This window comes from Oryx dammah, unplaced genomic scaffold (assembly GCF_014754425.2).
Source record: "Oryx dammah isolate SB20612 unplaced genomic scaffold, SCBI_Odam_1.1 HiC_scaffold_10, whole genome shotgun sequence".
Classification (NCBI taxonomy): domain Eukaryota; kingdom Metazoa; phylum Chordata; class Mammalia; order Artiodactyla; family Bovidae; genus Oryx; species Oryx dammah.
In genome coordinates this window covers 30,550,941-30,611,888 of record NW_024070194.1, presented here as the reverse complement: position 1 = coordinate 30,611,888, position 60,948 = coordinate 30,550,941, and the positions used below count along the sequence as shown (strand labels likewise).

At 44.1% G+C, this 60,948-nt stretch overlaps 1 protein-coding gene across 1 annotated transcript; it reads right to left on the bottom strand.

The window, feature by feature from the left end:
• Nucleotides 1-2,465: 2,465 nt before the first annotated feature.
• Nucleotides 2,466-32,517, bottom strand: TGM6 (transglutaminase 6). The gene is made up of 13 exons (XM_040247309.1): nt 32,412-32,517; nt 30,439-30,612; nt 29,701-29,943; nt 28,790-28,908; nt 27,435-27,563; nt 25,570-25,747; nt 24,904-25,042; nt 21,753-21,856; nt 21,432-21,674; nt 12,686-13,027; nt 5,482-5,636; nt 5,081-5,214; nt 2,466-3,942 (listed from the first exon to the last, which is right to left on the bottom strand). The coding sequence occupies exons 1-13, from the start codon at nt 32,515-32,517 to the stop codon at nt 3,789-3,791; spliced, it is 2,220 nt and encodes a 739-aa protein (XP_040103243.1). The 3' UTR covers nt 2,466-3,788.
• Between the last annotated feature and the right edge of the window lie 28,431 nt (nt 32,518-60,948).

Here is a 60,948-nt window from a genome sequence, read left to right as displayed (position 1 = left end):
GCCCCCATAAGATGAGACCATCTTGGATGACACATGGCGCCTCCCTGCTGACAGCAGTGTCCTTTGTAATAAGAGTGGGAGGTGATCTTCTGCCCTGGTGGCAGGTGTTCAGCAGAGCTCCTTCTGTTCTTGGCAAACATGTAAGAGAAGTGAATGCACAGGGTGGAGGAGAGAGCCCTGGTCAGCTGCCAGGCGTTTCTATTTATTCCTGGAGAAGTGGGCTGTGAGTGCACACTCTCACAGAACAACAGAGCTGGAAGGATCCAGGACTTCACCATGCTTCTCAAATATTTCTTCCCAAGTACCTCAAAGGAAAACGAAGGTGAACTCAGACCCCCAGTGCAAGAAGACAGGTTATGTTTGCTAAATGACATCAAATATACTGAAGGGGTGTGTGGGTCCCCATTTGAGAAGCTTGGATCTGGATGAGAAATCCAAAGCCAAGGCCTAGAGCTCAATCTGGCTGGGGTCTGATGGAGGTCAGGACTTGAAATGAGGCTGGATCAGGGCTTAATGTGGGATCAGAGTTCTGTTTGGGACCAGGATTCAGCTGGGTTCAGGAGTTAATCACAGGTCAGGATTAGAGCTGTCTGGGATTGGATTGTCTGCGGCTAGGTCAGGGTTTGATCTAGAGTTAATCAAGTCATGGTTTAGCTGTGGTAGGAGCCAGGACTCAATGTGAGGCCAAGATCTAGGACTCATTCTAGCATCAGGGTCTAACTCAGTCTAATCAATCATGACTGGTGATGGTTCCATTTAAGGACATGAGCACAAGCTGGAACTTCATCTGAGTTCCTTGTGAGGCCTGCTCAGGGCTTGGCTTCAGTCCATGTAGGGGCTTGATCTTAGGCTGAGTGTAGCCTGGTATCAGGACTCAATCTTGGAGCAAGCAGGTAAGCCAGCCTGTTGTTCTGCAGCAGAGTCAGCAAATCACAACCTGTGGGCCAAACTTAGCATGCCACCTGTTTTTATAAATACAGCTTTATTGCAACACATCCACACTTATTTGTCTACCTCTTGCTTATGGCTGCTTGCACGCTGTGACAGCAGAGTGAAGTAGTTGGAACAGAGATTGAATGGCCTGCAAAGTCCCAGATATTCACTATCTGGTCCTTGACAGTAAAAGCTTGCCAACCCCTGATCTAAAGGCTTGGAGGCCTCTCTGGCATGAGAAAGCCAGATCAGGCCCTAACTCAGTGTTGAGAGCCTCCCTAAAGGTTATGGCGATGTTTAAGAGACCACTCAAAGGACCATGCAGGCCTGAGCCATGGTCCCCACAGCCAGCTGACTAGGGTTTTGCAGTCTTGAAATCCCCGTTTGGCCTTTCTCCATGAAGGGCGCTGTCAGGGTGTTGCCCTACCACCTGACAGGTAATCCCTACCTGTGCATTTTTCTTTGCAGCTTCCAAAGTAGCATTTCCATCCACACTCTCCCTTGGGCCATCTTCTCTCAATGTCCCCACATATCCAACCTCTGACCATGGTGCTCTCATTGGCTGCTGGGGTGTCTTCTGCTTTTAGTTGGAGCTGAAAGGACCTGGTCAGGTTTGTCCCAGTGAAGCCCTACCTCGGCCCAGCTGAGAGTGTAAAGGGGTCAAACTAGAGACATGAGTACCTGGCAGGTACCCCCATCACCTTCAGCTACTTTCCCTTCTTCAAACACACATACTCTGACAGGCCATGCTAGCTCTAGAGCTGCCTGTGGGTACAACCAAGCAGTCACTAGGTCTGTATCATGGGTTGATATTTCCTTTCTCCTTCTTCCTCCCCTTCCCTTCCATGAGGGTTGATCCCAAGGTCACCCTTCAGTCAACACCCAGCATCCTAAGCCTCATCTCAGAGTCCGTTTCCTGGGAAGCTCAATGTGTGACCATTGAACTTAAGGAAGACAGACAGTTGGTGTTTTCAGGAAGAATGAAGTATCTAGGGCCCCCAGCTCCCAAGGCCCCTTCCTGTTGCTCAATCTTAAGGAAATGGCTGCCTCCTCTGAACCTCCACCTGCCTTTCTTATATGGGTTGTTATTTAGTTGCTAAGTTGTGTCTGACTCTTTTGCAACTCCATGGACTGTAGCCCGCCAGGCTGCTCTGTCCATGGGATTTCCCAGGCAAGAATACTGGAGAGGGTTGCCATTTCCTCCTCCAGGGGATCTTCTTGACCTAGGGATAGAATTCATGTCTCCTGTGTTGTAGGTGGAGAAGGCAATGGCACCCCACTCCAGTACTCTTTCCTGGAAAATCCCATGGACGGAGAAGCCTGGTGGGCTGTAGTCCATGGGGTCGCTGTGAGTCAGACATGACTGAGTGACTTCACTTTCACTTTTCACTTTCATGCATTGGATAAGGAAATGGCAACCCACTCCAGTGTTCTTGCCTGGAGAATCCCAGGGATGGGGGAGCCTGGTGGGCTACCATCCATGGTCTCACACAGAGTTGGACACGACTGAAGTGACTTAGCAGCAGCAGTGTTGTAGGTGGATTCTTTACCATTGAGCCACTCTATGGATCAGCATTCAAAACCTCTGGATGGTTTGGAGGGGGGTCCTGGAACTGAGGACCTGATTCATTAAATGTACCCACTTATCCGGATTCTCCTAGCTGTCCCCGTGTTGTGTGGAATCATCAGAGAGATGTCTTCATAAGGCTTTGGTCACTAAGATCACCCATCAGACACTGTTTATGTGTTTGTCTGACCACCTTTTTGCAAAGACCCACTGCAGGAATTGTTCTCACCCAAATTGTGTCCAGGAGGTGTCTCACTGCTGATGTGCCTGTTTTGTTGTTGCTCGGATTACTTCAATTATATGCTTAGTTACAATTCCTTGGCTATCTAGAGCATTTCGGAGCCGATTTCCATGTCTGATGCAGTCATCTTCAGGGCCTTGTGGTGTCCTCTCTAGTCCTCATCCTAGTAATTCCTGTTCTGCTTTGACACTAAGAGAGTATATAATTGTGTGTAGGGTAAGCTGCTGGGGAGATTTTTCAAAGTCAACACTACTCTAGTTTCTAAAAAGTAAATAAACACTTGGCGTACCGAGCCGGTCATATGTGACCACAGCTAGATTAGATTTGGGGCTCTATCCCCCAACACTCGATGATCCCTCCTCTATCTTCAGCTTCTTTCAGGCAGCAGTAACTCTCCCCCCAGCCCCCAGCTGCTCGGCCTGTGTTTTCACCGAGGGAAATTCTTACATCACTTTAAGCCCAGTGCTTTTCAGGAACATGACTTTGGGGTATAATTTTGCTAGTGTAAATGGCATGTACATGGGCCCCAGATCTGCCTCTAGCTCACCCCGTGGTCATAAGCAAGGTTCTCTCCTCTGTGTAGGGTGGAAGTGTTGAGGAATGTTTAGGTATCAGTGCCAACACTTTTGGGTTCTCTGTCAGAGCTAGGAGGAGTTTCTTGATCTGGCTGTGGTCAGAGCATTGACGAGTTGAGAGACAAGCAAGGTGAGCACAGGGATCAGCCAGGGTGATGGTGACCTGGCAGGAGGTGGCACAGCTGGGTGGGCCAAGGTTACCGTGACACTCAGTTCATCAGTCTCCCAGCAGCGAGGGTGATGAGATGGAGGTGGGAGACCCAAAGGTTAAGGGTTACCGAGTCTAACACCTCATTTTACAGATGAGGAAACTGAGACTCAGGAAAGGAGGGACTTGCCCAAGTTCACAGAGTAAGGCAAAAGCTGAAGCGGGACTGGAATCCAGGCCTCCTGACTCCCATATGGGAAGGGCAGAGAAGTGGACAGGAGAGGAATAGGGACCTTCTCCTCCCTTTCCAGCCCTTCATGCCTGTCATTTAGCTGTGGCCACGTGGATGATCACAAAGCCCTTGATGTCCGGGAAGTGGGGGCTGACGAAGTCTACCTGCAGCTGCCGTAGGCCGCTCTTGAAGGGAGTGATCTTGAATTGGACTGAGGCCTTCTCTTGGGGCTCCAGGCTGGGCACACTGGGGAAAGAAGATGGAAGAAAGACAGACCATCAGTCATGTCTCCTTCCTGAGCCTGGTCTGCCAGTCCATGGCACTCCAGAGCCCTCAGGATCAAGGTCATACTTTGTGGCTTGACATTCAAGCCTTTCAATATGCTTTCAGCTTAGTCATCCCTTCCACTACTTCTCACTTATTTCAACCAGTCAGGCTAGTCTCCCTGTGCCCTGAACATACCTTAGACTTACCCTCCTCTAGGCTTTTGGATGGATTGTTCCTCCTACCTAAGGTGCCTTTCCCATTCCAATTACATCCAAGGCCCAGATTAACTTTTTCTTCTTCCAGGAGACTTTCCTTGACAATACCAGCCATAGAGACCTTTGACTGGGAAGATCTCCACCATTCTTGATACCTGAAAAGCTCCCCAAGTCATCATTTAAAGCCCAGTTTAAATATCAGTTCCACTGGGGCTTTCCCCTGGTCCCACCCCACTCCCACTCAACGGCTGCCTCTGAGCCCCTAGATTTTGGGGAATCCATCCTTTTGCACAAATCACACTGTCTTCATTTGAAGGGCCATATGTTGCTAGAGTCCTTCTCCAGGCAGAACTCCATCTGTTCATCTTGGTGTTTCCAGCAGTTGACACATGAGTCAGGGTACAGGACCATATGAGTGTGATTGAGCGAATGAATGAATGAGTGAATGAATGACTGAGAATGAATAAGCAAATAAGTGGGTACATGGATAATTCAAATATGTGTGCATGAGTGAATGAATATATAAATGAATGAGTGCGAATGAGTAGGTAAATAAGGGAGCAAATTAAAGAAATAATGTGGATGAATGAACCAGTGAAAACTGAGTTGAGCAGATAAATGAATGAATGAGTGAAAACATGAATAGAAGAGTGAATGAGTGCATGAAGGAGAGAGTAAATGAAAAAATAAATGGGTAAATGAGAGAAAATATGAATGTGGACGAGTGGATGAGTTACATGATTGAATAAGTTAAATGATTAGATAAATAAATGAAGAAATGAAAGACGAATGTGTGAACAGTCTAGGCAGTGGGCTGGTTTCTCCTTCCTGCCCTTGCTGGCAGTGTCTTTACAGCCCATTTTACACGGAAGGCGGCCCTCTCACCCCGGGCTGACACTTACTCGATGCTGAGCTGTCCCTGGAGAAGGCCACTGCCCTCCACCATTAGCGTGCAGTCTTCCACTCTCTCTGAGAGAGGGTTAAGCACCATCACTTCTACTGCGACTGCCACCCCCACCACGGCTGGGCCAAGTACCTAGAGGGACAATAGCCATAAGTCATACTCCCTCCTCCGCATTCTCCCAGGAAACCCATGATCCTGGCTGGGTCAGGGAGTGGGGAGCTAAACTTGGCTATCCTTTGCTTCTACCTACCCCATCACTGAGACCTATCATTATATCCACCCCCCTCCATTCACACCACTTGTCTAGAACTAAAAGCACCAATCCCCAGCCTCTGACGCCCTCCTTCAGATCTGAAGGGGGCTTGCCAGGAACAGGTGGTGGATTCAGACAGTAGTCACCTTGATGGTAATGAAGTCTTCCAGAGTAATGTCCTTCTCCACCAGGAGCTTCTCTCCTTTGGTCACAAGGCACATGGCAGCCAACAGGATCTTCTTGTCCTCTGTCAAGTCTTCCTTATATTGAGAATAAGATATTGCAATTGGGATCTTTTTCTCTGGAAGGAAAAGCAGAGGTGGGAGTTGGGAGTCCAGTGTTCTTTTTCAAAGAACCCAGAAGAGGAACTCTGTGAACCTTGCAACCAATGTGAGACAGTCATTATCATCAGTTCACAGATTAAGAAACCTAAGGCTCAGAGAGGGTAATTTCTTGTCCAGTGTCACATAGCAAGTACATCAAGGGGCCACGATAAGGTAGAATTCAAATTCAGGCCAGTCAGCTACCGTGACACCAGACTGTCTCTCTAAGAGCTTCTGGAGATGAGTTTAAAATTCCCCCAATCATTTCAAATGGAGATATCACAATCCATCAATGATTCATCCATCAGGAATTGACTCACTGTTCAATGAGCACCTACTATGTCCCAGGTGCAGAGAAGAAGGAGGCCAAAGGCCTTCCTCAAGCTTCCTACTCAATGAGGAGGCCAACTCCTTACAGCTTCACTAAATCTTCTCTCCCCATTAAGGCCCAGTTCCAGTCAGGCCCACCACTTGCGGAAAGCCTTCACTGATGCACTTACCCAATGATCTTGTGCCTTCTGCCTTTGGAGCACTTATGGTTCTGACCATTTCTGTCTCTTTCTCAGAAGCCACAAACTCCCTGCTTATGTAATCTCTTCTTTTGAGCATGTGTCACACAGGCCATAGGTGACTGTTAGTCATATATATATATATCTGATCACTGTATATTTTTTGTTTAAGGTACAACACATTCTTTACAGTTTGCCTAAGCTCTACCATCCCCTACTGTTCTATTGCCACTGCTTCCTTTATTTCTGTTTCCTTCCTGTCCCCAAAGGCATCTGAGTACTCACCCTGAGGAAAAGATCCATAAATGTTTTAAACTCTCTGTTCCTCAGAGCTTTGTGTATAATACTTGCCTCTTGAATGACCCACGAATCAAAGTTCTACCTTAACAGGTTCTCTAAGTCTAACACATTCTACCAGGCGAACCTTTACTACAACAATAATAATAATTAATAATTTTAAAAGCTAAATTTTACTGAGAGATTAAAGTGTGCTAAGGACTTGCAAGCACATTCAGGGATTATCTCATTTAATCCTCACAACAATTGCATGAGCAAGTATTATTATCCCCATCTTATAATAACATCAACAATACTGATGATCACTACCATAAATTAAATGTTCTTTAGTGGTAGGAATTGTAAGAAATACTTTATATATGTTATATCATTTGTTCCTTGTATGGTAGGAGATGAGTGGTTCTCAAAGTGTGGTCCCGGGGCCAGCAGCATCAGCATCTCTAGGGAACTTATTAGAAGTGCAGATTTTATGGCTCCAGAATAAAGAATCACCAGATGCTCCCAATTATGCACATGAAGAGAGCTTTGGATATTAGTTCAGACCATGGTAGAAGGGAAGAGAAAGACTTCCATACAATATTCAGAACAGAGCTTCATTAAGTTCTCTGGGTCATGAACTCCATTGACAATCTAATAAAAGCTGAGACTCTTTTCCTTAACAAATGCTCTCAACAGTCCCATCAACCGTTAGATAGTACTGATAACTATAGACTACTTCATCCAACAAGAGCAGAATACACATCCTTCTCAAGTTCTTACTGAATGTTCCCCAAGAATGATCACATTGTGGGCTATGAATAACACATGAACAAATTTTAAAGAATAAAAATTATACAATGTATCCTCTCAGACCACAATAGAATTAAACTTGATATCAGTAACAGATAGCTGGATGACACCAAAATATTTGGAGATTAAGCCACACACTTCTAAATGACACTTAGGTCAAGGAACATACATCAAAAAATTTAAAAACATTTTGAACTAAATGAAAATATAACAATTTGTGGAATGCAGCAAAGCATTGCTTGTGTAGAAATTTGTAGCACTGAATACAGATATTAAAAAAGAAGAAAGATCTAAAATAAACAAATCTTAAATTTCCATTTTAAGAAATTAGAAAAAGAAGAGCAAATTAAATCCAAAGTAAACAAAAAAAGAGAAATAAAATTTAGAAAAAATTTAAATCAGAAATCAATAAAATTGAAAGCAAGAAATCAAAAGAGAAAATCAACAAAACCAAAAGCTGTTATCTTAAGAAATGATCAATAAAACTGATAAGTCTCCAGCCAGGTTAAATAAGAAAAAAAAAAAAAAGAGAGAGAGAAGACACAAATTACTAACAACAGAAATGAAAGAGGTGATAGATCCCATGGACATTAAAAGGATATTTAATATTATGAAGAACTATATGCCCACAAATTTTATAACCTAGATGAATGTACCAATTCCTTGAATACATTATCTGCCAAAAGTCACAGAAAAAGAAATATACAGTCTTGAACAGGTCTATTTTTATTTAAGAAATCAATAGTGAATCAAAGAATCAATAGTGAATAACCTTCTAAAATAGAAAACATTGTGCCCAGATGAGTTCACTGGTGAATTCTTCCAAGCTTTTAAGGAAGAAATGCCATCAATTCTCTACAAACTCTTCCAGAAGATGGAAGCAGAAGGAATACTTCCTAACCCATTCTATGAGGGCAGCATTATTCTAATACCAAAACCAAGGACATTATAGGAAAAGGAAATTACAGACCAATATTTCTCACAAACACTGATGCAAAATCCTCAGCAAGATGTTAGCAAATTGAATCCAACAATGTATAAAATGAATTCTATATCTCGACCAAGTGGGATTTATTACAGGAATATGAGGTTGGCTCAACATTCCAAAGTCAACTAATGTAACCTATCACATCAATAGACTAAAGAAGAAAAGTCACATGAACATATCAGTAGATGCAGAAGAAGAATTTGACAAAATCTAGCACCATTTCATGACTAAAATTCTCAGAAAACTAGGAATAGTTGAGGAAGTTTTCAACTTGACAAAGAACATCTACATAAGTATTATTCCAAAAAAAAAAAAAAAAAAAACAACCCTACAAAAACCTACAACTAAGACAATGGCGATCCACTCCAGTACTCTTGCCTGGGAAATCCCATGGGTGGAGGAGCCTGATAGGCTGCAGTCCATGGGGTTGTTAAGAGTTGGACACAACTGAGCGACTTCACTTTCACTCTTCACTTTCATGCACTGGAGAAGGAAATGGCAACCCACTCCAGTGTTCTTGCCTGGAGAATCCCAGGGACGGAGGAGCCTGGTGGGCTGCCATCTATGGGATCACACAGAGTCAGACACGACTGAAGTGACTTAGCAGCAGTAGCAGCAACAACATACTTAATAGTGAGAAACTCAAAGCTTTCCTACTAAGAAGGAACAAGGCATGGATGTCTCTCTCACCACTCCTTTTCAACACTGGACTAGAAGTCCCAGCTAAGACAAAAATACAGGAAAAGGAAATAAAAGGTATATATATTTGGAAGAAAGAAATGAAACTGTCTTTGTTCACAGATGACATGATCATCTATGTAAAAAATCTGAAAGAATCAGCAACAAAAACCTCCTTGAAGTAATTATACTAATTACTAATTATAGCAAGGACACAAGATATAAGGTTAACATACAAAATTCAATCACTTTTTAAAAATACCAGCAATAAACTAGTGGAATTTGAAGTTAAAAATGCCACTTATATTAGCAGCACCAAAATGAAAAACTCAGGCATTAATTTAACAAAAATATGTCAAAGATATACATATATGAGGAAAACTAAACAAACAAACAAAAAAACTGATGAAAGAAATCAAAGACTAAATTAATTAATGGAGAGATATTCCATGCTCATGAATAGGAAGACTCAATACTATCAAGATGTCAGTTCTTCCCCCACTTGATCTACAGACAAGGTAAACCCATCAGACTCTCAGCAAGTTATTTAATGTATTTCAACAAACTGATTCTAAACTGATTTATGTGAAGAGGCAAAAGACCCAGAATAGTCAACACCATATTGAAGGAAAAGAAGAACATCAGAGGATCAACATTATCTGACTTTAAGACTTAGTACAAAACTACAGTAATCAAAACAGTGTGGTATTAACGAAGGAATAGACAAAATCAGTGGAACAAAATAGAGCTCAGAAGTAGATCCACACAAATATAGCCAACTGATCTTTGACAAAGGAGCAATGCAAATAAAATGGAGAAAAGATAGTGTTTTTAATATATGGTGCTGGAACAGCTAGACATTCGCATTTACAAAAAAGATTCTAGACACATACCTTACACACTTTATGAAAACGAAATCAACATCGATCTTAAGCCTAAATGCAAACTGTGAAACTATAACATGTCTGCTGCTGCTGCTGCTAAGTCGCTTCAGTCGTGTCTGACTCTGCGACCCCATAGATGGCAGCCCACCAGGCTCCGCAGTCCCTGGGGTTCTCCAGGCAAGAACACAGGAGTGGGTTGCCATTTCCTTCTCCAATGCATGAAAGTGAAAAGTGAAAGGGAAGCTGCTCAGTCGTGTCCGACTTAGCGACCCCATGGACTGCAGCCTACCAGGCTCCTCTGTCCATGGGATTTTCCAGGTAAGAGTACTGGAGTGGGGTGCCATTTACAATAACAAATGAGAAAACCTAGATAATCTTGGGTATGATGATGATGACTAATTTTTTAGATACAACACCAAAGGCATGATCCATGAAAGAAAAAATTGATAAGCTGCACTTGATTAAAATTAAAAACTCCTGCTCTGTGGAAGGACTGTCAAGAAAATGAGAAGACAAGCCACAAACTGGGAGAAAATATCTGCAAAATACACATCTGATAAAGGACTATTATACAAACTATACAAAGAACTCAAACTTCAACAATAAGAAAATGAACATGATTAAAAGATGAGCAAAAAATCTATACAGACAACTCACCAAAGACGTACACATGTGCAAGAAAAGATGCTCACATCATACATCACTGAAATTTCAAACTGAAACGGCGAGATAGTACCACATATCTATTAGAATGGCAAGAATCCAAAACACTGACAACACTAAATGTTGGAAAGGATGAGGAGCTCTTCATTCATGAACTGTCATTCATTAATGGTGGGAATGCAAAGTGTTACAGCCATGTTGGAAGATAACTTTGGCAGCTTCTTAGAAAACTGAACATATTTTTATCATACCATTAGCAATCATACTCCTCAGTATTTACCCATATAAGTTGAAAACTCATCTTCACACAAAAACCTGCACGTGGATGTTTATAGCAGCTTGATCTATGATTGCCAAAACTTGGAAGCAATCAAGATATTCTTCAGTAGGTGAGTGGGTCAGTCAACTGTGATGTATCCATATAAAGGAAATTCAGTGATAACAAGAAATGAGCTGTCAAGCTATAAAAAGCCATGGAGGAATCTTTTTTTTTTTTTTTAGGAATCTTAAATATACATTCCTAAGTGAAAGAATCCAATCAGAATTGGCTACACACTATATGATTTCAGTGATATGACATTTGGGAAAAGCAAAACTGTGGTGACAGTTAAAAGATCAGTGGTTGCCAGAGATTTGAGGCAAGGGAGGGAGAAGTAAATAGATGAAGAGCAGGGAATTTTAGGGCAGTGAAACTATCCTGTGTCATATTCTAACGTTGGATACACGTCATACATTTGTCACAACCCACAGAATGTACAATACACAATGAACCCTAATGTAGACTATGGACTTTAGTTAATAATAATAATCTACCAGTATCAGTCAGTTGTAAGAAATGTACCATAGTCTTGCAAGATGTTAGTAACATGGGAAGATGGGAGGTCGTGAGGGAATATATGGAAACTCTTGGGACTTTCTGATCATTTTTCTGGAACAAAAACTGCTTTAAAAATCTGTTAATTTAAAAATTATAAATTTTTAATAAATTACATATATTAATAGTTACACCATTTGGCTTAGTAATTCCATTTTGGTGAATCTATTCTGAAAAGAAAAAAGTCCAAAAATCTAGACCAGAATACAGGAATTTTGTTTTACCAGAGTGCTTACTTTAGTCTTTTTTAAAAAATAGCAGGATGGGGGCACAAGTACACTCATGGCTGATTCATGTCAATGTATGGCAAAAACCACTACAATGTTGTGAAATAATTAGCCTTCAATTAAAATAAATGCATTAATTAAAAAATAGCAATAGATAATGACTACCTCAAAGAAGGTAACAGATAAAATAAATCACCATATATTTATTTACAGATTATACATCTATTAAAATGATGTGAGTGAAGAGCTTATAAAAATATTTAAATTACAATGTAATATGAAAAGAGCAGAGCACGAATGAGTGTTTGTGATATCATTAGAACTGTTTTCCAAAAAGCAACAGGCTTTAAAAATTTGGAAGGAAAACATGTTAACAATTTGTAGGTGGGTGGCAGGATCATAGGTGATCTTTCCCTTGTGCTAAATCTTTAATGGATATGCATTCCTTTTAATAAGAAAAAAAAGTCAGGAAAAAGTGTATGTTAATTAATAAATCCTTGTGAAGTGTTATTTTGTGATTTAGATTTTATGAAAAATAAGTGAGAGAAAAGCTAAAAATATGGGACACCTCCTTCACATATTTTCACACCTTGTCAAAAAACACAGGCTTCACTTACTGGAAAAGTGGTTCAGATTGAATGCTTGGGGTTCAGAAAGTATATGAGAGAGAGAGGGAGATAGGGAGAATATATGGGACGAGAGGAGAGGGGAGAGGATTCAGGGTGGTTGTAGGTTGTGGCTGATGCCTGCAGAATTCTCAGGACAGGGTCTCACATATGTAGGCACTTAATAAACACCTCTTACTGGTCTCTTGAGAAACACTGGAGCCAGATGAGCTCCAAAATTTGTTGGATTTTAAAAAGGTAACATAAGACATATTCCACACGTTATGAAATGCTCCCAGCAGGTATTTATTCATTGCTAAGTATTCAAACTGAGTGGGAACACTTGAGCATTACATGCTTGCCACCAGATTAGTATGCACTCTTACTATTATCCTTACTGTTCAGTCCCTCTGAACCTTGGTTTTCTCATCTGCAAATGCTCAGAAATATCCCCTGCTCTCCTGGGAAAAGAGGCTGGGCCGACCAGGTCCCATCCAGCTGGGGCGTTCTTACCTTCTTCTGGCCCTAGCTTCACTGTGTGGGATTCGTGCAGGATCTCTGCCACTGGCCTGCGGGTGTAAAGGATGGTGGCACCGCTCAAGTTGACTTGGACCCGCTGGGCCCGGGAGGTGAGGCTGGTCAAGCACAGGGCCAGCTTCAGGTCATGGCCCAGCACGGGTGGCTCCAGCACCTTGAACTTGCCGGTGATGCTGGGCTTGGTGGCAGGCTCCAGGAGGTCATCACGCCAGAGTCCACGGCTGCCCCCTCTGCGGACCCAGGCCCTCCTTGCAGAGGCTTCCACACTGAACAGCTTCTTCACGGCCTTGCTGTACACCTGCCTCTCCTTCCGGGACCCTGCCGGGCATGGGACATTGTGAGGCAGGCCCCCTCTTCTCTGCCACCTCTCCCAGGGCCAGCTCTTCTTGTTTCCCTCTTCTCTAAGCACAACCATCACTCCATCCCCACTTTAACTGACCATGGCGGTCGGCGGTCTCAAATTGGCAGCCCGAGAGCCATATGCAGACCTCAGCCATATGCATTGTGTTTGGATCTGGGACTACTTAAATAAATTTTTAATCAGTTGCCAACTTCAGATTAGAAAATTTCACATAACAATAGAGATTGGTAGCCCTCTCTACCAATGACATATGGATGTGAAGTCTCATATAATAAAGATAGCTGACACTTTTGTAGACTTACTATGTGCCAGGCACTGTAGTTCTAGATGATATATATATGTGCGCACACACACACACATACACACACACACATATATATATGTTTCTTCCCTGGCCTAGGATGAAGGTACTATTATCATCCCGATTTTACAGATAAGGAACCCAAGGTACTGGAAATGAAGAAAACTTGAGAGAGCTAAAATTTGAACCCAGGCAGTCTGGTTCCAATTTCTGTGTTCTTAATAACCCCCTCTTCCCAATCTCTACATGGCAGTCATGGTCTTGAGCTGAGGAAGCTGTGCTTTCTCCGGATGGAAACATACTTGCTGGTTCTCCACAGTTTCCACCTGTAATTCTCCTGCTGCTGGTCTGCCACACTGGGGTGCCATCTGCAAGCTCCTGAAGACATGAGTTTAGGATCCCTGATCTCCTACTTTCCCTGTTGCTAGCGCAGACCTCTCTTCTCTTTTTTGATCTCCAGACCAACATATGACTGGTCCACTGGCCCACTTCCACCCCCAGGATGTCCCACAGGCGCCTCCAACCCAACCAAATAAGCCGTCTTCTGGCTGGCAGCATTCCCATGTCAGCAAATGGCTCCACTGTTTACCCAGCATACAAGTCAGAAACTGGACATGTCCTTGACTCTTCCCTCAATCTTACTACCCACAACTGGTCAGGCGATAAGTTCCACCCAACATCCTCACTGGTCTCTGGAATCTGCCCCCTTCTCCCCTCACTCCTTTCCCCTCACACTACCATGTAAACGTCTCACCCTCAGGTCAGTTTGCTGCCAGGCGACTGTGAACTTTATTAATCATTTACAGTCCCTCCAAGTCTCCGTTTCCTGTCTATGAAGTGGGGAGAAGAGTTGCACAGGCGAGGCCCGAGCACAGTGCTCAGGAATGTTTCTCCCTTCTGGAGGGTGTAGGCTCCACGTCCACTCCAGTCATTTTTCTACCCTGATCTGTTCAAGAACCAACTCTGACGCTTCCTCTTCCTTGAGCTCTGGGCTGTGCTCCTTTCCAAACTTTCTCCCAAGTACCTCACTACTGTGTGGCCTGGGCTTGAAGGGACTCGTGTGGACCTAAAGGTTCTTTAACATGTCATGTTTTATTATTAAAAGTTATGTGAAGTTTTCACTTTCCTCCATAACTTACTTTATTTTTATTAAGAAAATGTTTCTTTTCTCTGCCAAAAATTCTAGTGTGACTTTCTCAGGGAGGCCTTCTCTGACCACCTGATTTTTTAAAAACAGCTTTATTTGGATATATGTTAATTTGCCAACACACAATGTACAGATTTAAAAGGACACAAGCCAATGTTTTTTTTAATACATTCACAGAGTTGTGTACCCATCACTACAATCTAATTTTATAACAATTTCTGTCACCCTTAAGAAACTCTATAACCATTAGCAGTCACTTCCCATTCCTCCCTGCCCTGCCCCAACCCTAGGCAACTGCTATTTTAATTGCTAATTTGCCTATACTGGGCATTTCACATAAAGGGGATCCTATAATGTGTGGTCCTTTGTGACTGGCTTTTTTTTCACTCAATATTTTTAAGGTTCATCCATATTATAGTATATATCAGTACTTCATTCCTTTTTATTGCTGAATAATATTGCATTATTGGAGAAGGCAATGGCACCCCATTCCAGTACACTTGCCTGGAAAATCCCATGGATGGAGGAGCCTGGTGCGCTGCCATCTAGGGGGTCGCACAGAGTCGGACACGACTGAAGCGACTTAGCAGCAGCATTGCATTGCATTTTACGGACAGACCACATTGTTGTTTCCATTGTAGCTGTTTTGAATAATGTTGCTGCGAATATTCATGTGGAAGATTTTGGTGAATGTTTGTTCTCCTTTCTCTTGGGTGTATATCTGAAGTGCCTCTGCTCGCTGGTGTGGTGCTCTGTGTTTAAGTTAACATTGTGAGCAACTGTCAAATTATTTTCCAAAGTGTTTGCACTGTTTCACACTCCTGCCAGCAGTGTATGAGTGTTCCAATTACTCTACAACCTCACCAGCTCTTACTGCCTGTCTTTTTGATTATAGCAGTTCTGGTGGATGTGAAGCGGTATGTGTTGTGGCTTTGAATATTATTAATGATGTTAAGCATAATTATTAAAGATGGTAAGCATTTTTTCATGTTTTTTGGACATTTGTATATTGTCTTCAGAGAAAGGTCTATTTAAATCCTTTGCCCATTTAAAAATTGGGTTATTTATCTTTTTATTATTGAGCTATAAGGATTATTTATACATTCTGGATACAAGTCCCTTGTTGGATACATGATTTGAAAATATTTTCTGTTCCATGGGCTATCTTTCTTTTTTCTTGATGGTACCATTTGTAGTACAAGTTTTTAGTTTTAAAGAAGCCCAATTTATCAATTTTTTCTTTTGTCGTTTGTGTTCTTCATGTCATATCCAAAAAGGCTCTGTTAAACTCAAGCTTATAAAGATTAACTCCTGTTTTCTTCTAAAACCTTATAATTTTAGCTCTTTGATACAGATCAGTGACCCATTTGAGTTAATTTTTGTGTATGGTCTGATGTAAAAAGCCAGGTTTATTCTTGTGCACGTGGATAATCAGAGGTCCCAACATCATCTATTGAAAAAGGCTATTCTTATTCGCCCTTCATGGAATTGCCTTGACATCCTGTCAAAATCAATTGAGCATAACTATAAGGGTTTATTTCTGGATTCCTCATTCTTTTCTATTGATCTGTATGTCCATTTTCATGACCGTATCACACTATCTGGGTTATTGCATATTTATAGTAAGTTTTGAATTTGGGAAGTTGGGCCCTCCATTATTCTATTTTTCTAAGATTGTTTTGGTTATTCTGGGTCTCTTGAATTTCCAAGTGAATTTTAGAAACAGCTTGTCAATTTTGTTAAAAAAAAACTCAGCTGGAACTTTGATAAGGGTTTCATGGAGACTGTAGGTCAATTCTGGGGCATTGTCATCTTAAAAAAAATCTCTCAGTCCATGAAAATGGGGAATCTCTCCATTTATAATTTCTTTCAACAATGCTTTGTAGTTTTCAGTATACTAGTCTTGTTCTCCTTTTGTTAAATTTATTCTTAAACATCTTATTCTTTTTTTGCCATGCTGTGTGGCTTGCACAGACCCTAAGTTCCCCAACCAGAGATTGAACCTAGGCCCTGCCAGTGAAAATACCAAGTCCTAGCCACCGGACAAACTGCCAGGGAATTCCCAAAGTATTGATACTTTATTCTTTTGGATACTATTGTAAATGAACTTGTTTTCTTAATTTCATTTCAGATTATACATTTTTAGTATATTGAAATACTATTAATTTTTCAAAATTGATTTTGTTTTCCACAATTTTACTGAAATCATTTATTGGCTCTATTAACTTTTAGTGGATTCCTTAGAATTTTATGTGTACAAGATTATATCATGTGCAAGAGATAGTTTTACTTCTTCCTTTCCAGTTGGGTTTTCTGCATCTATTGAGATGATCATGTGGTTTTTGTCTTTTGTTCTATTGTTATGGTATATTATATTAATTAGTTTTTAATATTAAATCCATCTTGCATTCCTGCAATAAATCCCTTCTTCATGGCATATGATCTTTTTCATATGTTGCTAGATTCAGTTTGCTAGTATTTTGTTGACAATTTTTGCTTCTATGTGCATAAGGGATATTGCTCTCTAATTTTCTTTTCTTGTGATGTCCTCATCTGGTTTTGGTATCAGGATAATACTAACCTCATAGGACAAATTGGGAAATGTTCCCTCCTCTACTATTTTTTGAGGAAAAGTTTGTGAAGAATTGGTATTAATTCTTCTTTTAATGTTTGGTAGAATATTCACCAGTGACATGTGGCCTTGGTCTTTGAGTGTGTGTGTGTGTATTTTTAATTTACTACTGCATTCTATTTATAAACCTATTCAGATTTTCTAATTCTTCCTAAGGTAGTTTTGGTAATTCTTAGAGAAATTTGTCCATTTTATCTAAAGTTATCTAATATATTGGTATACAGTTGTTCATAGTATCCCCTAATAACTGTTTTATTCACAACTCTTCTGACACCAAATGTGTGGGAGTTTCCCATACATACACAAGAAGGAAGGGAGGGAGAAGGGCACAGCACAGAAGTGGAGAAACAGATAGCAGAGTAACAGAGAGGGAGAGAAAGGGTGGAAGGGGAGTTCCCTAGGGGCTGGTCACTGGGTCGCTATGGATCAGCCTCTGAGCTCCAGCCCCACAATCACTGGAGGCACTGTCCTCTGCCTGCCTGGCTGGCCAGGGCCTGATCAGCATGTGCTGGGTCTTCCCCCAGGCTGCAGTGGGCAGAATAGTGTCCCCCTAAATGGTATGTCAAAGTCTTAATCCCTGGTACCTGTGAATATAACCTTATTTGGAAATAGGGTCTTTATAGATGTAATTAAGACTCCTGGGATAAGATCATCCTGGATTTAAGGTGGGACCAAAAGTCAATGATTGATATCATTGTAAGAGAAAGGAGATGGTGATTTGAGACACATAGGAGGAAAGAAGGAGCAAAGATAGAGGCAGAGACTGGAGTGATGCAGCCACAAGCCAAAGAATGCAGGGACCACCAGTAGCTGGAAGGATCAAAGAAGGCCTCTCCCCTTAGAGACTTTGGAGGGAGTATGCTAACACCTTGGTTTTGTACTTCTGGCCTCCACAACCGTGAGAAAATAATTTTCCGATGTTTTAAGTAGCTATATTTGTAGTAATTTGTTATGGCAGTCCTAGCAAGCAATATGCAGGCTCAGAGGCAGATGGCTGAATTGCCAATCTGGCTCCCTTTCAAGCCCCTGGCACCAGCCTCTAACTGAGATCTTGCCTCTGTGCTTAGAGCCTCTGAGTAAAGATCATTGCGGGGAAACTGCCTTCCTCCACTCTACTCTAAAGCCTGTTGCAGAAAGCCCACCTGAATCTGAGGACAGCCAGTGTGTTCTTTGTAAATACAGTTTCCTTTGCTTGGAAAGCTGGTTCTTCTTTGCTCAGCAACCAGGCTGACTCAGGGACAAAGCACATTGCCCCAGAGGCTCTGAATCTTTAGGCTTCAGTGAATGGCGCAAGTAGACAGGCCTTGCCATTTCATCCATGGGATGGGATGCCTGTGGTTTGGTTGAATAGCACTGCTTAGAGTGAATCTGGAGTCAGGATGCAGAGGGTCCTGTCTTCCCAGAATGCCTTCCCAACTCTTTATCTTCTGGCTAAATCTTGCTCCCTGTAGATGCTCTTCATGAACTCTCCGTCCTGGCTGGATTAGCAACCCTTTCTCTGTGCTTCTCCAGCCTTCAGGCCTCCCCTACACTGCGCTGATGACCCTGCACTGTCCTTACACTTACTGGATGGTGAGTTCTCTGGCTCTTCTCTTTCTCCCTTGCCTCTGAATCATGCCTGATACTTAGGAGGTGTTTTATATTTCTGGAAAACATAAAAGAACCTGGCACAGTGCATGGCACATTGTGGGTACTCATGGAAGAGACAGCAGTTTAGCAGAGTGGAGGAGCAGAGGCTCTGAGATTAGACAGAAGCTCTAGTTAGCACCATGCTCTTCTAGGCTTTGGAAACTTGGAGAAGCTATGATTCAACTTGCTTACCTGTAAGATGGGATATTTATGAATATTATATGAAACAAGTCATGGACATTGCTTACCACAATGCTTAACACAATTTAGATACTATTATTAGCCTAGATGTAAAATCAACTGCCCCACAGTGGGCAATCAATCAACAGTAGATTATAATATGATTAGATAGTGCAGCCAAGTATAGAGGAAGAGCATCGTTGTGTTCCTTGGCCAAGTCCACTTTCCTCTCTGCACCTCTGCCTTTCCCTCTGTCAAATAAACGTTATACAAGCGTCTACCTTACAAGCTTGTGAGAATGTCTTTGTAAACATTTGTTAAATAAAAGCGTTAAGTAACATGTGAACATGGCCAGCCCACAGTCGGCACTCAGCAGTGGTGACTGCTGTTATTGTCATCACACAGCAGGATGTTGATTTCTCTCGTGGCCATGGCTGATGCTTAGGACAGAAGGCCCCAAAGACCTTGTATTCTAAGTTCTAGAAACTCCCAGCAGATGGGACCAGGCATCAAACTGCGGGACATATGAGAGAGGCAGGAGTTTAGAAGAGGTCTTGCCACATACCACCCCTCTACTCTGCACCCTGTGACAGTGAGGAGATGCCTGAAGAGGAGAAGGTCATCAATATCAAGGGCCATGTTTCTAGAGAAGGAACTGAGGGAACATGGTAGTGTGTGTGTTTACATGTGCATGTGTGTGCATATGTGTGTGGGGAGGTGTTTACAGACAGAATCAATGTTAAAGTTCAGGGTATGTTCAACAAGAAGGAGCTGGCTTGTAAAGGCTGGCAGTGCCTGAAGGAAGAGGAAGCTGGCATTTCATTCTGGTGGCATTTCATTTCATTCAGCTCATTACGGAGCTGTGTATTCCCTGAGCACAGAGGAGAAAACTGAAGGAAGATGCAGGTGGATCACAGCCCATCAAGAACTCTCTCCCCACCAGCTTCTGAGGGGGACCCAGCAGCTGGAGGAGTTTGGAGGCCACAGCCCTCCAGAATCTGGGGACAGAAATGACCATGCGTCAGAGAGAAGCTGTGGGACGGCCAGTGGAGCGGGAGGGAGGCTGCCGCAAGAGGGGCCAGTGTCTCAGGAATCAGCAGTGCCTGGGGCCGGCACAGGTGTGAGTCCCCAGACTGCAGGCCGTAACAGAGCTACGCCCTGTCCTCCCAAAGCTTCTGAGTCAGTTAGACAGCAGCACCTGCCTGCCTTCAGGCCTTGAATCCTTGCCCCATGAAGTCAAAGGCATTTCTTCTCTCCTCTCCTCCTTGGCCTAACACACTAGAAGACAGACTGGTGTTCTCAACTTGGCTGCACATTGGAATCACCTGGGGTGCTTTTTAAAGTCCTGATGGCTGGGCCACACCCTCTAGAGACTGCAATTCAGTTAGCCTGGGTGCAGTCGGGTTGCTGTGGTAGGTTAAAATGGCCATAATACTTTCTTTGCAACTCTTCTCATCAAGAGGTAGAGTGTACTTCCTGTCCCTTCCATCTGGGGTGGTTGTTTATTGTTTGACCAACAGAATGTAGCAAAGGTAAGTTCTAAGTAAAGCCTCAAGAGACCCTGTAGCTTTAGATGTCACCCGCTGGGCACACTGCCAGGATTCTGTGGGTCTGTAGTTGACCCACAGAATCCTGAGCAGAGGGTAATTGTTGTTCAATCTGTATAACTAAGACTGTACCCTAGGTGACTCCGATGTGTATCCAGTGCTGCAAACCACCATACTAGAGGGGAGATAGTGGACGGTTGGAGGCAGCCCGAGCACACACTGTCCCCTCCTTATACAGCAGCCTTCTGGGGTCACTGCCCCAGTTTATGCTCAGAGGAGGGGAGGAGGCTAGCTCTGACTCAAGTTTGAACTTGAAGTCTTGATTACCCAAACAACATTCTTTTAACAGGCAGAAATGGCTGACAAATGCACAGTCAGATCACAGCATTATTAAGGAACCTGTTACTTAGTGGGAAAAAGTGATTTTTAAAGTTTATAGCTGGAGGCAGTGACCAGAAAAAATACATGAGTTTTGTGTTTGTACCCCAACAAGCACAGAATCTTCAGTAAGCCAGTGATCCCCTAAATTAGTGGCCATGGCTTAGGCCTTGGCAGATGATAAACAGGAGTTACTATTATTTGGTAGGGCCTACTGGTATGTATCCTAAGTGTTCAATAAATAATACATGTTACTTTCATCACTATTATTAGTGATTATTATTATCACATGTCAGAATACCTGGCACAGTACATGCAATATATATGTTAAAGGAAATGTAGCTATTGATATTGTCAGATGTGAGAAATCTATTTAGTAAACAAAAGAAGCGGTTAATATAAGCTAAAGACACTTGGCTCAAAGCATAGAGACAGTGCCTAACCAGGCTGTCACCAACACATCTTATGAGAAAGGGCCTGGCCATGTTGCCCATCTGCAGCAGCCTGGTCACTGGGGAGGCTGATGGAGGCCACTATACGCCCTTACCTTCCGGATACTTGTAGAGGCTGGTGATGTCCACGCGGGAGTCGCTGCCCACCGCCTTGGTGCTGATGCACCGCCCGATCTTCTTCGTGTCTGAGTATACACGCTCCCGGCTCTCATCCTCATTCCAGAGCCAGGTGATGTAGTCTGCGTTGACCTCCGCAAACACGAAAGGACCATCATGGGCCAGATGCACGTCGCCCTCGCGGATGGCGGTGACTGAGGCTGGGCCACACCGGAACATGCCTGCGCAGGACGGGTGGGCGTGAGCATCTCCAGGAGTCAGAAAGCGAGTGTCTGGGACCCACCCGGCTGAGCTCGTACCTTCGCTCTCCTCTTGGGGGGTGGCATCCAGAACCTGCCAGCCATTGTAAGAGCGGCCCAGGTCCCGCCGGGCAAACCAGCTCTCATTCCAGACATGGAAATTCCTGCCGCAGAGAGAGGAAGGGGCAGGGTGGCCTCTGGTGAGCAAGAGAGGTTCCCCAGAGAGAGCAAGTGCCTGTTGCCAGCCAGACCCTGGGTCCTGCTCCGTGGTTGAGTTTGTGAACCATCACTCAGCTGTATTGATGAATACATACCATCCACACAGGTACAAGCAGACCTTGTTTTATCCTGCTTCATTCACTTTATCCCGCTTTATAGATAACTGTTGTTTTTTTTTTTTTTTTAATAAATTGAGTGTTTATGGCAACCCTTCCTCATGTCTGTCTCACCTGTTTTCCCAGTAGCATTTGCTCACTTCGTGTCTCTTTGTGTCACATTTTGGTAATTTCTGCACTATTTCAAACTTTTTCATTATTATTTTTTTATACTGATCTGTAATATTTGATGTTACTAGTACAACTCACTGAAGGCTCAAATGATAGCATCTAGCAATAAGTATTTTAAAAATAATGTATGTATATTGTTTTTTAGACATAATGCTATTGCACACTTATTAGACTATAGTGTAAACATAACTTTTATATGCTTTTTTGGATTAAAAAATTCATGTGACTCACTTTATTGTGATATTCACTTTATTGAAGTGCTCTGGAACCTAACTGGCAATAGCTTCAAGGCCTGCCTTTATGTATACATATATATGTCTATATCTATACCTATACCTATATCTATATCTAGAACACCTATATCTATATCCTGTTGTTCAAGGTCCAAAAATGCAACAGCCAATAAGACAGAAGATCCTTGTTCTCATGCAGCTTACATTCTAAGGAAGGAGACAGATAGGAAGACAGGAACAATTAAGTAATCAGATAATTAATAAAACAATAAAGTAACAATAAATGCTGTGAAGAAAGAGAGGAGCTTGAGATAGAGAATAACTTCTGGAGATCTTCTCTAAGTAAATGACATCTAAGATGGGCCTTAGAGTAGAAAGAATTAGTCATAGGATGAGAGAAGGGAACAGTGGTCTAGGAGGAAGGAACAGCATGTGCAAAGGCTCTTGAGACAAGAAAAAACTTAGTGTATTCAAGGAACAGAAAGTATGTCTTTGGGCTATGTCAAGCACTAGGGCAGGTAGGTTTCAGATTATGCAGAGTTCTGTAGGCCTTGGTAGGGACTTTAAGCTTTAAGTTTCCTATGTTAAAGATGAGAATATGAGGCTAGGAAAAGTGAAACCATTTGCACAAGATCACACAGTAGGAAGCAGCAGAGAGAAACCCTGATTGGCCTGAGTTGGTGTTTTTGTCTTTACAGCTGGCCTCCAAACTTCTTGGAAAAATATTATAAAAAGCCTTTGGAAGTAAAAGGGAGAACATGTATAACCTGCAAGGCGACAGAGATCCCAATAACAAAAGAATGGCCTGTCCATTCTGCATAAATAAAGAGAAGAATGAAAATGTTTTTGGTGCTACTGCAAAGAGAGGGAGTGAAAAGAACCAAAAATAAGAGAAGAAAAGGGGAGAAGAGAGGCAGAGAGATGGTCTGAGGCTGGACACTAACTAGCTTGGGGAGAAGGGGTCCTGGGCATGCTCCCCTGGGGAGCTGAAGGACATCCTAAGAAGAGGGATGCTGAGGCTGGCTGTGTTTCTTTCTGTACCGTATGCTCTTCACTATTCCCCTGCTCTTTAGAAAGTCGGTTTTTCTTGGCAACTTGCACATGTATGAATAGACATTTGGACAAGGTTATTCATGGAAGCCTTGTTTGTAAAGGCAAATGTTTGGTCTGGCCTCATGAGGTGGTTAAATAAGCAATGGTTTTGCTGTCCAGTTGAAAAGCAGGCCAGGTTTGTAACTTCTCTTCCACTCACTAGCTGTGTGGCCTTAGGCAAGTTACTTGATCTCTCTGTGCCCTGGTTTTCTCATCTGCAAAACAGAGACAACAATACTACCTTGCTCACAAGGTTGTTTGGAGGAATACATGAATTTGTACACAGGTACGCCTTGGAGGTATAGTGGACTCAGTTCCAGACCACTACCGAGATGTGGATAGTTCAATAAGGTGAGTTACACAAGTATTTTTGGTTTCCCAGTGTGTATAAAAGTTATGCTTGCGCTATGCTGTCATCTATTAAGTGTGCAATAGCTTTCTGTCTAAGAAAACAACCTAATACCTTAATGAATCTGTTGAAAAAATGATGCTGATAGACTTGCTTGACACAGGGTTGCCACAAATCTTTGATTTGTAGAAAAATGCAATATCTATGAAGCACAGTAAAAAGAAGAGTAATAAAATGAGGTAAGCCTGCACTGCAGCACTTAGAACTGGGCCTGGCATAGACTGTGCTCACCGATTACGGTGTTATTAAGTTTAAAACACTATAAAAATAAGGAAACTTTGTATGTACTGATATGGGATTGTTAAATGTAAAGCAAGATGAACAGTATTACATTATGTTGCTGATATTAAGTAGGAGGGGGAGGTGGGGGTGCGTGGGAACTGTGCATATGTGTGCCCCTATATCTGCAGCGCTTCTCTGAAGACGTGTAAGAAACTAGTTTCAGCCTTGCATCCAGGAGGATGGGGAGGCTTGAAATGGGGGAAGGAGACTTAAACACTCTAGCCCATTTGGTACCTTTTGAATATTAGAGCACTGAATGTATCTTCTACTTTAAAAAATTAAATTAAAATGAATTTTGTGAAGCTTTGTGCAAAGAGTTTTGTTTGAGCTGAGAGAGGAGCTTGTTTCCCACACAGCATGGTGCACAAGCAACCCAGAGAGCAGGAGCAGGCTACAGAGGTGACCCTGCAGAGGCAGTCACGTCACCAGAATCTAGGGGATGGCCCAGAGTCCTGCAGAGCGGAGAGCTGGGGGTACAAGGTCATTCAACCTTGAGCCCTGTTCTTGGCCTCTGAGTTACATGTCCAGAGCCCCCTGTATCTCGGAAGAAGAGTCATCCTGCTGGGGACCAACCCCTCCTCTGCAGGGTGCCTGTCACCCCTTCCAGAACTGGCTCAGACCCAGTGAGCTGGGCTGCAGATCTGGGTGGGCCACAGGGTGGCCCTGGGACCCAATAGCCGGGGGCTCACCACATGCTGTCTTCCGTCAGGTCTTCCAGCGTTCGCCCGAAGGAGTCCACGTACTTGTCCACACTCAGGTTCCTGTCCGTGTCATGGGCTGAGTTAAAGTTGGACACAACCCGTGTCGCAATTCCCAAGCACCTGAGGACTGAAGAGCAAGACACTCACGAGGCTCCAGGACAGGCCGGGACCCAGCCTCAGGGACGGGTGGTCTGGCCCCCCAGCAGGCGGCCTGTCTCTTGTCTGGCCACAGCCCCCTCCCTCTCTCTCCCAGGGCTGCCGCCTGTCTCCAGGCTCAGAAACACCTCCATCTCCTGGATATTCTCTCAGGGGACTTCAAGAGTCACCACTGCCACCCCCATTTGAATAGATGGGCTCTGAAACTGAGAGGACCTTGGAAGCTGTATAATAACCCTATAATAGCCATAACAGCCTATGAGGACTGGGGGCCCAGGACCACAAGACTCTCTCAAAGGCACTCTGTGAGCTTGAGATTCCTCAAAGATCAACAGTCGCGTAAATGAGGGATCTGGTTTCTCTCTTCATTAACCTGTCTTCTAGTTCCCCATCACTAATGAAGATATTTTTGGTGTGGGGGAGGGATTCTTGTGAAAATATATGCAACCAAATGCAGTTGAGTTGATCAGGGGTCGGGGATCTTCTTCCTTGGGGTACCTGTGCACATGACTCCAGCGAAGACCCAGCACTGGCCGTATTTGACTGGCTTGAACCTGCCCTTGAACCACTTGTGCAGAATGGTCACGCTGCCACGCCAGTGCAGAGGGCTGCTGCCGCCGCTGTACTTGCCCTGCCACTGGCCTTGTACCACGCCCCGGTCGTTGTTGCTGTTCACCTGGACAGAGGAGGCCACAAGTCCACCCTCTGGCAGAGCTTCCCCCTTCAGGAACTTCACCATCATAAAATCTCCAACTTTGGGCCACCCCCTTATTTGGGGCTACTCCTTCCTTTTAAACTGTTTGAAAATTGGGGCCATCTGCTGTCTTAAAATACTTACCTTTTGGTGCCATTTATCATTTTCAATTACCTTCCTTCAGGATGTTCTATTGTTGAAAATCAAATACAGTTTTTGAGCATTTCTTGTTTTAAGTGATCTGTTTTTGCGGACTGTTGGTGATAATAATTATAGAGACACTTCGTTGTTGTGGTTTTTAGTCACTAAGTCATGTCCGACTCTTTTGCAATCCTGTGGATTGTAGTCTGTCAGGCTCCTCTATCCATGGGATTTTCCTGGCAAGAACACTGCTGTGGGTTGCCATTTTCTTCTCCAGTGGATCTTCCTGGCCCAGGGATCAAACTCACATCTCCTGCACGCATCTCTTGCACTGCAGAAAGATTCTTTACTGCTGAGCCAAATGTTTACTATGTACCAGACCCTGTTCTAAAGGCTTAGTACACACTATATTAATCTTTTAAACCTACGATGTACATTCTGTTATCTTCCTGTTTTTCAGATGAGGAAACTGAGATGCATAGAGGTTAGGGAACTTGCTCAAATTGCACAGAAAGTTAGAAAGAGGTGACCTGCAAGTTCAGTCCTTTGACTTGGAAGCCTGTCATATCCCACAGGCTTGTAATGCTCTACTATTGGGGACTGGTCACTGCTTTTGATTCTCTGTGCTCCGACATCTCTCTGAAATCTCGAGGAACTGAGAATATCAAATATGAAAAAAAAAACAGTTTTATCTGTTTTTGGAATCACAGATACCTAGGCACTGACTTTAACAGCTACTTGCTATAGAGAGAGTTAGTAGGCCCTGTGGCTACCTTCTGAGGAGGAAGCACTGGCCTGTAGCAGATTAAAGATGGCACTTCCCACAGCAAGGTGGTTCCATGTACCCTCTCCCTGAATCTGGGCTGGCCTGTGACTGCTTTGACCAAGGACCATGGTGGAAGTGATGCTGCACCTGTTCCCAGGCCTAGGCTTTACGAGACTGGCAGCTTCTACTTCTTCTTTTTAGAATAATTGCTTGGGGAGGCACCAGCTGCTTTGTCTGATTACCCTGAGACTGCCATGCTATGAGGAAGCTCAACCTGGTCACATGGAGGCATTACATGGAGAGACAGGGTGATGCTTGGCCAATCCCAGCTCATGCAACCATCCCAGCCTAGGGGCCAGACATGAGAGTGAGCAAGCCCCTGGGCATTCCAGCTCCAGCAGACATGGCATGGAAGAGAACCAAGAAAACACTGACTGCTGGAGCCAAGGCCCTAGATATATAGTCCCCACAAACCATCCCAGACATCTTCAGGCATTCAGACACCCCAGCTGAAGCATCTGGGAACAGAGATGTTCTGTCTTTCCAGTGCCATGCCCAGTTCCCAGTTCCTGCAAATCACTGATATGCAAAAGTGTCAGCATAGTAAATGGCTGTTTTACACCACTGAGTTTTGGGGTGGTTTTTTATGCAGCAAGAGAGGATTAAAACAAGAGGTGACAGGAAAAATCTTAGGGTTGTTCCTGAGGTTTGGCCTGGGGACCTACAAAGGAGAGTGCATGCAGGGATGGCAGGGCTCCTCACCATGGCGCTGACAGCTCTGGTGATGTAGATGGGGTCATGGCGGTGGGACACGTCGGTGGCTGGGTCGTCTTGGTAACTAGGGGTTCGGTCCAGGATGGAGAGGCAGATGTTCAGGATGTCCTCCTCAAACTGTCCCCAGAGAGGCTGCTCTTAGAGGTCAGAGTCACATCCATACTTCAGACCCTCTCACAACCTCCCCCGGTCATTTGTGTTGGGCAAGGGAGCTTGCCTACACTTCCTGCCCCCCCCACCCCACTCCAGGGACACCACAGAGGACCCCCAAGTTTCAAAAACCCTCCCTCAAAGAGTTACCAGGAACCATATGCTCAGCCTTAATCACCTTTTCCCCCATGATTTTTTCAAATACACTTGAGTTAGTTGATAACATTTAAGAACTGGGAGATTTTTCACATACAAATTAAGATTTCTGGTCTTTGAAGATTTGGAAGGTCTGGGAACCCTGGGCTGATTTTCCCCCATGTTGAGATGGCGTTACCCCTTAGATGGAATTAGACCTTCTGGTGTGTCATCCCTGCCCAGTCCTGAACCTTCAATGCTTTCAACCTCTGCCCTTCGGCCTGAGAGTCAGGGTTCTCCACTTGCCCGGAGCCCAGGCAGACGGATTTTCTACTTGCCCGGAGCCCAGGCAGATGGGTTCTCTACTTGCCCGGAGCCCAGGCAGACAGCTCATCCACAGAACCTCTGCTACTCCCTGACTCCCCTCCGCTGCTCTGTCTGCTCTTCCTCTGCCTGTCCAGATCCTGCCTGACTTTGGGGACCCAACCCCAGTATCATGAAGTCTTCTGTACTGCCTGAGGTGGTTTTCTTTCACAGTCTTTTAAATTCTTTCTGCTTCCATCCGTACAGTTCTGACTGCGCCACCCCCTCCCACAACATTGCACCTTGCATTGTAACTGTTTATCTAAGCTGGTGGCTCTTGGAGTGTGGTTCCAGACCAGCAGCAGCACCTGGTGACTTGGTTAGGAATACAAACTCTCAGGCCACCTCAGACCTAACGAATCAGCAACTTGTTGGGGAGGCACATGGATCCCAGCCACCTGTATGTTTTAATGAGCCCTCTGTGTCCTTCGTGTCCACACGCAAGACTGAGAGCCCCTGATCTAAGCTATTTATGTATACCTAATGTACCTTCCCTTCCCAAGGACCCAGTGTGGGCCCTGGTACAATTAATAGTAGAGACTGGATAAGTGGGCTTGGTCTAAGGGTCGGTCTAGTTGTACCTCTTGGGAAGAAGAGGGCACACAGAAGGGCTCCTGCACTGACTTCTCATGTCCCCAGCCCTCCTTCTGCCTCTCATGCCTCTCAGCCCCCTTTTGGTCTGGGCCCCTGGAGACCTGCCCGAAGTTCCAGCCTTGGGCTCGGATGCGCTTCTCCACACCCCGGAAGATGATGCCGCTGTCGTTGAGCACATACTCTTGTCTCTCTTCCTCTGAGTCCAGGAACACATCGTCCTCTGAAAGGCAGTGGTCAGGCCTGGTGTGAGGGATGGGAAGGTGGAGCCCTGGCCTCAGCAGCCTGGGGAACGGGCTACATCAGGCATCAGCTGCAGGATAGTACCTAGAGGCAGCTGGAATAGAAGCAGGCAAGAGGGGCTTGCCGGCTCCCAGGCTGCCCCCTGGCCAGGCCCTATTCCACCTGGCTGGTCTTTCCTCAGGCAGGGACCAACCCCACCCCAGGCCGAGATGGAAGGAATTTAGCAGTCATGATGTCTTTGGATAACCTGACTTAATGCCAATTAAATATTAGTAAGAATTGTCATTCAAATTACTGCTTACTGACTTAACCCTTAATAAGAGTACTGACCCCAGTACTCCTTATGATGTACCTTGCATATTACAAGCATTAGCTCAATGGATTCTCACCATAACCCTAATAGGTAGACACTATTATTATTCACATATTACAGATGAGGAAACTGAGACTCACAGAGGACAGCAACTTAGCAAAGCTGGGACTAAACCAAGGCTGTCTGATGGCTAAAGCCTGGTACTTACCCACTTTTAGATCTTTCCTGCCATTAGGCCCCATCTTTGCCCCCTGGCCTCCACACACTAATTCCTGTCCCTCTGGCACAGCAGCTTTGGAGTATCTGCTACCAACTTCCTCTGCCCAGGCCTGCCCCCATCCGGGCCCCAGGCTCTTGCCAGGCCTTAGCACTCATCCCCCTGTCCCCTAACCTGCCTCCCAGACTTTCCTGAAGGACAGTTTCTGGGAAAACCTCAGCCTCAGACTCAGGAGCTCCTACCTGGGCACCATGGGTTGAAAAGGAGAACAAACTCGCCCAGCTTCCGGTCACTATGTTTGCGGCGAGAGGAAACCCTGGCACTCAGCTGGTAACGGCCAATGATGGCATTGGGAGGGCTGGCAAGGCTGAAGGTCGTGGTGTTCTCTGTCTGAGCCTCCTTCACTGCCATCCAGGTGTCACCCCGCTCCAGCTCTGATGTCTGGAACACGGCTTTGGTGCGGAGGGCCTCAGAAGCCTGGGGTCCTGGCAGAGAGGAGAGGGAATCAAGAGAGCCAGCTGGCTCCAGAAAGCTCAGCTCTGGAGAAATGGAAAAGCCACAGGCCCAGAAGGCCAACCTTCAGCACCTGAACTGCTGGACACTGCTGTGGGGAAGGACCTGACCAAGACGCAGGTGGGCCAGTGGCAGAGTGGAGTCCACCTTGGCTGTCCTGACTCCTGCCCACTTTCCGGATCAAGGGGGAAGTAACAAGCCTCTCTGAAACTATAGAGTGCTTGAGGAACTTCCATACCCTCCCAGGACCCTGGACTTCTTTGTGCATAGAATTCCAGAGTTGCCATCTCACCTGTCCTACTGCCTGCTGGCAGCACCTTCCAACCACCCCAGAAAGCTCAAACCACCTATAGGGACTTGTTTTCCGCAAAGTCTGGGCTGATGACCACAGGGTTTCAGGTTGCTGGTCACCAGACCCATCTTTAAGACTGCAGATTAGCAGCAGAACGCACTGACCAGTCAGGTACCTGTCTCCACGGTGAAGATGAGGGTCTCCTCGCTCTGCAGGGGTCTGTTCAGCTCCAGTGTGAAGGTGAACCTCTGGCCCCTGCGGACCACCAGCTCAGGGCCAGGGTACTCCTGGGTGTGGTGTGCAGTGCCGTTGCTCAGCCGCTGCCAGTGCACCTCAGTGACTCTGAGCCCTGGGCAGGGAGAGCACAGGGAGATGGGACCCAGCTCTTGAACATTTCCCATTCACGCCTGGCTCACCTTCCGACAGGTGCAGCCTGCCTGTCATTTGCTCTTGGAGTCACTATTTACCAGGTACAGTAGTTTCTGGTGTACCAGGAGTAGTTATTCTTGGTTGTTCTATAGTGTTCATGAACTAACTAAGTCTGGGTTGATGTCCACTGGGCTAAGCTCTGAACTAGCCAGTACTGAACCATTGTTCCCGGGGGAAAATACAGGGCTTGGTTCCTATGAGCCTCTGGTCACAACTTTTTCATCAACTGAACAAAACATAACCTTGTTTTATGGGTTTCTGTTTAAACACACCTTATTTAGTAAATTGTTAATTCATTAATATCGAACTCATGACAATAGCACTGTAATTAATGTCTGAACAAAGCTTATCCAACACATGTGTTTTCTCCATAAGGCATGTCACACCTTCCTGTGCTTAGGAATACTGGACAGAACTTCAGAGCTAAACATGGAATCATTTTAAACAGCAAAAATCAGCAACAAAAGGGACAAAAATGCAAATTACATAGCTTCAGATAGACCATGAAAGCCACTTATCTGAGAGCTGAAATAGCAAAGCAGAGTGTGCTCATCTCTGGAAGGTACTCAATGAACATGTCTGGGATGAATGAAGATACCAAGGGAAGTGAAGCCACTTTCCAAAGGGCACACAGTCTGACTCAAGCCAGAGTTGAGTCTGTGAGCTGGTTTCCTACTTTTGACCACTGGTCAACTGGCTTTCATGACCTTCATTTCCTTCATGACCCACTGAAGAAATAGTGTTACGTGTTGCCCCAGTGCCTGCAAACATATAAACATGTGCAGATATAGATAAATTGGAAGTTTCACTAATATTTTCCCTTATTTATTATGGTGAGTAATGAATGCTGAAATTTTATATCCTTTTCTGTCAAAGCTCTTGAGCCACAGACCACCAGGGACACAGTAGAAGTTGAACTAGTCTCATGGCGGTGAGAAAGCTCCAACCCCCTGGGGAACCAGGAAGTGCCTCAGGAAGGGGGTCCTGGAGAGGGCTTATTGTGGGATTTGGGCTGTTTTTAGGTGGTTTGGGTGAGAGTTGAAGGAAGCAGGGCTTTGATCTGGACTGGATGCTCTCAGGAAGCAAGACAAGTCTATGTTTATCTTAATTATTCTTATGTAGAAGGTGGGAGGGACGAATGGAGGCTGAAGCTGTCGGTGGAGTGGCAGGGCTCATTAGCCAGAATACAGGGGTGTTTACTCATTCTAGGGTGTTGTCTGGTTTCACACAGGATTATGGAGTGCTCTTTTTCATCTTGACCCGTCACGGCCGCATTACATTGGTGGTGGTGGTGCTGCTGCTAAGTCGCTTTAGTCATGTTTTCTCCACTTCAAGAGGTGGAGAGAGAAAGTCAGCTTAGAACAGATTTTATTTGGAATAAATTCCCTTGAGTGACTTCCATTACTTACATCTGTCTTTGGGCACGAGGTACCCACTCTCTCGGGTAAGGCATGCAGAGCCTGTGTGGCCTGGCAAAGATGGCTCTCTAAGTCCTGCTTGGTATATGAAACTAGACAGGTTGCAGGTGCATTTACAATACGGAGGATCTCAGGAGGAAAAGAATCAAGGTCCCTAAGCTCTTGCATTTTGAGGTTCAATATTACTGGAAGTTTTTTGATAAAATGAATTTGTCTTGATTGAGGTTGGCAGCTGATGTTGCCCAGGTTTACATCTCTACTCTGACTTCTTTGAAATCCAAACAATATATCAATCATCTACTTGCAGTCTCCATTTGATGGTCTTCTAGGCAAATCCAATCTAATGTGCTCGAAGCAGAACTCTTGATTTCTTCCTCCCTGACACCCAAATCCATGCTCTCACGCATCTTGGTAGACAGCACTCCATCTGCCCTGATGCTCAGGCCCAAACCAAAGAATCTTCTTTGATTCCCCTTTGCTCTCACATCCCTCATCCAAATCACCATCAAGCTCAAATGGCACCACCTCCAAAGGTGTGTGCTCAGTTGTGTCTGACTCTTTTGCAACCCCGTCCACTATAACCTGTCAACTTCCTCTGTCCATAGAATTTTCCAAGCAAGAATACTATAATGGGTTGCCATTTCCTTCTCCAGGGGATCTTCCTCACCCAGGGATTGAACCTGTGTCTCTTGCATTTCCTTCATTGGCTGGCAGATTCTTTACCACTCCACTGCATACCCCAAAGGCTCAGTGCATAAACAAGCTGCCTGCAATGTAAGAAACACAGGAGATGTGGGTTTGATCCCTGGGTGAGGAAGATCCCCTGAAGTAGGAAATGGCTCCAGTACTGTTACTTGGAAAATTTCATGGACATAGGAGCCTGGTACTGTCCATGGGGTTGCAAAAGAGTCAGACACGACTGTAGTCAGTGACTCTAACTCACCACTTCTAAAACCTGTCCCCAATTCATTACAGGTCTCCATCTCCACCACTAGCCTGGGCCAAGCTCCCTGATGTCTCTCTTATCTAGATGGCACCAGCCTTCTAACTGCTCTCTACTTGTGAGCAGCTGGACTGGTGCTACCATCTCAAACTCAGGCCTGGGACTCATAGAAAAGGCTACTCTTGCTTGAGCTCAGCTGGCAGGCTTAGACTTACATTATGATTTGGGGGTAATGACTGAACATGAGAAGGGAACTTTCACACTGACATATGTCCCAGTTTGAGAGCTCCTGCAGTACCACTGTGGTGAGTGAGTGAGGATTGTGCAGGACCAGTGTTCAACAGCAACCCCATGAGTCAGGAGCCCAACACGAGTGCCAGGGACTTCCCCAGAAGCTGGCCCATTCTTCCGTTTGAAAGCAGAACTGAAGGCTTCACATGTAGTGAGTCCAGTAGCTCTTGGGCAGAATAGACCACTCAAGCCCCAGAAATCTGAGCTCAGATGGTCTCTGTTTAGTCTGAAGACACAGGAAGAAACGCCACTTACCTTGTTACATAAGGTTGTCTAATCTAGTACCAGCAAAGTTGGAAGGGCCATGAGAAGCCCAGGTTTCCATTTTATTGATGGAAACTGAGACCCAGAGAAAACAAAAGAAGGGCTTCCTGCTTGAGGACAGATTGGAGCCACAGCCTATGAAATCAAGCCACTTCCTCTGCGGGAACCGGCTGGAACAGAATGCAAGTGCTGGTTTTTTTTTTTTTTTTTCTCCAGAAGATGAGTCAGGAGCAGGGGATGAGGCTATTATGTGATAATTATCTCCAGCATGCCCCAGGGCTGCTTGGTGGGTGGGGGAAGGGCTTAGGATGTGGTGAGTGTTCCTGGATCCTGGGTCATGGGATCAAGCCCTGAGGAGTCCATCTCCGCATCCTCTTTCCCTGTCACAGCCCACACTGGCTCCCACCAGCCTAGGGGCACCTGTAGGCTCATCATAGGGAGTGGGGTGCATGAGTGGGGTGCATTTGGGGTTGATGAATAAGAACTGCCGTCATCACTATCCTCAAACCTCAGAGACTGTCTCTCTCACAACTTCTTGCCCAGATCAATTCCCTCAGCCAAATTCTCAATGGAAACTTGATCATAGTTCCAGCTTCATACATCCAAGAGGTGGCTCGTCTGCTGCCCCAATGTTAAGAAGTCTTTCCTTCTGCTGAACCAAGGTTTGTTTTCTTACAACTTCTCCCTGCTTTCCCCACTCTTACCCTTACCCCCCGTTCCAATTGCCCCTTGATGATTTTATAGTGCTATTATGAGAAGTCCTGACCTGTCACCTCCACCAGTTCTACATTTGCCCTAACCCAGGAGGTTACAGATCTGGTCCCTGGGTGATCTGTCCCTGGAGCTGCTACTTAAATGATCTAAGTCACCTGTACTGGTCAACATTATTCTCCCACGACTTGGTGGGCTGATGGTCAGGGCTGGGGGCCAGGACCCTACAGGGAGAAAGTGGCAGGTCTGAAGTTGCAGCCAATGCTTCCCTAGGAGAGTCCTCCCCAGCCCTCATGGGGACTAATGGACTCAGGGGAGGGGAGCTCTATGTACGGGGCAGCCCAAAGCAGGGAGATAGATGTATATGTAGGAGGATTTCTGGGCCCCCATCAAAATAAACCCAGTGATTACCTCCTCCATGTGCTCAGCTTGAATTTTCCTCTCTGAGACGTAAGTTTCTGTCTTCAGAAAATCATCAAGGCAGTGGGATTATAGCTGTTTGCCTACACATTTCTCTCCTCCACTGAAAGGTAAGCCCCATGAAGGCAAGGTCTGGGTCTCATTCTCTGTGGGTTGTTAGAGCCTGGCTCAGGGCCCAGGGAATAGTGGATGCTCGGTGACCGTGGCTGGAGAATGAATGGCTGGGATAAGAGCAGCTGATGCTCACAGCTTCCTAGCACAGCCTCAAGGATCAGCATTCATGCCTCTCCACCTGTGCATGTCCCAGCTTCTCCACCCATCCATAATCCCTCCTTCTCAAGCTGTCACATTTCAAAGCCTGCCCTTTCTTCCAGACTTCCTTCCCTTCTGCGGCCCTCCTTCCCTTCTCCATCCCACCTTCCTCTCTTAGCCTTCTTTCCCACACTGCATAGTGGAGCCTGATTTCAGAGGCACACAGTTGAGTTTAAATAAAAAGTTTACCACTTGCCAGCTGTGTGACCTGAGGCAGGTGACTGACCCTTTCTGAACTTCAGTTTCCAGATGAAAATGGTGGTGATAATAGCTGCCTCCTTGGGTGGTGAGGATTAAATGAAATAATTCACACAGAATAATTAGAAAAGCACATATGAGGTGCTCAGTAAATGTGCATGTTATTAATCATATTGTTATTGTTATATTTGCACAAGAACTCTTGGCTGCCATTCCAGGGTTCTGATAATCAACACAATTCTGAATCTTTCACTTATTGGCTATGTGACTCTGGATAAATTAGTAGATCTTTCTGAAGTGGCTTCCCTGGTGGCTCAGAGGTGAAAACGTCTGCCTGCAGTGCGGGAGACCTGGGTTCGATCCCTGGGTTGGGAAGATCCCCTGGAGAAGGAAATGGTAACCCACTCTAGTACTCTTGCCTGGAAAATTCCATGGACTGAGGAGCATGGTGGGCTGTAGTCCACGGGGTCACAAAAAGTCGGACAGGACTGAGCGACTTCACTTTCGCTTTCTGAAGTACAGATTTCCTTACCTGAAAAGTGCCAGTAACAATACTTTCCTCATAGGATTTTGGGGGAGGACATGATTAAATCGGGTAATGGGGAAATGTATTACCTAAGTCTGTAAATTCTGAGAGTAAAAGGAGAACCCATTAATAAACACCCTAGGACAACAAGCTTCAGCCAGGTGAGTGGTCTCCTTACTTATAAGGTACTTAGCACAGTGCTTGGTTCACAGTTTCGAGATCTGTAGATGGGGTTTTATATCATCACCTCTTCATTTCTCCCCCACCACTTTGGCCCTCTTCTCCCAATTCCTACACACATTGTTTTTCTTTTTGTTCCCTCTTCACCTCTTGCTTAAATTACTTCATGGCCCCAAGAACCTGAGAACATTTTCAACTGTTTGATCCAACCCGTTACTATGGAGAAATTGAGGGTCAGTGAGAGAAGGCATTTCCCTGTTGCATGGGGATCAGCATGTCATTTCCCCTGCTCAAGAGCCATCAAACCCACAACCATTATGCTGGCATTCAAGGCACACCTACCACTCCCTCCCCTGCCAACCTCGCCTTCTGCTCCGCAGCTCACTTGCTCACCAGCTGGCCTAAGAAAGACTTCCACTTAGAGAGAAGGGTCCGTGTGCAGAGAATTGCCTGCCAACCGCAGCCCTAGCTCACCTCAGCTGTTTTTCCTCTTTCCCTTGGCTGACACCAAGCAGCTGATTATGCTCTGCTCCCTGGATCTCTGCTCCAGCCAGGGATGGAACCCAGTGGGACCAAACCCAGCAGTCTCTGCTAAAGCCAGCACCATCTCCCAGACTCTGGCCTCCACATAATTGGTTTTTAATGGGTCCCATTATGACTCTATCCTTACTGTGCATTATGGGTGCCTGACGTTCACACTAAGGGACTGAGGAGTTGCTGACCTCAGAAGCTGCTGACCTGTCTCTCATCAGTAGGCAGTGGCCCATCACCTCCAACCCAGTGTCCCAGACAGACAATCCCACATAGAATATCCTTAGAATTTCTGAGCAGAAAGATTATTGTAATTCAACAGTGACAAAAAGGGTCCAATTTCATTTGCTAATCAACTGGTAGGGACCACCTGAAGAACTATGTTGAGAATTCTGGGGCCACATCCAGGCTCTTGTAGGGAAGAGCTCTGGCACCAGCTAGAGATGTCTGTCAGGGACAGTATGAAGGAGGGTGAGAGGAGGAGAGGCCTGCAGGCCACAGACTTTAGACCCAGGGTCTGAGATCTCAGTCTTTCACACGCAGATTGCATAGTAGGCTTGGTCTACCGCTCTCAGGAGCAGGTTCCCAAGAAGCCAGAAGGACCCAAAAGATTGGGGAACTGAATTCAACCTACTAGTCAACTTATACACTAGGCATGATGGATCAAGCCTTGATATTTTACAGGTGGAGAAATCGAGGTTTAGAGAGAGGAACGATCACCCAGCAAGTTAGTAATGAGCTGACATGGAGCCCCCATTCCCCAACTTTGCTCATAGAAGGATCCGTTCTCAGCAATTAAACTTGGCCAGATTTAAGGCTGATAGTATGCTAAATACTGAGGAAAGAGGGACCTCTAGGTGAGTCCCAAAATATACATCCTGAAGGAAGCAAAACCAGTATCTCTCATCCAGGACTAAAGGGAGAAGCCGCCCCAGCTCTTGAAACTGAAGCCTGGGGTAGCAAGGCCTGGTCATCAGAGAGCAGACCTTCCCAAGAGCCAGAAGGGCCCAGGATGCCAGTAACGTTCCCAAATGCCAGGTGACAATAAGAAGAGGAAGTTCAAATATGATAAGGAAATTAAAATACCAGCCTTGAAAGTCAAAGAGTAAACAGAACTTGATTCATATAACTGTTACATAATACTGAACAATCGAAAATAGGAACATAGAAACATCTTTTAAAAACCTGTGAAAATAGGCTCCCTGCTTCTGCTGACCTGCTCATCACTGGAGCCCAGCTCCCAGCACAGAGTAGGTACAAAGTAATTATTAACTAAAAGACATATTCCTGGGCAAGGTGGGGAATTTACCTCTCCCTGTATTGGAGTCCCAAGGGGAGGCACATTTTCTGAGTGTTATGTTGACAAGGCCCCACATGAGATACTGCTGGGGCTGTGAATACTTGGTCTCATCAGTTTCTCACTGCAGGCCTGTGAGATGATCTGAATTATAATACCCATTTTACAGATGAAAAAAGTGGAGGCACCAAGGGCAAATTCTCTTGTTCACATTCATATTGCTCTTTTCACCTTGGCTAGAGCTGCACTTACCCTCAGCTCTCTGGAGTGGGGATTAAAAGAGGATGCAGCTGATGGGTGCCTCACTCACATCACCCTCCTTACCCAGCCCACAACCCCCAGCTCTGCCCAGACATGCTTCTGGATCCTTGTAATGTACACAGAGTGTGAGAAGATTTCAGACCTTCTACATTTCCCTTTCTGCTCCCCCTCCTCCAGTCAGTCCCACAGGATGTGTTGGGGAGGCCTGGCCCCAGTTCAGGAAGGACTTGCTTGTTGGGTGGTTGGGGCAGACTCTTACTGTCTCTGGGCCTCTACATCCTTATGAACATGAGAGAATAGCTCATGGACTGGCCAGCACCATGGTGCTAACAAGCAGTGACCCAAATGTCTTTCCACAAACACCTGCTTCCCAAAGTTCCTCTCATGGGCCTGGTGCCCCAAGGCCCCCAGGCCCTGCCCACTCACCTGCCATGACAGGGCTGCCCGACTCCTTGCTTCCTCTGCTTGGTGGTGTGTGAACCGTCAGGACAGCGTTTTTGAGCAGCCAACCAGACCCACATTAACAAGGCAAGTGTTGGGACACTCCTAGACAGGACAGTCAGAATTCAGAAGGAGGCGTGGCCCTGCTACTCTAGCCGTGACACCTACGAGGCACCTAATCACCCAGTAATTGCCTTGGTTTGCACCTAGAATTTGTCCAGTGTGGGAGGGGCTCCAGCTAAGAGGCTTCCAAATGTAAAGTTGAGAGCCAGACTGTGAGAGAAACAATCCCACAGGCCTGGGAACAAGTTTTATGGTCTGCTGTTCTTACAAGAAAACAGAGGCTCAGAGAGGGGGCCCTAAATGTACGTGGCTACCAGTTGCAGAGCTGAAATGAGCCAGACCTCATGGCATCCAGTCCAGGGAGGTTTTCTCCCCTCCTGGTTGAGGAGAGAAGGTTCTGGAAAACACAGTTCTCTCTTTTGTGGGCTCCAGAAGCGTCTGCAAGAGCTGTGACCTACCACCCTCTCTTGGGATGTGCCCCCACCACACCACACCCTCCTGCACACTTGCACGTTCCCACCCATAGGCTCAACCTCCACAGAAGAGCCCTTAGGTTCAGAGGAATAAACTTTAGATCCAGCTGGCCCAGGTTTGAAGGCCAGCTCCTGCCCCTGGTCACTCTGATCCTGCAGAGGTCTGTGATCCCCTGAGTCTTAGTAAAATGAAGACAGCAACCTCTCTTTATCTGATGACTAAGGGAATGAGAGGGGAAACTCTGGGGCAGGGCCTGGGTGCTTAGACAGCCTGGCTCACTGGTCCCCTGCTCTTACAGTCACCCATACTTTGGAAGTTGAACCATTCCTGAGCTTGTCTGGCCCTTCAGTGTTGGGATCTCTGAGCTCTGTAGAACAGAGGTGGGGACATCATGCTGCCTGGGCTAAATCTACTCTGGGGATTGAAAGGAGACCCTTGGCGTGAGTTCTTATGGGATCTTCTATCCTCTGGACTCCTTGCAGGGCCTCCCTGTGACAACCCAACTGCCTGGAGTGGTGTCAACCTAGGCTTTTGGGAGGAAGTGAATAATAAAGAGGGGAGAGGCCCTCTGGTTCAAAGCAAGGCTAATTCACTGATCTTTGTGAGCTGGCTCCAGCCTGGAACTTAGAGACCTGAAAGCCACTGGTGCCCCATGACCTTGGATAAGACCTCTCCATCTGAGAATGCTGTCTTCCCACCCTGTGAACTAAAAAGGACTTGGCTAAAGTATTCTCAAAGGCATTTCTAGCTCAAAGTCTAAGATTCTAGGGCCCAAAGACTCTAGAATTGTGTGGAATAAAATGGGGGGAAATTTATTTTCAGGGGAGCTGGGAGAGGAATTTCTCTTTGTTTGGAAGTGCCTTGAGAGGAGACTCTGGGGCCATCAGAGGCCAAGTAGGGAGGGAGGTCAGGGAGGAAAGAGAAAGTGGGAGGGAATAGACTTCCTGAGATGGGCACAGACGGGCAGGCAGTGGTCTATGGGATGCACCCTTGCTCCCCCCCTTGCTTGTGTGATCATCATTTGGGAAAGTGTATAAAAATCCCAAGGTGTTTGATGTGGTTGGTTTTCTTACAGAAAGTGGCCAAGTGGTTGCATTCTGCCTGCTGGTTTGATGCAGGCCAAACATCTTTATGGGCTCTTTGCAGGCTCACATGCCTTTAATTACTGACATCTGGCACCTGGCTCCTTCTCTCACACCCTGCAGCCTGCTGCCCTGGGTGCTGGGGAGACCTGGGCCCTCTGAAGCTGTCCTTCTCCCTATATAGGGTCAGACTCCTCCCTGCTAATGACAGTCTCACTCAGGGCCCTTTTATCTTTCATCTTGAGTTTGCTTGCCTGGACTGGGGCTTCCAGAAGATGACAGGGCATTCCCAAATCGCCCCTTCAACAAACCCAAACAATTCATTGTCAGATTTAGGGGAAAGCAGCCTGGCAGTAGAGCCCTGGGATGAGAGCCAGGAGACTGGGTTTTGTATCTCTGGGCCAAACGGGCTGCGTGGCCCACAGCAAGTCACTTACCGTCTCTGATACTCTGTGTCCTCATCTATGAAATAAGGGTGTGAGCTGGATCTTATTGGTTCTAACATTCTCTGATTCTAAATGATCAGACTAGAGATGGCAGACAGGAGCCAAAGATTGGGAAAACTCAGGATACTCCAGTGCCCAACATATAGTGGGTATTTCACAAGCTAAAATCTGTGCTATGGAACAAATATGCTTTAAAATAATTTAATTATTTTTCTTGCTGTAAAGAAAACTATACTCATAGAAAATCCAAGCAACACAGAGGAAGAAGAAAGCATACATGCATATTGCCTCAAACGTAGGTAAAATAAATTTACATAAATCCCATTGTCCAGAGAAGCTTGTTTGTTGCCTGCGCTTTATGCTTAACCTTATAAATGCTTACGTGAGGCTTTCTTTTCAAATCACCGACTGCACACGCACTGTCGTCAGCAGTGGTGTCTCTTGCGTGAGTTTACAGAATTTAGTTAAGCCTCCCAAAATCGATGGGGATTTAGTTTGTTTCCAGTATTTTTGTCCTTATAAAGAAACATAATACCATTTTTCCTGGTGTTTGTGAGTGTTTCCTGTTTCAGTCTCCTTGACTGAAGAGCATCTTGACGGCTTTGGAGTTACCTGCTCCCAGCACCAAGCCCTAGATATGGTGGAAAGGAAGTCCTGCTAAGTAGCCCTGTCCTTTTGGTGGTGGTAGTACAGAAAAACAGAGGCCTCTTGGTGGGCCTTGGAAAATGGGGAAGAACTTTCTCCAGGAAGCGAAGCAGCTAGAGGACTAGGCAGGGCTCCTGCCCTTTAAACAATAATGGATTATCCACATGCTTGAGACCAGCAAAATGTGATCACCAAAAGCAATTTTAAAAATCATTAAAAATTAAAAAAATCAAACTGATCACCTTGAGAAAAATAATTTTGTTGGGTTTGTTTAATTTCAAATTTACTTGTGTTTTAGTTATAGGGATATTGGGAGGGCATCATGGCTTTTCCAGGACTCAGGGCAACTATCTGGCCCTGCCTCAGAGAGTGGCAGAGACACGGCTGAGAATCTGTGAATGTGGTCTGCAGACTAGCAGCATCAGTATCACCTGGGAGATGGTTAGAAATGCAGGCTCCTGGGCCCTACCCCGGAACCCCTGAACCAGAATCTGCATTGTGACAGGTGATTGCATGCATCCTAAACTGGAGGAACTCTATTCAGACCTTCCCTGAATGAATAGAATTGGAGGAATTCTATTCAGACTCTATTCAGGGGTTTCCCTGGTGGCTCAATCAGTAAAGAATCTGCCTGCAATGCGAGAAACCTAGGTTCCATCCCTGGGTTGGGAAGATCCCCTAGAGGACAGCGTGGCAACCTAGCCCAGTATTCTTGCCTGGAGAATCCCCACCGACAAAGGAGCCTGGCTGGCTGTAACTCATGGGGTTGCAAAGAGTTGGACGACTCAGTGACTAAGCACACCCAATTCAGACCAGCTATTCTCAAAAGAAGGTCCAGGGTTCCCAGGACTCTTTTGGCGAATCTGCATGTTCAAAACTATTTTCATAATATTAAAACTTTCTGGGGCCTATTTCACTCTCATTGTCTCATGAGTGTACAGTGTTTTCCAGAGGCTACATGATATTGCAAAAAATTGAATGCAAAAGCAGATATGAGAACAGAGCCTTCTATTTAAAAAGGTTTGCAAAAAGAGTAAAACAATGTTATTTTTATTATTTTTTGGTTTTGAAAATTTAATTATTTTTCATAAATACATGTTATTTGTCTTAAGATGCAATGAGCTTATTAGTTTTTAAATGAGTTAATGAATAAACATTTTATAAGTTTCTCAGTGTTAATTTCCAACTTCGTAACTATCCAGAAATATAACCCACATAAACAAGTGCTCTTTGAAATTCTCAATTTTTAAGGGTATAAAGAGGTCCTGAGACCAAAATGTTGAAGAACTGCTGGACTAGAATATGGTTCCCCTCTAGGATTTCAGTTCTGTCCCTTAAGAGAAAAGCCATAAACTGACAAATCAGAGAGGAGGGGCCTGAGGCCACGCCCTCAACTCCAGATGAGGCCACAGGACAGACAAGTCCAGGGGCAGCTGTGTTGTGCTTGGGGCAGCCCACAGAGCACTCTGGTGCTGGGAATCTTCATTTCCAGAGCCCCGTGGCTCCAGCAAATACAGACAGGTGCTACTCATGGGTGAATCCAAAAGTCTGAGCAGTCGGCTGGAAATATGAGTCCCTGTGTGCTTAGGACAGAAGTTACCTCCACTGTCTTGGGAACTCATCCTCATAGGATCATGGTGGGTCAGAGGGACCCACCAGGACTAGACCTGGACTGGTCTGGTGGCAAGCCATCCCTTCCCCTCTTTGGGCCTCTGCCAACCCAGCCTGTAAAATGGAAGATGATTCTGTTCCCCTCCCACCACTGGGTGAACTCATTGGACAACTAAGACTGTGAAGCTCTAACTCATTGCTGCATCACCTCCTCCTGAAAGCAATAACCATGGTGATGTAGACAGAGTTCAGACTCTGAGAGGGAAGTTCTTGCCCAGTAAGAAAGCAAGTTCCTCTTCTGCTATCATCAGGAGACCTTGTTACTGCCTTCTGTGTGTGGACCAGCAGCTGCAGGGCAAGCCAGGAGGTTAGAGGTGGCCTCACCTGGCCCTCAGTGTCCAGGTAATACCCTGTTCATCCATCCAACATCACTGAAACCATCAGGTGGTGTTTCAGGGGGCTCCAAGGAACTCCACTCCTTTGTGTTTCAGTGAAGAAAGAATTCAGCAAGAGGCAAAGAGGAATTTGTTAAAATAGGGCACTTGTGAGGCTTACACATGGGCGGGTGAGAGGGTGCCTTACCCCGACAACTTAGTGGGCTACAGTTTTATAGTCAAAGGAAAAGTGGGGAGGGGGATAAAACCACTTTCTTCCTGATCTTTGAGTAGATGTCATAATTCTAACATCAGCTCCTCCTCCCTGTTACGCAGAGGAGCTTTTTTGTCCCTACATGGTCAAGCCAGGACTGTCATGGCTCTATGGAAAAATTATTTCAGGTCTCAGTACAACAAGCATCTTTTATTTTGAAATATCAGCTTTCTATAAATTATTATTTTATGCATGCAGAGAGCATGTCCAGGGATTATTAAGTTCCTGAGCTCACTGGGCAGGATGTGGGTCTCAGGCCACCATTATTTTATTGTTTTACAATGTCTCAAGCTTCTGTTGCATAGTTTTGTTGCTAAACAAGCCTGTTAGGTTTTGTGGTTAAGTAACCTGCAGTGGCCGGGAGGAGCTACCCCACGCCTGAGGTCGGGGCAGTGGCCCAGAGGAACAACCCCACTTCCAAGGAGCGGTGGCTGTGCGGGTGCAGGAGGGCAGAGAGGAGCTACTCCACGTTCAAGGTCAGGAGGGAGGTGAGGAGGCGGTGAGGAGATACCCCTTGTCCAAGGTAAGAAGCAGCGGCTGCGCTTTGCTGGAGCAGCCATGAAGAGATACCCCATGTCCAAGGTAAGAGAAACCCAAGTAAGACGGTAAGTGTTGTGAGAAGGCATCAGAGGGAGACACACTGAAACCATACTCACAGAAAACTAGTCAATCTAATCACACAGACCACAGCCTGGTCTAACTCAATGAAACTAAGTCATGCTGTATGGGGCCACCCAAGACAGGCGGGTCATGGTGTTGAGGTCTGATAGAATGTGGTCCATTGGAGAAGGGAATGGCAAACCACTTCAGTATTCTTGCCTTGAGAACCCCATGAACAGTATGAGAAGGCAAAATGATAGGATACTGAAAGAGGAACTCCCCAGGTCGGTAGGTACCCAATATGCTACTGGAGATCAGTGGAGAAATAACTCCAGAAAGAATGAAGGGATGGAGCCAAAGCAAAAACAATACCCAGCTGTGGATGTAACTAGTGATAGAAGCAAGGTCCGATGCTGTAAAGAGCAATATTGCATAGGAACCTGGAATGTCAGGTCCATGAATCAAGGCAAATTGGAAGTGGTCGAACAGGAGATGGCAAGAGTGAACATCGACATTCTAGGAATCAGTGAACTAAAATGGACCGGAATGGGTGAATTTAACTCAGATGACCATTATATCTACTCCTGTGGGCAGGAATCCCTCAGAAGAAATGGAGTAGCCATCATGGTCAACAAAAGAGTCTGAAATGAGGTACTTGGATACAATCTCAAAAACGACAGAATGATCTCTGTTTGTTTCCAAGGCAAACCATTCAATATCACAGTAATCCAAGTCTATGCCCCAATCAGTAACGCTGAAGAAGCTGAAGTTGAATGGTTCTTTGAAGACCTACAAGACCTTTTAGAACTAACACCCAAAAAAGATGTCCTTTTCATTATAGGGGACTGGAATGCAAAAGTAGGAAGTCAAGAAATACCTGGAGTAACAGGCAAATTTGGCCTTGGAATACAGAATGAAACAGGGCAAAGGTGAATAGAGTTTTGCCAAGAGAACACACTGGTCATAGCAAACACCCTCTTCCAACAAAACAAGGGAAGACTCTACACATGGACATCACCAGATGGTCAACACCAAAATCAGACTGATTATATTCTTTGACCAAAGATGGAGAAGCTCTATACAGTCAGCAAAAACAAGACCAGGAGCTGACTGTGGCTCAGATCATGAACTCCTTATTGCCAAATTCAGACTTAAATTGAAGAAAGTAGGGAAAACCACTAGACCATTCAGGTATGAGCTAAATCAAATCCCTTATGATTATACAGCGGAAGTGAGAAATAGATTTAAGGGCCTAGATCTGATAGATAGAGTGCCTGATGAACTATGGACTGAGGTTCGTGACATTGTACAGGAGACAGGGATCAAGACCATCCCCATGGAAGAGAAATGCAAAAAAAGCAAAATGGCTGTCTGGGGAGGCCTTACAAATAGCTGTGAAAAGAACCGAAGCGAAAAGCAAAGGAGAAAAGGAAAGATATAAGCATCTGAATGCAGAGTTCCAAAGAATAGCTAGGAGAGATAAGAAACCCTTCCTCAGCGATCAATGCAAAGAAATAGAGGAAAAGAACAGAATGGGAAAGACTAGAGATCTCTTCAACAAGTGGTGCTGGGAAAACTGGTCAACCACTTGTAAAAGAATGAAACTAGATCACTTTCTAACACTGCACACAAAGATAAACTCAAAATGGATTAAAGATCTAAATGTAAGACCAGAAACTATAAAACTCCTAGAGGAGAACATAGGCAAAACACTCTCCGACACAAACCACAGCAGGATCCTCTATGATCCACCTCCCAGAATTCTGGAAATAAAAGCAAAAATAAACAAATGGGACCTAATTAAAATTAAAAGCTTCTGCACAACAAAGGAAAATATAAGCAAAGTGAAAAGACAGCCTTCCGAATGGGAGAAAATAATAGCAAATGAAGCAACTGACAAACAACTAATCTCAAAAATATACAAGCAACTCCTGCAGCTCAATTCCAGAAAAATAAACGACCCAATCAAAAAATGGGCCAAAGAACTAAATAGACATTTCTCCAAAGAAGACATACGGATGGCTAACAAACACATGAAAAGATGCTCAACATCACTCATTATTAGAGAAATGCAAATCAAAACCACAATGAGGTACCACTTCACACCAGTCAGAATGTCTGCGATCCAAAAATCTGCAAGCAATAAATGCTGGAGAGGGTGTGGAGAGAAGGGAACCCTCCTACACTGTTGGTGGGAATGCAAACTAGTACAGCCACTATGGAAAACAGTGTGGAGATTCCTTAAAAAGTTGCAAATAGAGCTGCCTTATGACCCAGCAATCCCACTGCTGGGCATACACACTGAGGAAACCAGAATTGAAAGAGACACATGTACCCCAATGTTCATCGCAGCACTGTTTATAATAGCCAGGACATGGAAACAACCTAGATGTCCATCAGCAGATGAATGGATAAGAAAGCTGTGGTACATATACATAATGGAGTATTACTCAGCCTTTAAAAAGAATACATTTGAATCAGTTCTGATGAGATGGATGAAACTGGAGCCGATTATACAGAGTGAAGTGAGCCAGAAAGAAAAACACCAATACAGTATACTAACACATATATATGGAATTTAGAAAGATGGCAATGATGACCCTGTATGCAGGACAGCAAAAAAGACACAGATGTGTATAGCGGACTTTTGGACTCAGAGGGAAAGGGAGAGGGTGAGATGATTTGGGAGAATGACATTGAAACATGTATAATATCATGTAAGAATCGAATTGCCAGTCTATGTCTGATGCAGGATATGGCACGCTTGGGGCTGGTACACGAGGATGACCCAGAGAGACGTTGTGGGGAGGGGGGTGGGAGGGGGGTTCATGTTTGGGAACACATGTACACCCGTGGTGGATTCATGTCAATGTATGGCAAAACCAATACAGAATTGTAAAGTAAAATAAAAAATAAATTAAAAAAAAAAAGAAAATTAGAGATACCAAGGGAACATTTCATGCAAAGATGGGCTCGATAAAGGACAGAAATGGTATGGACATAACAGAAGTAGAAGATATTAAGAAGATGTGGCAAGAATACACAGAAGAACTATACAAAGAAGATCTTCACGATCAAGATAATCATGATGGTGTGATCACTCACCTAGAGCCAGACATCCTGGAATGTGAAGTCAAGTGGGCCTTAGAAAGCATCACTCACTATGAACAAAGCTAGTGGAGGTGATGGAATTCCAGTTGAGCTATTTCAAATCCTGAAAGATGAGGCTGTGAGAGTGCTGCACTTAATATACCAGCAATTTGGAAAACTCAGCAGTGGCCACAGGACTGGAAAAGGTCAGTTTTCATTCCAATCCCAAAGAAAGGCAATGCCAAAGAATGCTCAAACTACTGCACAACTGCACTCATCTCTGGGTGTTCTTTGGAAGGAATGATGCTAAAGCTGAAACTCCAGTACTTTGACCACCTCATGCGAAGAGTTGACTCATGGAAAAGACTCTGATGCTGGGAGGGATTAGGGGCAGGAGGAGAAGGGGACGACAGAGGATGAGATGGCTGGATGGCATCACTGACTGGATGGACGTGAGTCTGAGTGAACTCCGGGAGTTGGTGATGGACAGGGAGGCCTGGCATGCTGCGATTCATGGGGTTGCAAAAAGTCGGACACGACCAAGCAACTGAACTGAACTGAAACCTGCTTTCTTGGGTAATCATTAACTTACAGGGGTCACCACATTTTTTTCTACTTACAATCCCCAAGTGGTATTAACTCTTTAGTCATCTACTTTGTTCCTTTACTCTGTTTCTATCATCATCAGGACCTAGAAGCTGCTATGAAGGTATTCAGAGCTCACTGTGTTCTTGCTTTGGTGCTCATGATCCACTCACGATTAATTTTTCGTTCATTCACTCCTTCCAAATTAGTTTGACAAATGCTTCTTCATTCCCACCAAAGGGCAAATTGCTGTGAAGTCTCCAGAGATACCAGTGGTTGATGAACTTTTTCTATCAATGTCTAGATAGCAACTGATTTTAGCTTCTCCCCTTGGTTCATGTTGATTTACTCATTCTGTAATGGGGACAGTGTTTTGAAGTATTTTGAACTGTATTTCCCATAAATTAGGCTGCCTGGAAGCCAAAGATGGAGGAGGATGAGAACAATGGGCTACTGTTCAGTACTGGCTGCCTGATTGAGTGTTTTGGTTTCTGTTTTGTCTCTCACAAGACAATGGTCTTCTGGCTTTGCTGGAAAAGGGCTTAATTGCGACTTCACTTTCACTTTTCACTTTCATGCATTGGAGAAGGAAATGGCAATCCACTCCAGTGTTCTTGCCTGCAGAATCCCAGGGACAGAGGAGCCTGGTGGCCTGCCGTCTATGGGGTCGCACAGAATCGGACACGACTGAAGTGACTTAGCAGCAGCAGTAACCCTAAACTTGCATTAAGAAGAGCCAGACCTAATGGATTTTACCCTCAAGGTTACTATAAGCCAAGGCCAGAGATCTCTGGATGTACCATGTAAGGGAAATTCTTTCCATCCAGGAAGGGAAAGAAACCAACTTCTGCTGATTGTGAGAGGAGGAAGGGGGATCAAATGAGATGAAGTAGACAGATTTATCCACCTGACTTCACTTCTCTGGACCAAATTTCCAGAGCAGCAGGAGGGCAGGTGGGGAAGTGTTGGTAGCTCCTACTTTGAGCGAAAAGCCAAAATTAAAAAGAGTTTTGCCAACTAACTTTTGATGGGAAAAGATCAGAACAGTGGTTACCTTCGGGGTGAGTTGTTGATAGGGGTTGACTTGGAAGGGTCAGGAAGGAATTTTCTGCTGTGATGGGTTGATTGAGACAGTTGATTGGGAGTCTCAGATGTTTGTTAAATTTCAATAAATGTACACTTAGGATTTATATATTTTGTTGTATGTAAACTTAATATCCAAGAAAAAAGCTGTAAGCAAATTTCAAGCTTTAGTTAATGATAGGCATGGTGAAGTGTTTAGAGAGAAGTGCATCACCAAAAAATGATATGGATAGGCAGATGTGTGCTAAGACAAATATAGTAAAATGTTAAAGGAGAATCTAGAGTATGGGATACAGTACTTAATAAACAATTCTTTTAACTTTACTGCATGTTTGACAATTTTCATGAAAAACTGAAAAAGGTTTTTGCTTCATGTGATATAACCTGGTGTAGCTGCTGAGCCCGTTTTGAATGCCCTTGGTGTGTTTTGTCAATTTCCAGGCTTGAGTCCCAGTATCCAAAGGCAGGACACAACAAACTGAAAGCCCACCCACCTTTGCAGCTAGGATACCAGCCTGAGACTCATATGCATCAAATTACACCCAGACTCTAGCTCGGAAGTGTGTGATTTGATGACACTGACTCCTCACACAACCTGTGTTTATTGGCATGGGTGGTGGCAGGGACCAGCTTCTGTGGTGATTGTGCTTTTCCAGACACTGCCAAGATGAGTTCCTGCCCCAAAGGTGCTATTGGCAGGGTGGGGAGGTGGGAGCATCAGTAGCAACTATTGTTTCTTTTTGTGAGGCTAGTTGTGAGGTTCCAGACATTATTCTTGGAAGCCGAGTACTTCTGATGATTCTGTGGGTCCTCCTTATACTTTAAATAAACTCGTTTTCTGCTGAAAACAGCAGTTGCAGAAAGAGGATGCCTAAGAGGCAGGCCTGAAACAACCCTGTTTTATATATCAGGTAGGAATCCAGATGTTCCCACATATCTCAGGAAGTAGAGATGCCGAAAGGACCCATGGAGGAGGTCTTCTGGTTACCTGTATGGCATGTGAGGAGCTTTGCAGTGCTCATGATGTCATTACAAAAAGTAAACACCCCCAAATCAACAACTCTACTTAGATCCATCAAAGAAATGAAATTACAGGGAAAACTACTGCCCCTTCGAGTTCAAGGAACAGACAGGCAGATACAGAGAATGACAATTTCCCGGAACAGAAACCCACCAGTAGAAACCATGGCAACCTATCCTGGAAGAGAGAAACCCAAACTGTGATTGATGAATTGCTGGAGGCTCAGTGTGGATAAGATTGAGAGATACAAACTCCAAGAGGCTCAGTCACAGAGGGACCATGCACTTTTGTGAGTTTTACCTCTAGGAGCCCCACTAGGTTCTCACAGTGAATGATGCAGAAAAAAACCTCTCAAGTTTCAGACAGAGGGAGAGGAAAAGGAACCATTATGAAACATACCCTAGCTTTTCATCCTTAACAATGCTTGTCTGTAAGAGAAACTGTTTCATTAGATGCTAACCTACTGGATAAGAACTTGACTGATCTGGGGCAAGGGAAATACCCAACTCCAGCCCACCCTAGCCATCCTGATTAGAGGGGTGGGGGAGAGACTGAGAAGTGCTTGTGAAGGTCAAAACCCAGAAACGCAGGCTTCCTAAAAGAGTGAGACCTAATCAAAGGATAATAGAATGCCCCTCCAGCCCCTCAGCTTTATTTATATCAATAAAGGTGTATTTTACCAGAATTCTTTTTAACCAGTCCAACCTTCAACAAAAAATTGTACAGCATACTAAAAGGTGAAAACACAGTTTTTGAGAGAGCAAACATCATAACCAGGTGTTTGAAATGACAAGGATTTTGGAATTATAAGACTGAGAATTTAAAATAACTAAGATTAATATGCTAAGGGTCCTAATGGAGAAAGTAGACAATAAGCAAGAACAGATGGATAATGTAAGCAGAGGGGTGGAAATCCTAACAAAGAATCAAAAAGAAATGTTAGAAACACTATAACAGAAATGAAGAATGCCTTTGAGGCCTCATTAGTAGACTAGACACAGCTGAGGAAAGAATCAGTGAGCTTGAGGTTATGTCAACGGAAACTCCCAAAATGGAATAACAAAGAGAAAAAAAAGTGAAAAAAGAAGAGAACAGAATATTCAGAATTATGGGACAATTACAAAAGTTGTAACAAATGCACGATGGGAATGTCAGAATACCAGAAAGAGGAAAAGGAACAGAAGAAATAGTTGAAGCAATAATAAGTGAGAATATCTGAAGCCCCAAGGGCACCAAGCAGGCTAAGTAGAAGGGCTAATTGAACTGAGGTGGCCTAGGACTGAGACAGAAGCTGCAGAAAGCAAGAACTTCTAACTGGAGGCACATGGTTGGAACCACAACCTCCAGTCCTGGGAACCAGCTTCATTCCCAGAAGGCCAGATGGGGTCATGGACACATCAGCTGTCAGATAAATCTCTCTATAACAGAGAACTCCCTGGGGTAAGCCCCCACCCCAGGGCTCCCAGGCAGACCTGGAGAGGAACAGGAAGAGGAGAAAGATCCAAGAGGCTGAGCATTTGTCCGTCCTGCAGGGGCTGGATCATTGCTGTAGGTCACATGAGCTGGAAGTGTCTAAGGTATGGTTGATCCAAGTTTAAAATGTATTGTTCCTGGGATTCAGCAGGACCAGGGCTCATGAAGATTCAATCAATGATAGAAAATTTAAAAGCCATATTTTCTTATATTTTGAGAAATTATAATAGCCACCATTTACTGTGTGCCACTGCTCTAATCTGCTTCTTAGAGATCATTTGGCATGTGTTGTCCTCATTTTTCAGAAGCGGAGACTGAGGCTTGGAAAGGACACACATTTCTTAGGGTCACAAATCTAAATATTGGTGGAATTAAAATTTGAACCTGTGTAGCCTGAGCTTAGAGCCCATATTCTAAATATAGTGTTACACAGTGAATTAACTTTCCAGCCTCACTGAAATTCTTCCATTTCCTTATTTCTGCAACAAAAAGCAAGTGCTATTTGTTGGGAAAGGAACAGGTATAGCTGGAATACAGCAGGAATACAAGGAGGTAGCCATGATCTTGCCTCTCTGGTCCAGTCATCACTGTTTAAGATTCCTCTCTTTCTCTTGCCAGCCACCGAACATACTAGATCTTGTGTCAGGAAGGACAATGTGGAAGGTTGAGTTAGACACACTCCTGCCACCAGGCGTTATATAGTTTAGAATCCCTTAATTAATTCACGCACTCATTCTGAGACAAGCTGGGACCTGGGACCCAGGACCCTGTGCTGCAGTGCTAGAACTTGGACAAATATCTCCTCGAGCAGCAAAATGCAAAGAAACTATAAGTGACTAAAAATAACTGCATGCATGCAGAGTTGGGGCAAATTATGGACAACAAGATATGAAAGACCAAAAAAACGCAGCTGCTGCTTCTGAAGAATCCAGAGCAAAAGCACAGTGATGGGAGAAAAAGCAGGGCACTGTACATGAGCCGTGAACACAACACTGCAAAAGCAGTGGGCAGACCGCTTAAACCACCCCTCTGGCCTGACCCCTACCCTCATCCCATGTAAGGTACTAGCTCACCCCACCTTGGGGAGTGAGCAAGCAAAGGAAGCAGTTACTTGTTCTCCTTCCCCTCTGCTGCATCAGGGGCCCCAGTGAAACCTTGCCTGAATTTGGCCTGTTATCAATTTCTGTTGATTTAGGAGGCCAAGTAGGCTTCCCTGGTGGTTCAGATAGTAAGGAATCTGCCTTCAATGTGGGAGACCCGGGTTCGATCCTTGGGTTGGGAAGATCCCCTGGAGAAGGGAATGGCAACCCACTCCAGTATTCTTACCTGGACAATTCCTTGCACAGAGGAGCCTGGCCAGCTAAAGTCCATGGGGTCACAAAGAGTCAGACACAACCGAGTGACTAACACACACGCACAAGGAGGCCAAGAACAACTCAATCATTTATAAAATGCTTATTAACACCTGCTCTTGGCAAAGTGATAATGAAGGTCTGGGGAGGTGGGGGAGATAAAAACGAGTAAGACACTTTCTTCAGCCTTAAGGAAACTCAAAGTTTATAAGAAAGAGAAAACAAGTACATAAAATAACTATGGACATAGTAGAAATGGATAATTCCTAAGAAGTGCATAAACAGAAAATGTGTTAGTTCAGAGGTGGGAGAGGCCATTACCAGTAAAAGTTTCTTGGGAAACAGAAAAAAAGTAATTTAATTCTACTGGGAAAATTATGTTATTTTTGTGAGTCCTTAAGTGCTCTTTAAAAAAAAATTAAATTTCAAATCTAAAATACTCTTGCACCTAACTTCCCACTTTTCTGTCCTGAAACATTCTTCAAGCTCTCAAGGAGATGAAAACATAAGAAGATGATGAAACAATTAAAAGTGATAGTCTTTTGGCTCTGACTATGTTCAGGCCAGCACAACCTGGATGGTTCTCAGACCAGTAACTTCAGAGAGCCAGATTCTCCTCTCAGAACCTTACTGAGGACTCTGCGGAACAGAGAGGTGTGAGGGGTGACTTCCAGGTAAAAATGTTGAGTGAATGTGTACAGTCATTTCCCCACCAAATGGCAGGAAGGAATTCCTATGCAAAAATCATAAATGTACAAGGATGGGATAACTAGGGTGAAGGTCACAGCAGCAAAACTTTAAAATCTAAATAACAGAAAGAAGAATGGCAACTTACTGCTCCTGCTGCTGCTAAGTCACGTCAGTCGTGTCCAACTCTGTGGACCCCATAGATGGCAGCCCAACAGGCTCCTCTGTCCCTGGGATTCTCCAGGCAAGAATACTGGTGTGGGTTGCCATTGCCTTCTCCGGGGCAACGTACTAGCAGATCTGAAAAAAAGAAAACCTATTCCTTACCTGGCAATAAAGAAAGCCAGGCAGTGGAGGAAACCAACCCAACAGTCATTGTGGAGTTTCCCAAAGACTCCAGAACTGACAGCACCAGGCACCTCTGTAAATGGAGGTTGGAGTTGGAGGTGGGGATTATGGTAATAAAGTAAGAATTGGTTGAAAATCTGTTTATGAAGCAGTCAGCCCTAGGTCCCTCCCTCACTCTGTGAGCTGAATGATTTCTCCTTCCCTTTGCCAGGAAATCTTTATTCTTTGCATAGAATACAACAGCATGCACATTTGAGGTCTAGGGTCCTGCAATGAAGCTAAGGGTACTGAGGGGATGTTTCCATACTAGATGTGGAGATGCTGAGATGCTGGCCCATCACACCTCTACCTTCTTACACTTTCTACCTATGATGCTGGCAGCTGGGAGGAAGCACTTCTCACAAGGCTGACCAGCTCAAAAGATCTAAAAATACTGAGTTGGAGTTTCCCCAGTGAAACAGGCCTAAGTACTCATCCTATGACACTTGGTCCACAAGCTTCACCTACCCTCTTGGAGCTTCCCATCACCAATCATCACTTCAGGTCCCACTATTTTTTTTTTTTTGAAATTGATGTATCATTGATTTGGGCTTTCCTGATGGCTCAGTTGGTAAAGAGTGTGTCAGCAATGCAGGAGACCCAGGCTCTGGAAGACCCTCTGGAGAAGGGAATGGCAACCCACTCCAGTATTCTTGCCTGGAGAATTCCATGGACAGAGGAACCTGTTGGGCTACAGTCCACGGGGTTGCAAAATGTCAGACATGACTGAGCAATTAATACTTTTACTTTCCATCATTGATTTACAATGTTGTATTAGTTTCCTGTGTACAGCAACATGATTCAGTTATGTATATGTGTATATGTACAGACACACACACACACACACACACACACACGCACGCACGCACGCACGCACGCATATACAGGCTTCCCAGATGTCTCAGTGGGTAAAGAATTAGCCTGCAATGCAGGAGATGTAGGTAAAGAACTCCTGGGTTGGGAAGGTCCCCTGGAGGAGGGCATGGCATCTCACTCCAGATTTCTTGACTGGAGAATCCCATAGACAGAGGAGCCTGGAGAGCTACAGTCCATAGGGTTGCAAAAAGTTGGACACAACTGAAGCGACTGATCACACAAGCACGTATAAATATATTCTTTTCCAGATTCATTTCCATTATAAGTTATAGAAGATAGTGACTCCAGTCCCTTTGCTATGCTTCCCTGGTGGCTCAGACGGTAAACACGTCTGTCTACAATGCGGCAGACCCGGGTTTGATCCCTGGGTGGGGAAGATCTCCTGGAGAAGGAAATGGCAACCCACTCCAGTATTCTTGCCCGGAAAATCCCATGGACAGAGGAGCCTGGTAGGCTACAGTCCATGGGGTCGCAAAGAGTCAGACACGACTGAGCGACTTCACTTTCCTTTTCCTTTGTTATGCAACAGGTCCTTGTGGTTTTCCTATTTTATATATAGTAGTGTATATCTGTTAATCTCAAACTTTCAGTCTATCCCTCCCCCCTTTCCTCTTTGGTAACAGTAAGCTTGTTTTCTCTGTCTGTGAGTCTGTTTCTGTTTTGTTCATTTGCGTCATTTTTAAAGATTCTACGTATAAGTGATGTTGTATGATATTATTCTTTGACTTATTTCACTTGGTATGATAATCTCTAGGTTCATCTATATTGCTGCAAATGGTATTATTTCATTATTTTTATAGCTGAGTAATATTTCATTGTGCATGCATACCACATCTTCTTTACCCACTCATCTGCTGATGGACACTTATGTTGCTTCTATGTCTTGGTTATTGTAAATAGTGCTGCTGTGCACAATGGGGTGCATGTATCTTTTCAGATTAGAGTTTTCATCTTTTCTGGATATATGCCGTGAGTGGGATTGCTGCATCATATTTGTAACTCCATTTTTAATTTTTGAAGGAACCTCCATACTATTCTCCATAGTGGTTGCACCAATTTACATTTCCACATTTTCTCCACACCCTCTCTAGCATTTATTGTTTGTAGACTTTTTGAGGATGGTCATTCTGATTGGTGTGAGGTGATATACCTCCTTGTAATTTTGATTTTCATTTCTGTAATAATTAGTGATGTTGAATATCTTTTTACATGCCTGTTGGCCATCTGTATGTTTTATTGGAGAAATGTTTGTTTAGGTCATTTGCTCATTTTTTGATTGGGTTGTTTGTTTGTCTTTGATATTCAACTGTATGAAATGCTTGCATATTTGGGGAATTAATCCCTTGTTGGGTGCATTGTTTGCAAATATTTTCTCCCATTTCATACATTGTCTTTTCACTTTATTTATAGTTTCCTTTGTTGTGTAGAAGCATTTGCATTTGATTAGGTCATGTTTGTTTACTTCCGCTTTTATTTCTTTTGCCTTGGAAAACTGACCTAAGAAAACATGGGTATGATTTATGTCAGAAAATGTTTTGCCTGTGTTCTCTTCTAGGAATGTTATGGTGTCATGTCTCACATTTAAGTCTTTAAGCCATTTTGAGTTTATTTCTGTGTGTGGTGTGAGGGAGTGTTCTTACTTCATTGATTTACATGTGAGTGTCCAGCTTTCCCAACACCACTTTCTGAAGAGACTGTTTTTTCTCATTTATTGAAGGTTAATTGACCATACGTGCATGAGTTTATTTCTGGGCTCTCTATTCTGTTCCACGTGTCTGTTTTGGTGCCAATACCATGCTGTTTTGATAACTATAGCTTTGTTGTATTTTCTGAAGTCTGGGAGGGTTATTCCTGCAGCTTCGTTTTTTTCCCTCAGGATTGCTTTGGCAATTCTCAGTCTATTTGAAATCTGTAGATTGCTTGGGGCAGTGTGGCCATTTAAACAATATTAATTTCTTCCAATCCAAGAGCATGGACTATCTCTCCATTTCTTTGAATCATCTTCAATTTCTGTAATGTTTCATAGTTCTCAGTGTTTAAGTCTTTCACCTCCTTTGTTGGGTTTATTCCTAAACCTAGGAATTTTTTTTTGGTGTGATTTTAAATGAGATTGTTTTTTAATTTCTCTTTCTGATATTTCATTATTAGTGTGAAGAAATGCAACCAATTTCTGTATGATAATTTTGTATCTTGCCACCTTGCTGAGTTCATTTATCATTTCCAGTAGTTTTTGTGTGACGTCTTTAGACTCTTCTATATAGAGTATCTTGTCATCTGCACATAATTATGATTTGACTTCTTCCCTTCCAATTTGGATATCTTTTATTTCTTCTTCCTTTCTGATTGCTATGGCTAGGACTTCCAATACTATGTTGAATAAAAGTAGTGAGAGTGGGCATCCTTATTCCAGAATTTAATGGGAAGGCTTTCAGCTTTTTTTCTTTGGTGTTTTGGCTGTAGGTTTCTCATAAATAGCTTTTATTATGTTCAGATTTTTTTTTTTTGGTACCCACAGTTTGGCAAGAGTTTTTTTTTTTTTATCATGAATGAATGTTGAATTTTGTGAAATGCTTTCTCTGCATCTATTGAGATGATCATGTGGTTCTGTCTTTTCTTTTGATGTGGTGTATCACAGTGATTGATCTGCATATGTGGAACCACTCTTGTGATCCTGGAACAAATCCAACTTGATCATAGTGTATAACACTTTTTGTATGTTATTTGAATCAGTTTGCTAATATTTTGTTGAGGATTTTTGCCTCTATGTTCATCAAAGATATTGGATTGAAATTTTTCCTTTTCAGTAGTGCCTTTTTCTAGTTTTGTTATCAGGGTGATGGTGGCTTCATAGAATGACTTTGGGAGAGTTCCTTCCTCTTCTGTCTTTTGGAAGAGTTTGAGAAGGAGTCATAAAAATTCTTCTTTGTATATTTGGTAGAATTCCCAGTAAAGCCATCTGGTCCTGGACTTTTGTCTGTAGGGAGTTTTAAAATTACACATTCTATTTCACAGTTAGTGATTGATCTGTTCAAATTATCTTTCTTCTTGATTCAGTTTTGACAGGCTGTATGTTTCTAGAAACTTGTCCATTTCTTCTAGGTTGTCCATTTTTTGTTGGCTCTCATAGTATTTTGTGTATCTATAGTATAGGTTTGGAGAAGGCAATGGCACCCTACTCCAGTACTCTTGCCTGGAAAATCCCATGGACGGAGGAGCCTGGTTGGCTGCAGTCCATGGGGTCACGAAGCGTCCGACACGACTGAGCGACTTCACTTTGACTTTTCACTTTCATGCATTGGAGAAGGAAATGGCAACCCACTCCAGTATTCTTGCCTAGAGAATCCCAGGGATGGGGGAGCCTGGTGGTCTGCCATCACTGGGGTCGCACAGAGTCGGACACGACTGAAGCAACTTAGCAGCAGCAGCAGCAGCATAGTATAGGTTGTTATTTTTCCTCTTTCAATTCTTCTTTATTTAGGTCCTCTCTTTTCTTGGTGAGCCTGGCCAGAGGTTTGTTGATTTCATTTATGTTTTCAAAAGACCAGTTCTTGGTTTTATTGATTTTTTCTACATTTTAATACCTATTTAAATTTCTCTCTAATCTTTATTATTTCCTTCCTCTGCTGTGACTTTAAGTTTTTTTTGTTATTTTTTTCTTAATTCTTTTAGGTAGTACATTAGGTTGCTTATTTTGTATTTTTCTTATTTGTTTAAGGAAGGCCTGTATCACCATGAACTTCCCTTTTAGTGTGGCTTTTGCCACATCCCATATTTTGTATGGTTGGGTTTTCATTTTCATTTGTCTTATGGCATTTTACAATTTCCTCTTTGATTTCATTGTTGAATTATTAGTTTTTTAGTAGCATGTTTTTTAGTCTCATGTAATTTTCTTTGTTTCTTGCTTTTCTTTCTGTGGTTGATTCCTACTTTCATGCTATTGTGGTCAGAAAATATGCTTGAAATAATTTCTATCATCTTAAGTTTGCTGAAACTAATTTTGTATCCTAGCAACCAGTCCATTCTGAAGGAGATCAGTCCTGGGATTTCTTTGGAAGGAATGATGCTAAAGCTGAAACTCCAGTACTTTGGCCACCTCATGCAACGAGTTGACTCACTGGAAAAGACTCTGATGCTGGGAGGGATTGGGGGCAGGAGGAGAAGGGGACGACAGAGGATGAGATGGCTGGATGGCATCACTGACTGGATGGACGTGAGTCTGAGTGAACTCCGGGAGTTGGTGATGGACAGGGAGGCCTGGCGTGCTGCGATTCATGGGGTCGCAAAGACTTGGACATAACTGAGCGACTGAACTGAACTGATGTGGTCTATTCTTGAGAATGTTCCATATGCACTTGAAAAGGATGTGTGTTCTGTTTTCTTGGATGTAATATCCTGAAGATTTCAATTAAGTTTAACTGTTCTATTGTGTCATTTAGGATCTCTGTTGCCTTACTGATCTGTCTGAAATATCTGTCCATTGAAATCAGTGAGAATGTTAAAGTCTCCTACTATTATTGTATTCCCATCAATTTCTCCCTTTACATCTCTGTTAGTATTTGTTTTCTGTGTTTAGGTGTTCCTCCCACTCCAGTGCTCTTGCCTGGAAAATCCCATGGATGGAGGAGCCTGGTGGGCTGCAGTCCATGGGGTCACTAAGAGTCGGACACTACTGAGAGACTTCACTTTCACTTTTCACTGTCATGCACTGGAGAAGGAAATGGCAACCCGCTCTAGTGTTCTTGCCTGGAGAATCCCAGGGACGGGGGACCTGGTGGGCTGCTGTCTCTGGGGTCGCACAGAGTCGGACACGACTGAAGTGACTTAGCAGCAGTAGCAGTAGCAGCTATTGGGTGCAATATGTTAATGAGTGCAATACTCTCTTCTTGAATTAATCCTTTTGTCATTATATAATGTCCTTCTTGATCTTTCTTTGTGGCCTTTGTTTTAAAATCTATTTTGTCTTACATGAATTTGGCTATCCCCACTTTCTTGCCATTTCCTTACACATAAAATATCTTTTCCCATCTTCTCACTTTCAATCTATATGTGTCCTTTGCCCTAAGTTGGGTATCCTTTGGCAGTATATTGTATATTTTTGTTTTATTGTCCAATCTGTCACTGTTTGTCTTTTGATCAGAGTATTCAGTCCATTGACACTTAATGTAATTATTGATAGGTGTGTATCTATTGCCATTTTAACTTGGTTTTCCAGTTGACTATGTATTACTTTTTTGTTATTTTCTTCTGTTTTCCCTTTTGTGGTTTGATTTTTTTTTTCTATTATGCTTGAGTACCTTTCTGTTTGGTTTTGTGAATCTATTGTATGTTTTTGAGTGGTAGTTACCCTGGTTTTCAAGTATATTAACCTGTCATTATATCTGGGTACTTTAGACTGGTATTCATATAAGCTCAAACACATTCTAAAAGGCCTACATTTTCTTACCCCTTTCCCAACATTTTGTAATTTTCATGTCTTATTTTACATCATCATGTTTATCATCTTGCTGTTCACTGTAGTTAAAATTGCTTTCACAGAATTTTCTGATTTTTTTTTTTAATGTAGGTACTGGCTAATTTAACTGATCTTCAATCCTTATATATTTTAACCTTTCTTATTGTCATTTTCACTTTCCTATAGATTATCTATTTCTTTCTTTAGGTTTGAGAAGTTTTCAGTCATACTTTCTTCAAATAAACTTTTGATCCCTTTTCTCTTCTTTCTCCTTTTGGGATCCCTATTATACATAGACTGTCATGCTTTCTATTATCCCATAGATGTCATATATTATTTTCATTTTTCTTTCTGCTGTTCTGAGTGGTGGTTTTCACTATTCTACCTTCCAGATCACTTATTCATTCTTCTGCACTATTCAGTTAGTTATTCATTGCCTTTGGTTTGGTTTTCATCTTGGCAATTGAGTTGTCTAATTTTGATTGGCTTTTCTTTATAGTTTCTAGTTCCTTGTTACAATGATCCACATTTCTGTCAATAGTCTTTCTTAATCCCTTCAGCATTCTTACTACCTCCTTTTTGAACTTGGGATCTGGTGGTTTGGAGAGGTCTGAGTCACTGTTCTGTCGGGGGATTTCCCTTGTTCTTTTAATTGAGGGTGGTTCCTCTGCTTTTTCATTTTATTTGTACATTTCTGGCTCTATCAATTTAGAAGAAGCAGTTGTCTACTATGGTCTTGAAGGGCTCCTTTTATGTAAGAGTGTCCCGTTGCCTATGTGAGTCTAATAGTTTTGGTGCAAGGATTGTTTTTGGTGTGGATGCCTACTGCTTCTTTCTTCAGAGTGTGCTGGCCATTATCTCCTTGATAATGATAGGTGTGTATTTATT

Excerpts from the sequence above, each read along its gene's own strand:
- TGM6 (XM_040247309.1), bottom strand. The coding sequence starts at position 32,517 with ATGCGTGAGAGCATGGATTTGGGTGTCAGGGAGGAAGAAATCAAGAGT. Across the intron at positions 28,909-29,700 it reads TTTCAACCCATGGTGCCCAG|AGGACGATGTGTTCCTGGAC; the intron begins GTAGGAGCTCCT and ends ACTGCCTTTCAG. Across the intron at positions 27,564-28,789 it reads AAGGCTGGAACTTCGGGCAG|TTTGAGGAGGACATCCTGAA; the intron begins GTCTCCAGGGGC and ends CTCTGGGGACAG.